Here is a 72,089-nt window from a genome sequence, read left to right as displayed (position 1 = left end):
TATTTCCCCTTCTCTGTAAAGGGAGAACCGTACCTCTGCATTTGAAATAAAAACGTTATATTTTGTGAATATAGGGTTTACAGGCCTCCTGCCACGCTTCATTCCCGGAATCTATTTGTGTTTCCTATCATTTCTGTCTCACGGAGCGACTACTTTGTTGTTAAAGAGAACACCTGAACTGATGAAGCTGCAATAATATGACATCACAGATAGGTTCATACCTAATTGCAGAATTTTCAGTAAAGGTCCCTTTAATACAATTGTGAAATCTTCAGTAGAGTTTGGTTGGATCGAAAGTTGAGCGAAAGAAAGTAATATTCCGCAGATAAAGTTACTATAATAGTACAACTAAAGTTTACGAACTTATTTTTCAATAATATCAGGGATTTTATAAGTTTAGCTACAGTTACCGCGCGTTTTAGAGCATTCACCTCAATATAGAAAAATCAGTGTCCCGACTGACTGACTCAATGACTCATCATAGCCCAGCCCAAACCACTGTGGATAGAAACTTGAAATTTACGCAGGATGTTGATCTCATACTGTAGGCTCCGTTTAAGAACGGATTTTTCGATATTCCTTCCCTAAGGGTGTGAAATATGGAATGAAAAGATTTTTGAAAAATATCGTATTAAGGCAATTTTCGAGCTACACTTACGGAAATTGGTATTTGGTTTCTCGGTCAGAAATAAAGAATCAGGTGTTTCACCATTTCTGTAAATATAGCTCCCATGGGGGTCTAATAGTGGGTGAAAATAATTTTGAAAATAAATATTTATTAAAGAACTACTATAGTATTTTTAAAACTACTTCTATGAAAATTTATACTTAGCTTCACAGATATTAAAAAAAATCGTGTTTCACTGTTTTTGGAATTCAACCCCTATGGGGTGAATAGGGCCAGACTAATTCACTGACTCATGAATGCCCAGCCCAAACTGCTAAGGACAGAAACTCGCAATTTGGACAGGGTATCGACCTTGTACTGTAGCAATCGTTTAAGAGGGGTTTGTTCGAAATTCCACTCTAACGGCGTGAAATAGGGGATGAAAAGCTTTTTGAAAATATGCTGCTATCAAGGAAATTTTGAAGCACCATCTACCAAAACTGCTATTTGGTTTCTCAGTCAAAAATTAAAAGAAAAAACAAGTGTTTCAGCATTTTTAGAATTTCAGCTATCACGGAATAAAGTAGCGGGTGGAAATGTTTATTAAAGAACTACTATAAAATTTTGGAAAGTACGTCTATCAAATGTGGTATTTGACTTCCTGGTTAGAAACTAAAAATGTAAGTTTCACTGTCCGTGGAAATCCAATCCCTGAAGGGAAAGAATAGGGAATGAAAAGTTTCATGACATTATTTCATTATGATAGCATTTTCAGGGCTAGCTCTATGAAAATCTGTATATGGCTTCTATGTTAGATATAAAAAAATATGTGTTCCACTGTTTTTAGGAATTCAGCCCCTAAGAGGGTAAAACAGGGGATGAAAACATTCAAGAAAATTTTTCGTTACATGAAAAAAAATTTTAAACCTAAATCTGTGAAAAATGATATATCATTTCTCAGTTAGATACAAAGAAGTTTGTGTTAGGGGGCAAAAGTTTCAATGGAAATATAAGGACAAGAAACAAAAGATATGATTAATAAAAACCTTGTATTCTAGCTATCAGAATCGCTTTTCGTTCAAAAGTACATGTCTCTATGGTCTTAATTAACGTGAAATGTTTAGAAGGTGTTGCAGTTTCTTGGAAATATAAAAATTCGATTAAAAATAAATCTGTGCTTGCGCTAAGCTAGTTTGTGTATAAAGTACGAGTTGTGGTAAGGGTCCTTACGTACCTACCTCGAAAAAAACTGCTGCAATTTATCAAATATTAAGCATGGGCTCTCCTTTTTTTTCTTTTAAAATTCAAAATTTGTTTTACTTAATCTTAAAACCGGTTGTCGCCTTCCCACTGATGGAGTAGGAAGAGCTGTTTGCACAATCAGAATCCAGAGAAATAACAGAGGAAAACAAAAATCTTAAAGCTCCCTATGAAAATAATATTTAGTCATTTAGTCCTGTAATAGCGATGAACTAAATGAATATAGTGAGACGAAACAGATGTTTCTCACTGAAAGACTGTAATTCTGTCACTTGTAACTGGAAGAAACTGACAATATAGTGTTTCAAATTGTTTCTCACCGTTTCAAATTAGCTATATTAGGAATTTGGAAGAAATTAAGTTATATGTACTACAAAGAGAGTAATTTTAATACTAAAGATTGTTCAATTTTTAAGATCAGTGCATAACTTCAGCTGTAAATGTGAGAAAATTTAACTGTTGGCTTCACTCTGCGTAGTACTTAATAGCAGGAACTTTCCTTTTTCCCTCCATTGCGTGACTAAGTTGCTAATTTCAATCCCTAACAGAGCAGAGATGGACGTGTACACGGTTTTTGTGTATCTATTGTTTAAGGCAGCTACAAAAGCATACGTATGAGTCACAAGGTGGGACGAGACAACTACGACAAATGTTGGTACCTTAATAGGGCGTTTGTAAGAATCTGCGCCGGCAGAAACTGCTTTCACTCCAATCGGCTGCTGCAGTGAAACCTCGATAGGATATTGCTCCTGTCTACGCGGCAAACCTCTTATTCTCATTTGTTAGTCATAACTACTGTGCAGACGTAGTCCAAAACGGCGTGGCAATCTCTGTCAGCAACGCACTACATTATCATAATTAGAACATCATTTTAAAGTTTATTTTAATTTAACAGTTGACATACTAAGGATACACGAGTCAGTTGGTGCGACGTTGGTGATGTAACGAATGACTGCCGAATGAAGTGGTTTCCGCTCGTTTCACGTTGCAACGTTGAAGAAGTGTGCGGTTAAGCTTGGCCATCTGTGAGCAAAGCAGATTTTATTAAGAGGTCAGCAATGTTTAATTTACACTACTGTTGCATATTAGTAATTACATCTACGTCATCACAAAAGGAAAGTCGTATATCCATACAGAAACTACACAGAAGAACACAGTCTTCTGATTTGTATTCCCTGTGAGGGTACGACGATATTTTCACACAACTGCATGGATGTGAAAATGTTCATATTTGATCGACTCAAATCACACCATAAACTAAACGTGCAACTAGGAGGGAAAATAAACTATAAACATGTTTAATTTGTCTTACTATACGTTAACACTTCGCGTTTTACAGTTAGAAATTGGTAAAGCATTGAATTATGACTTATGAGAATGTTCGATGATTTTCAAGTAGGCTTGAAAGGTATCCATATGACTACACAACACTATTAAAAGCAGTTTGCTATTTCCTCTGACGAAACATTTTTGTAACAATCTGTCATTCCTATAAATTACCGACATCTAACAAAATATCATCGAAATTCTAGTTGACATTTATTTTTCCGGCATAACTATACACACTGTTCCTCCTTCAGATTATAACACTTCCTACGAGAGAACCATCATACATCGTGAAAGCCTAGACGTTTATTTTCAAGGGAAGAATGTGAGATACTTGTATCAGTTGCAGAAAGCAACACCGTGTTAGGATGGAAGAAGATAATACATCAGTTTTTACACTAAAAACATATAGTTTATGTTATTGACTGGTTAACATTGCTTTTTTAAAGCTTTTGATTTAGGACCTTCCTGTGGTTCTGTTCCATTCATGAAGAAAAACGAACTTTCGAGGAAGGCTGCGATATAAACTGATTAGAACTTTGGTGCCAAGGCTGCCAAAATGTTTACAGAATCTGTGTCTATACTCAGTAAGTAGTGCCAGCATCTGTAGCACATTTATCCATCAAACGCACGTTTTCCGGCAATTGAACACAACAAATCATACTGAAAATGTTGGTTTTGGCGAGGTCTTTAACGCATGGTATCTCTTAAACAACTTGTACAGGTAATGTACCAGTATAACTACGAACTGTATGAAATACAGTTAGCTTCATAATGCCTGCTTGGTTTGTTTACGCCAAAGACAATGGTGGAGAAGGTTCAACACAGATCTCTGGTCACTAAAGAAAATTTGCAATGCCTCCTTATCAAGTTATTTTAGCCGTAACTAGCATTTTCGTACATAATTTGAGGTCCACAGCTTTGTTTTGGACGCCAAATATAACTTAAACAGTAAGTTAGACGAGAGGTCCACTCATATGAAACTTACATATTTTCATTGAATAATACAGATTTTTAGACATGGATAAAACATTATGACACTTAAATATTGTGTGAATGTTTCTTATGATGTTTACGTATTTTTTTTATAAATACTACACGTATTTTAGATGTGGTAATGTTCAGCCATTGTTGTCAATATTTTAATGTATTTTTGATGAGTAATACGGCCATTTCAGACATTGAAAGAGTAGTGTGACATTTAATGTAAACATTATGTGTGTGTGTGTGTGTGTGTGTGTGTGTGTGTGTGTGTGTACGGTACTGAAGCTTATATGTTATTGGTAAACAATACACACTTTAGGTGTGGAAATAACATTGTGACACTACTTGTCATAAAACTTGTGTGTGTTTCTGATGAATTTTACATATTTTAAACAAATAATACAGACTTTTATGTGTGTAAATACTATAAGTTACACTAGCACTGTCAATATCTTTAAGTATTTTTGATGCCATGTACACACTAATGTATGTGCGTGTGTTGTGTGTGTGTATGTGTGTGTGTGTGTGTGCGCGGGAGAGAGAGAGAGAGAGAGAGAGAGAGAGAGAGAGAGAGAGAGAGAGAGGGTGTTATGTATTGTATGGCACCTAAATATACGTCAAAAAATGTGCCGTAATCACTACAAATACACTGCTTACAAGCTTGGTGCCTAAATTATCCGAAGCGTTCGCTCGTAAATGTACTTTCAAACAGTACACATCATGGTCGCAGAGGCTCATGAGAAAGTGACTGTTACTGGCTCACGCTCTGGTAAGTTTTCAAGTAGCCGAAAACAACCATTTCAAGCCTATGATCGGTTCAGTTGGACCAGAGAACCCGATCCATTCCATGTAAACACAGCTCAAACCATTATAGAGCCACTACCAGGTGGCACAGTGTATTGTTGACAACTTTGGTTCATGGCTGTGTGGGGCGTGCACCACACTGGAACCCTATCATCAGCTCTTACCAACTGAAATAGGGACCCATCTGACGAGGCCACAGTTTTCCAACGGATATGGCCACGACCCCAGGATACGCTGTTAGGAAAGGCACTCGCATCGTTTGTCTGTTACCATAACCCATTATCGCCAAATCCCGTCGCACTGTCGTCCTTCGTACCGTACATCCCACGTTGACACATGTGGTTGTTTTGACACAATTTTACTTGTCTTTTGTCAGTGACTACTCTACGCAAATGCCACTGCTCCCTGTCTTTAAGTTAAGGCCGTATGCCTGAAATCTGGTATTCTCGACACACTCTTGCCTCTGTGGATCTCGGAATATTGAATTCGTTAACTATATCCAAAATGGAATATCCCTTGCGTCTAGTTCCAACTACCATTCGCCGTTAAAGATTTGTTAATTTCCCTCATGCGCCCATAATCAGGTCTGAAACTATTTCAAGTGTATAACTAAACTAAACTCCACCCGAACAGACCTTGAAGGCTCAATGGCACCGACTGACCGACATGTCATCCTCAGTCCACAGGCGTCACCGTGTACGAGTATGGATGGGCATGTGGTCAGCACACAGCTCTCCTGGCCGTCTGTCAGCTTTCGAGACCAGAGCCGCTACTTCTCCGTCAAGTAGCTCCTCGATTGGCCTCACAAGGGCTGAGTGCACCCCGCTTGCCAACAGCGCTCGGCAGACTGGATGCTCACCCATCCAATTTTCACCTGAGTACAAATGACAGCTCCGCCAATGCACTTCACTTTTATACCTTGAATAGGCGGTACTACAGCCATCTGTACGTGTGCATATCACTATCCCACGACTTTGATCACCTAAGTATATTATACACAACTGATATTAAAATTGCTACACCCAGAAGAAATGCAAATGATAAACGGGTATTCATTGGACAAATGTATTACACTAAAACTGACATATGATTATATTTTCATGCAATTAGGGTGCATAGATCCTGAGAAATCAGTAACCAGAACAACCACTTCTGGCCGTAATAACGGCCTTGATACGCTTAGGCATTGAGTCAAACAGAGCTTGGATGGCGTGTACAGGTACAACTGCCCATGCAGCCTCAACACGATACCACGGTTCATCAAGAGTAGTGACTGCCGTATTGTGACGACCCAGTTGCTCGGCCATCATTGACCAGACGTTTTCAATTGGTGACAGATCTGGAGAATGTGCTGGCCAGGGCAGCAGACGAACATTTTCTGTATCCCGAAACACCCGTACAGGACCTGCAACATGCGGTCGTGCATTATCCTGCTGAAATATAGGGTTTCGCAGGGATCGAATCATGGGTAGAGCCACGGGTCGTAACACATCTGAAATGTAACGTCCACTGTTCAAAGTGCCGTCAATGCGAACAAGAGGTGACCGAGACGTGTAACCAATGGCACCCCATACCATCACGCCGGGTGATATGCCAGTATGGCGATGACGAATACACGCTTCCAATGTGCGTTCACCGCGATGTCACCAAACACGAATGCGACCATCATGATGCTGTAAACAGAACCTGGATTCATCCGAAAAAATGACTTTTTGCCATTCACGCACCCAGGATCGTCGTTGAGTACACCATTGCAGGCGCTCCTGTCTGCGATGCAGCGTCAAGGGTAACCGCAGCCATGGTCTCCGAGCTGATACTCAGTGCTGCTGCAAACGTCGTCGAACTGTTCGTGCAGATGGTTGTTGTCTTGCAAACGTCCTCATCTGTTGTCTCGGGGATCGAGATGTGGCTGCACGATCCGTTACAGCCATGCGGATAAGATGCCTGTCATCTCGACTGCTAGTGATACGAGGCCGTTGGGATCCAGCACGGCGTTCCGTATTACCCTCCTGAACCCACCGATTCCATATTCTGCTAACAGTCGTTGGATCTCGACCAACGCGAGCAGCAATGTCGCGATACGATAAACCGCAATCGCGATAGGCTACAATCCGAGCTTTATCAAAGTCGGAAACGTGATGGTACGCATTTCTCCTCCTTACACGAGGCATCACAACAACGTTTCACCAGGCAAAGCCGGTCACCTGCTGTTTGTGTATGAGATATCGGTTGGAAACTTTACTCATGTCAGCACATTGTAGGTGTCGCTACCGGCGCCAACCTTGTGTGAATGCTCTGAAAAGCTAATCATTTGCATATCACAGCATCTTCTTCCTGTCGGCTAAATTTCGCATCTGTAGCACGTCATCTTCGTGGTGTAGCAGTTTTAATGGCCAGTAGTTTATAACGCCGCTCCGGTTTGTGTGTTGTTCTATGTACTTAATTGTAGCATTCAGAAGAGTGTTACTGAAATGTCTACCTTCTACTTCATTGTGAACTCGTGATTATATCAATAAACGAAAAAAAAGCGAAGGTGAAATGACGATTAAAAGATTAACATGGTTCATAGTCGGGGGTAAAAAGATATGATGAATGGCGGAAGTTACTCTAGCTTTTCTAACTCCAATAGCCTAGTGAGCTACATGTATCGCATGATATCACGTTTTGCTGGATTAAAATACACGTAAATATACCAGGCAATTAAATAGTTGATGCTCCTGGGCAGAAAACCATTTACGATGAAAAAGAAGGCCAGAAAGCAGCACGGTCAGGAGACTTAAAACACGAGATAAAGCACTCGTTCGAAAAGACTGCACCAATCACTGAACCTCGCTGTCGGCAAAGGAAGACACTACGGCATGATAACACCATCGATACTAATATAGCCTTGGTAGCATGGGGGCAGTTCCGGACGCGAATTCATGTGGCCCACCTGATCATTAAGCACGGTTGATTCGTATCTCCATCGCATCAATTTAATGTTATTTCCTCTTTGTGAATGTTGGAAAGGTAAATATCTAAATCGTATTTTCTCTTCTTCATTTTTTCCCTGGCCTTTTCCTGTACATCTACTGAGCCAGTGTGTGAATCTAGATTTGGCAGTGTGAGCGATGGGCGGGTAGCCTGATGCCCTTCCTTTAGCCAACCCCTTCGCCTCTGGGTATGGATTTGTGCAACCTACGTGTCTGTGTCTGGTGTTATCCATGTGAAAGTATTTGTGAATCGTGTTAACTGAGGTGGAACATGATGCCACCACGTTATTCACAAAGTCGGACTGGGAATACGGCCTAAAAGAAACACATCCAGGATGGTCGTCATACCAGCCCTCATCGTTAATCCATTGTGCTGGATCGAGCCGGAGGCGACGCGACTCCCCAGATCACGCGAGCGGCAAGCTAACGCGCTTGGCTACATCGGCTACTCTGTATACCCCTCTACCGTTAGCATCGTAAGATACTTTAAAATATAAAATATTACGTATGTTGTCAGTTGAAACAAAAGTAAATATGAAATAGACTTTCGTGAAACATTACTCAATGATTTTAATATTGCTATGTTAGTGTAATCCAGTCTTCTGTATGTTCTGCTGTCGATTATACATTATGTTAATACATTTCCTTCAAATGTGTTTTGTACGTAGTTGTAGTATAGGCGTTCCAACGTACATAGATGCACGAGTATACCACACACACCAAAACACTAGTCCTTGAGATGTTCGAGAGCCTGCAGTCAGTAAGATCACTGAAAAGTAATAATAACAAATGTTAAATACCTGGTCAATCACTAACTGCCCGAAGAAGCAGTATAAGGCCGTCTGACCCAGGAAGGATGGGAAAGAGATCATTTCCTTAATTACAGTCGACCGTGTTGCTCCCTCCTGAAACAACTACAATACCACCATTTTAAAATAGTGTGCAAAATTTAGGAACGTACCTTCTACAAATACAAAGTTTTATTTAAATACTTTTATACAAGAGTTGTGAAAAAGTACGTTATAAACCCTATAGAAGCGGCAATATTCTTTTCAGGGTAAACTGTACTTAACTTTAATCACGACATGATTCATGCAACCTTTCCTCACACAGTAGACTCTAAATTAATTATGTTGTGTGTCAATATAGTCTTTATTTTGGACATACCAGGAAAAAAATATTTGTAAATATTCCGACGGACTATATGACTTTTGATTTGGATTCATTTCTGAGTAGCTACTCAAAAATAATAAAGAGCTTTTTAAATTTTTTCCGTTTCTTGTCGTTTGTTAGCTGCTTCTAAGTTCAAAGAGCTACGGTCCGTCTGTGCATCTAAATGAAAGGCAGTTTTCTTTCTTTTTTTCCATACGCGTTCCTCTTCATTTCTTTAAGCAGGGTCTTCAGTGGCATGGAATACAGGTTTTCTACCACACACACACACACACACACACACACACACACACACACACACACATATATATATATATATATATATATATATATAGTGGTTACAAGTATGACAATATGTTGTGTTTTCTCATGTAAGACACTTGTTTGTCGGATTAGAAACAACTTTTGCAGCATAGGTTTCGTGACGGTAAATTGTTTGGTGTTTCGATTTCCATTGTCGTTAGTTCATATGTGTCATCCTGGAGGTGTGTTTAATCAGTATCTATACTCCAGACGGCCGGGTTTTGGCGTTTTCTCGCCCACATTTATTACGACACTTTACTTGGACTTTTCACTGCGTGAGTGTTTACAGTGTTTAGTGTTGCCAGCTGTCGCACTGTGTTCATATTTCATCTTTTGTTTGTGTTGGGTATGTTATTTACTTGTTCAGTATTCCATGGCGAATTATATATAGATTTTGATGAAATTTACTCATGCGGCTAGTGAGGCAGTCCATAAAAGGTTATTTGTAGTCGGAGATGAAAACAGTTGACAACACTGCGTCATTTTATGTAATTCAGATACTTTTTTAAATTTAGGAAGAATTTTTTTCAAAATAATTCACGTCCTGCAGTTGCTTTTCAGCATAGGCGGGATGTGTCTCCACGCCAATTTGTTGTTTCATTATAATGACTGCTGAAATACTAGGCTCTGATCAGTGGAGAGTGTGGAAGATGGTACATTACTCAATTTGTCTTTACGCAATTTTATATAAACATCACGGAAATACCGCGATTTGGTGTTATTTTTACGCATAATTTCAATACTACCCTCTGACTGGTTGGGTGGAGGATGCGATGGAGGAGGAGGAGTATGATGGGTGTGCTGCATGACAGTAAAGTCGAGCTTGTCCCTCAATCATGAATTTTTTGGTTGAGTGGTGGTAGGAGAAAGAGAGATGAGTCGCGTTTCAATTTCTCGCGAACATAATTGTTCAGTTGAATCATACTGAATTTCTTAAATCTTTTCTGTCACATTAATACTGCATTATAATCTGACTGCACATAGAACAGAAGAAAACGGTCGAGACACAGGGAGAACGAATATGACGTCACTAGCAACATAAAACAGAAATTTCTAAAGCTAACAACACAGAAATAAATTGTAGCAGAGTAAATACCTAAACTTGCCTACCTTTCATGCAGTAATAACAACGTATGTTGGGTATTTTGATAATGTAGACAAATGTTTCGTGTACAAATACGGTACAGTTTGTAATCAATTCGATGTTTGATGGTCACTCACAAACGTACGTAAGTTTAAGTGTGAAAATATAATAATTTACATTCTCATCTTATGATAGCGGTGTAAGTGCCATCTAGTGGCTGTATCTCACTATACAAGCGTTGTCTTTGGAACACTGCCTTCAAGTTTTGCCATATACGCCGACTATGGTGGATCAGCAAACAATGGAATATATCAGGGTAACGTAAATAGATGTGCTAAAATCTATTTTATGGTATCTTGTGGTTTTATGACGTAAAAATCATCTGTGAGCGACTACGTACTCTGATGAGCCAAACCATTATGACCACCGACCACCCCGACGGTGGGTGCCGCATGTTGGCGTTGCGGCCACGTAACGCGGTAACACAAGTGTGTAAGCGGAGCAGACACGGACGGGGGCTTACCCTAGCGAAGATATAGGCTGTAAATGGGGTAATCCATTAAGATAAGCGGCTTTGAAAAATGGCAGGTCATTATTACGCAGAGCCTGAGAACGAGTATCTCGAAAACGGCGAAACTGGTCGAATTTCCGCGAGCTACTGTCGTGAGCATCTACGGAAAGGGGTAGAAGGACAGTGAAACTATCACTAGGACGTCCACTGCTCTTCGCACAACGTGGAGTTCAGACGCTTGTCTGCTAGGTAAAGTAGCACAGATGGTGATCTGTGGCATCTCTGCCAAAAGAGCACGTTGCTGGCGCACCCACAACAGTTAAGTTTCGGACCACACCGTTCATTGTACACTGTTGAATGTGGAGTTCCGTAGCAGACGACTCTTACGTATTCACATGTTGACGCAACGACATTGTCAGCTACGATTGCAGCAGGCATGGAACCATCGGCATTCGACCGTTCATGAACGGAAACGTGTCAGGTCTTGGGTGAATCGCGTTTTTGCCGCAATAGCTCGATGTTCGTCTCCACAAAAGCCGTCATCGAGCTAAACGGCGACTCGAAAAGTGCAGCGCGCCACGGACGCAGGCTGTATTATGATATGGAAGATATTCTTCAACTCTTGCATGGGACCTGTGACAGTATTCGAACACACCTTGGCAGCTGCGAACTACCTACAACCCCTTCAAGCCTGATGTCTTCCCCGCGGCGGTGTCATTTCTCAGCAGTGTCTCGGAGACAGAACCTTGCAACAGTGGTTTGAGGAGCATTATAGTGAACTCAGGTCGATGTCTAGGCTTCCAACATTGCCTGATGCAAATCCTGTGAGACTCATCTTGCTCTCTATCGGAAGGCATCACCGCGTACGCAAATCAGCGGCCTGTTTCTTACGCGAATCACATGATCTGTGCGTATAAGTCTAATGCCACACACTACAAAAAAACCCACTAACAAACTGCCGGATCCCTGTTACGCAAAATAATTGATGTATTTCGTTCCAAAGGAGTACAAACAAGCTATTAGGTAGGTGGCCATAATGTTTTTGCACGACAGTGCATATACACACCACCATGAACACAAGGTGCCTTTTGATTGTAAATTTTGTATTACTGACAACCTTTGTATAAGTTGCTTCGTTTTATTCACTATCATGACAGCTTGGCAAGAAATTACAGCTCACAACGAAAACGTTTTTATCAAAATATTGAAGGTATAGTAATGTACAGTTTCCTTTTCTGTTTCTTGTAAAGTCAAAGAAAAATATTTCTGAAATATTACGTCATAACCCGCAAGTGAAATATATTCCGTCAATAACTATTATGTTACCCTATATCGAAACAAATCGTTCAAAATAAAGAAATATACTATGTGATCAAAAGTATCCGGGCACCTGGCTGAAAATGACTTACAAGTTCGTGACGCACTCCATCGGAAATGCTGGAATTCAGTATGGTGTTGCCACACCCTTAACCTTGATGACAGCTTCCACTCTCGCAGATAATCAGGGGCTGGAAGGATTCTTGGGGAATAGCAGTCCATTCTTCACGGAGTGCTGCACTGAGGACAGGTATCGATGTCAGTCGGTGAGGCCCGGCACGAAGTCGGCGTTCCAAAAGTGTTCTGTAGGATACAGGTTAGGGCTTTGTGCAGACCAGTCCATTACAGGGATGTTGTTATCGTGTAACCATTCCGTCACAGGCTGTGCATTATGAACAGGTGCTCGGTCGTGTTGAAAGATGCAATCGCCATCCCCGAATTACTCTTCAACAGTTGGAAGCAAGGAGGTGCTTCAAACATCAATGTAGGCCTGTGCTGTGATAGTGCCACGCAAAACAACTAGGGGTACAAGCCCCCTCCATGAAAAACACGACAATACCATAACACCACCGCCTACAAATTGTACTGTTGGCGCTACACACACTGGCAGATGACGTTCACCAGGTATTCACCATACCCACACCCTGTCATCGGTTCACCACACTGTGTACCATCATTCGTCACTCCATACAACGTTTTTGCGCTGTTCAATCGTCCAATGGTTACGCTCCTTACACTAAGCGAGGCGTCGTTTTGCATTTAACAGTGTGATGTGTGGCTCATGAGCAGCCACTCCACCATGACATCCAAGTTTTCTCACCTCCTGCCAAACTGTCATAGTACTTGCAGTGGATCCTGATGCAGTCTGGAATTCCACTTGCAGTGGATCCTGTCTGATCTGGTTAGATGTCTTCCTATTACACATACAACGCTCTTCAACTGTCGGCTGTCTCAGTCCATCAACAGATGAGGTCGGCCTGTATATTTTTGTATTGGGGCTAGGGGGTATGGCCCCAAAGTACTGCTATCCAAGATGGTGACAATGACGTCAGTTGATGACGTCATCCAAGATGGCGTCTATGACATTAGTTTATGTCATAATCCAGATGGCGTCCGTGATGTCAGCTGATGATGCAAGTATTATTATTCAAGATGGTGAGAAAGTGCCTCAATAGACATACACTATAATGCTATCTCGACAGAGAAAAAAATGACTGCTTCACTGATTCCCTTCACTTCCATGTCGACTTTTTCTGAGATACCTCCTGCTGCCACATACTTGTCCCCATATACAATCTGTTCTGTGCGAACCAGAAGATACGCAAGTACTTCCCAAATTTCACCTCATTTTGGTGTATATTCGGTCAATTTATACCTATTTCCCGTCATTTTTCTCAATTCTATGGATTTTTAATGTCGGTTCTCTCCATGCGATCATGACATCTCATTCTGTGTTCTAAAACTGCTTGTAAATGTAGCACAGCTGCCAACACCTAGCCCAAATGATCGGGAGGATTAGTATAGAACTATACTCGATTGTATCCGGTCACTCCCACATTTGTAGAGCGTTTGCTCTGTTTATATCTGTGTATATGCACGTGTTTTGGACGGCTCCGAGGACCTGCAATAGGCCAGAGTTAGCATTCGAGTGTGGCTCTGCCACACATATAGATTCAGCACATTGATAACTGCAAGGGTATGTGACAGATTTTTTTACATGGAAAATTGTGTGCGCTATAGATACTGAGATTCGTTACAGAAGAGGCATTACCTGTGCATCGATTGGTGTCAGAGTGTAGCAGCAATCATAGTATTTAATTGTAGTTACACTGTAAATACGTTCCTGGCTTCCAATATTCTTGTGAGTCTCGTATGTATTTGATGATCTATAGACAACTTTTGTGGGATTAACTGTCAGTGCAATTTAGCAATCTGTGTAAAATAATTTTACCGCTGGAAGTGTCGTCCTCAGAAAACAATGGCGAATGGTGCTCCCACTGGACCCACACCACAGCTATGCATCATTGTGCCATCAATGGCAAACACGTGCGCGCATGCTCCAGAGGATGACTTGGTGGAAATGTGATAGACATGTGATGTCAGTATAACATTCGAAGAATTTTCACATGCCATTGGCAGCAGAGTGAGACCAATGGGTCAATTTGGCTTGTGTCCAGCGTCGACACACTCTGCAAATAGGTCTTCACTCTCGTCTGGTTGCGTCAGCAACGGTACCTATGTAACCACGTATTTCGAGAGGAATTTCTCAGATACCAAATATGAAAGAGACATCGCCGCCTCATGCTTGCAGAACCCAAACAGGCACCTGTGCTTCACTTTGGGGGGGGGGGGGGGGGGGGGAAGGGTGTGCTGGTACATCCCGACTTCTGGGAGCATGTGCGATAGCATCTTGCGTGGTCCAGTGGACAGGGGAGTGGCAGGTGGTGTCTGTGTACTTTGTGTGTGTGTCTGTTGCATTATTTTGCGAGCAGGTCTGTAGGCTGTGCTATGAGTTATTTGGACAGTTTATGAGTTGATTTCATGTCAGCACATCTGTGTACTTCATTACTTAGTAGGAGTTTGTGTGCCTGTGCTGAAATTATTTCGTTAATATAGGAGTTGTTTGCTTGTCAGCAGAGCATTATTTAGAAGAAGTTGACAGGTCTGTGGGCTGTTTGGCGTGACCCCAAGTATGCAAGAGCATGTGTGACAAATGTACTCTATCCCTAAATAAATTGTTCATAAATAACTCAAGATTACACCTTCCTTACTCTCTCCAGCAGTCCAGGGCAGACTGAGACACTTTCGCGCCATTTTCCCCCTCCAGACCACCACCTTGGATTATGTCACAGGGGGATGACAGCACCCTCTGGTGGCAGTACAGTGTACTAGATCAGTTGGATTCTAGACCTCGTGGTGGAGACACTTCCTGCAAAATAAAGACTTATGTCCAGCACAGGCAGAGTCCTTTTCCCGCCATTTCCCCCACCATCTTAGATTACATCATGGAACGGACGACAGCATTCTTTGGTGGCAGTACTGTGTACAAGGTTCAGACCTCGTGGTGAACACACTGTTTCGCGCCATCTTCGATAACGATACTTGCGTTATCAGTTGACGTCATGGCAGCCACCTTGGATTACGTTACAGATGAGAGCGTCCTCTAATGCTGGTTCTGTGTACTAGGTCAGTTGTACTCAGGACCACACTGGATGGTTTAGTGCCTCAGTTGTTTAAATAAAGACTGGTGCATGATTTCGAGAGTTGACGATTATCAGGCATGTTTTAGATGGATTATTATTTCGACGATTTACGAGTTGTTTGGGTCTCTGGACATAAATGTATTTAATTATTTTACTAGTGGTTTGCATGTGTGTAAGCTGTGCAGTGTATTATTTTGGGTCTTTACATAGCCAGTGTGTATGCAGACCATTATACATAGGTTACTTAGGAGTAGTTTGCATGTCTGTATGCCGTGTGTCTTGACTACAAGCATGTCAGAGCATGTGTTCTGTATCATCGTGATAAAAATACTCGATCCCTCAATAAATTGTTCTGAAATAAATGGAGTACACTCCTTCCTCTCTCTAGCAGCCCAGCACAGGCTGAGTCCCCTCCCAGCCATTTCTTAGGTAGAGGTGGCGGCCGGCTGACTTAGGTTAGTGGAGGTAGCCCAAGTTTCCTTTCTTCCAGCCATTTTCTTAGGTTAGTAGAGATAGCCCAAGTGACCTTTCTTTACTGCCAAAATTCAAATGTGGCGCCAGTTCATATTAGGAGGTGGCGGTCGGGTGATTTCGGTTAGTGGAGGTAGTCCAAATGCCCTCCTTTCGCGCCATTCTCCTACGTTAGAAAAGGTTGAATTGTCACGATGGAATTTGAGCTTCCCGCCAGGGGGTGCGTGGCAGAGGGGCATGGCACTTTCCCGCCATCTTGGACAACAGTAGTTGCGTCATCAGCTGATATCACAGACGCCATCTTGGATGACGTCATCAACTGACGTCACGGACGCCATATTGGATGACGTCATCAACTGATGTCAGTTGATGGCGTCATCGCCGCCATCTTGTATAATGGTACTTTTTGGGCCATACCCCCCTTGCCCCAATAGTTATGTGTCCATTCACGTTTCCACTTCACTATCACATAGGAAACAGTGACCTAGGGATGTTTAGGAGTGTGGAAATCTCACGTACAGATGTGGGACACAAGTGATGCCCAATCACCTGACCACGTGCGAAGTCCTTGAGCTATGCGGAGTGCCCCGTTCTTCTCCCACGTGATGTCTAATGACTACTGAGTACGCTGATATGTAGTACCTGGCAGTAGGTGGCAGCACATTGCATCTAATATGAGAAACGTATATTTTTGGCGATGTGCGGATACTTTTGATCACACAGCGTACGTATGCGATCTTGGCTTTAAAATTTTTTTTTTTTTTTTTTTTTTTTTTTTTTTTTTTTTGCTTATTGGAACAGATATCTGCTTCTCATTTCTCAACATGGGAAAATTGAGTCACTGATAAGACTGATGATGTCACTAGTAATAGTGGTGACGTCATTCATAAGCTTGGACCCTCGTGATGCAGAAGTGTATGACGTGAAAATGATGCAGAATGCCCACTGTATTTATGCCAGAATCTTCTGCAAACGATTTAATAGTGCTGCTAAGACGTTCATATAGATTAGGAGCAGCAGAGGGAATGTTACATTTCTTTTGGGGAACCCCAGATATAACTTCTGTTTCACCCGATGACTTCCTGGTAGTTATTACGGGCTGTGGCCTTTCTGAAATGAAATCACGAGTACCGTTGCACGGCCGAAACGATACTCCATAGGAACTCAGACTCCATCAGATGGGCACTCAGACAATGTGAAAATAGCTTCTGTTGTTCACGGTCGCCAAAGTTTGGTTGTTGTCGAGGTGACAACTGCCCTGTTTTGTAAAATCAACTTGATATCATGACGTATGGTGACTTATTATTATACGTCGTTCATCATAAGAGTAAACCTGATGTGAAAAGACACAAGCGCGATGATTGATCAGCAGCCATAACTCTCGTACGTTGGTGTCACTGGAAGTAGGCCCAACTTATGTATTCGATACCTTATTACTGTGCCATTGTAAATGAAACTTTAAGACATTCTGATGTATTAACTGCCATCAATGTTTGTCTTAATCATACTGTAGATACGTAATTTTTATTTAAAAAATATCGTACAGTCACAGTCTCCATAAACGCTACTTGTACTCTGTCTGTGATATTGGATTACACCGCTTCCTGTTTCTTAGTGAAACATGCGCGCGGAACGCCGTTAATGGTGAAAAACAAGATGTTCTTAATGTTTTTCACAAGCTTACGGGGAAAAATAAACTGTGACGTGATAGTCAGTCACAATCAATTTAAGTGTGTGGCGTAATGGGTAGTGCAGTAGAACGATATTCATGCGTTCCTTTGAAGCAGCAGTTTGAGTCTCGTTGTGGGCCTCAATTTTTTTTTTCGTATTGAATAACTAAATCATTTAAATATGAAATTAATCAAATATAAGTTAATTAACTCGTATTTAACCAGAATTTATCAACAAAAATACACATCTTCGAGTTTCTAATTACATTTTGCACACAGAATTCTGGTTCTCATTGCAAACATAAATTTTTAAGTATAGGTATTTTATAATTGATTGTGGAAGATTGCTGAGGTTAAGAAAACATTACACAATTATTTTTTTTTGAGAAAAATGAAAATTCAAATACTCTTAATTTGAATATTCCTATTGGTTTGTGGGACAGCTGCGATCTCACACGAAACATAGTGATAAGCATCACAGAAACATGGAAAACAATAAATTTCACAGCGTCGAGCGCGCTGTACAAATGCTGCATTTTTACAGTTGCACCGTCCCACTGCTATCAGAACCCAATAGAGCTGATCTACGGCCAAGTTAAGGGATCTGTCACGAAAAATAACTAAATATTATGCTGCCAAGCGTACTGGAACTAATGCGCGAAATTGTGCGACACATCACTGCCGAACGATAGCGAAATGCAGAACAACATGTCATGAAAGAGGATGTGAATTTCTGGGTGGTTTGCGATTCTGCTACCGATCGCCTCGTTATCAATGGAGCAGTACTGAATTGTGTTCCTCACACTACGATATGGAAGGAGTTCCGAGAATACCAGACGACTGACTGTAATACTTCAGTGGCTTCAACACTTAGCTACACGTGAAATCAGCCGTGTGCTTTTACGCGATGCACAGCTCATGCAGGAAAAATTACCCTCGTAAAAGTCAGAAATTTTTATCATTCTTGTTTTTAATTACAATGCTGTGTTACCTTAGATCGAGGGCAACTCATGTTTTCTGTCAATTCACCTAAGAAGGGTGTTACCTGAGTTTTGCCGTATATAATTTTCTTCTGTTTGAAAATTAAGTGACATGCAAAGCTGTATTGTTTTCTGCTCATCCCTTTTTCGTCTTTGCTGCCATGTCCACATCGCTGCAGGTTAGTTGCATCGCTTGCCTGGCCAGTGCTGTCCAAGTTAAATGCGTCGGTAAAGCTGTTGCTCCATATCACCACTGAGTTGATGTACGTGTAACGCACAGCATAAAATGTACCCTTATTGTCGCACTTGACTGTACTCAAGACTGCTTGGTTTCTGCTCCAGTGAGGTTCTAGCAAACGCGGAAGAATACGTAGTGTAATGTTTACATGGGGTTTATTCTTATGATGAACAGAGTATACATTCCTTCAAAGAGTTGCGTCTGTAAACACATCTACCAGCTGCGCTATTCCTAACGATGGTCAAATTCTAACAATTATTGTCTGTAATATAGATTGATAGGTAGCTCAAACGATGTCTCTTCCATCAACAGATTCCATATTACGACAGTTTCAGTGGTTAATTTACCACAATTATAATTGCATATCACTGTTTTTCTAAGAGTGACTGCAGGGGTACGATCGACAGTGTGGTCGAAAGTTAGTACACACTGATGGCACAGAAAAAAGACTATACAGAATGCAAACTCAGTTGCAATCCACGCGCCAAAGTTTATTCCGCATGCACGAACTCGGCCATGTTGAAACCGAGTAAAAAATAGCTGTGTTTGAAGTAAATGGCTAACGGATACGCCTTGTTTATTTTATTAATTGTGCATTTTAGCTGCTGGGTTTATCTACAGTTAAACAGTTGTTTGTTGTAGTGTAAAATTTGGAAATACGTACCGAGCAGCCGTTAAGATAAAAGCCCACAGAGAAAAGAAACTAGCGGTTCCCACAAAGCCACAAAGCGATCCTGATAGGAGGACATGAGAAAAATGAGGAGCCCTATTTTCTTTTTGTAAACAATAGAAGCTCATTAAACTGTAAAAAATACTGTATGTAATTGGTTCAAATGGCTCTGAGCACTATGGGACTTAACATCTTAGGTCATCAGTCCCCTAGAACATAGAGCTACTTAAACCTATCTAACCTAAGGACATCACACACATCCACGCCCGAGGCAGGATTCGAACCTGCGACCGTAGCAGTCCCGCGGTTCCGGACAGCAGCGCCTAGAACCGCACGGCCACCGCGGCCGGCTATGTGTAATTGATACAAAGCTAAATAGAGGTTATCTGTTTTTCTTTAATGCTTTACGTACCATCGGGGCTCAGAGGCCCGTCCGTGTTGTTTAATGTCTTCTCTCTTAGTAGCTATGCATCTTACATTAGTGAAATTTTATGACCTTTCCTAATCTGTCAAGTTATTCATAATTTTGGAAAAGAGTTATGCAAATTTACCATTGGCTTTGTATTAATTTTCTGGTGCACGTTTCCTCCCGTCCGGGCCTCGCAGGCCAGTGCAGTTAGAAGCAATTTTTCAACAACCGCATGTCTGTGTGCGTAGCTTGTGTGACATCGTTTACCATTACTGACTCGCGCTGTTATTCTTTCAGTGTTCAACAGCCCTCCTTCTGGTAAGCACATTGAAAGGTGGCTACACTGAGCCACAGCGCCAGAGATTGCGCCAAAGAGTATTATTCAGCCGCCTCCACTGGCAGTGCTTGGGGAGAACTCGTAGAAGTCAGTGCTTGTTGAGATGTGCTAGTGAAAAGTGCTTGTTGAGAACTCGTAGTAGTCAGTGCTTGCTGAGATGTGGTAGTAGCGAGTCGGTCTGGAGATATATTGTAATGATTAGAGTGCTTTTCGTCAATATATGAAGGTAAAAGAGAAAAAACTTTTTCCTTTCCTTTTTATTATCTCAATGTCTTAAATAATGCAGCAATACTGGTTCAGTCAACAAAGCATCTGGCTTGTGTTCTTGTATTAGAATGTAATTCTGCTTTCCTTACGCAATTACAGTATTTCTGTTTTTTTTAATTACTTCAGTATAAATGGTATTTAACATTTCTTGTCTTATTGAAGAAGAACCGTGCCAGATGTGTACGTTGAGTCACACTCCCACACACAGAACAGCTACACTTGTGCTTTGTTGGCTTCGTAGGTTTTATAGTTGCTGGGGACTTAATTAATTGTGTTAACGGAAGTTTTCATTTTAATTCTTTGTTGTTCTATGCAGTCAGATTGCGTACAAGAACTAGTCAGGGCCAACCGTTTAGGAGACACAGCGTAATCGGACATACAGCTACGAACGAAAAATAAAAATTATTTTCAAAAAATTTTAATTAAGCCCCCATGCAACATCTTTATTTTGGTGCATTATTTCGTAACTGTTTTCTGTTCTACAAACTAAAAATATCACGGAGAAGAGGACTATCATATGAGCAGATAAGGGAATTGATGAAGCCGTCTTCTGATTCAGAAAACCCACGTAGTGAATGTCAGTTCTCCAGTGATGGTGACAATGAGGTAGATGTCGCTGAAAACTCAGAGCTACACGAAGATGATGATCATGAAGAATCTCTGTAAGAAGATCCAGAAGAACAATTTAGAGCAAATTTTAATGAGTGTGACTTATTATTTTCTCGTAATGGGAATGAAACGTTAGTTACAGCTCCTCAAACTGGAATTTCTGGTAGGCGGATCAAAAAGGATGTATTGAAAGATGATCAGGGACCAACAAGTTATTCGATTAGGAACTGTGATATTGAAGAATTGTTTTATAATCTTATTTTGTGTACGTCCCCCCCCTCCCCCCATTGACAAAGTATGTATGTAGACGAACAAGAACGATCGAATTGTTTACGAGGACTGGGTGAAGAGTTTGTTTACAAGTCAAAAAATGAAGTTATCACTCAGGTCTGGAGTGCTGAGAATGGCCCACGACTGTTCAATGAAATTACGTTACGCGTCCGCTTCCATGCTGTTCTGCGGGTGTTGCGCCATGACAATGTAGCAACCCGCCTTGAACATTAGTCAAATGGCAAACTGGAACCAAACAGAAAGGTTTTTGAGATGCGGGAATTACCCTTATGGATGCCTACATTTCAGGATGGTGCATGATCATGGATGAACAGTTGGTCACGTTTCGAGGTCGCTGTCCATTTCGACAAAACATCCCATCAAAACCTGGTAGAAACGGAAAAAAGCTCTGCGCAATTTGTGACAGTGCAACAAGCTACTGCTGGAAGATGAAAGTGTATTTGGGGAAGGAGGAAGCAACCAGAGACGTGCGACTTGGAAAGAATGTTGTGAAGACCCTGGTGACTGAACCTGAAAAGTCTGGACGTAATATCACTTGTTATAATATTTTTTTACGTCTGTCGATTTAGCTCGTTATTAGCTTTCGGAAGGTGTGACACTAGTCGGTAGTATCCGAAAAACAAAGTTGAATTGCCTATTGATTTGATTACACCTAAAGGATGCGTTTATAGCCTCTTATGTTCCGTTGTTGCCGTCCTTAGCTTCCTTCATGACCAATCGGTGTCATCATCACAGGTAAATAAACCTGAAGTTATAATGGCATAGATTGCTACAGAGGGCGGCGTTGACACCACGGAGCAGAAGACGCGATGCTACAGCGTGAAGAGGAACACAAGGGGTTGGGCAATGGTTTTCGTCAGCATGATCGACGTATGTGTAATGAATGCATACATAATCTAGATGCTGCTGGCTACCAATAAAAATATGAGACTTCGGACTTTCATCACCAATTTGGGAAAACAAGTAGCAGGCATAAAGAAGTCGACGAGCTCATTAGCAGCACCCATTCTGGAAGGGCAGTGAAACCTACAGCCAAGAAAAGAAGATGTGCATACTGTGTAGAGAAGAAAGTTGAAAAGTCAAAGTACATGTTATAGTTACACCAAATCTATATGCTCGGAAAGTCTGCCATTTTCTGTAGACCCTGCGCATATTTTCAATAAGAATGAAAGGCACCAGTAAAAGTATAAAAACTGTGTTTTTAACATGTAAACTTCAAATAAACGAAATTATTTTAAAAGTATTTATTCCTCAAAAGTCGTTCACATCATAATATTTTCAATATATGTGAATTTAACCAACACGGGCCTGAGTGGCCCGTCTGATAGGCGACGCTACACAGATATTCGGGTAAACAGAGGCTTACAGAATTAAAAAGTCTTATTTCGCATTTACGCCTCTTCTCCTCTACTGTGTGTAATACCTCGTATTCGAACCTGAGGGAACTAACAGACACATAAAATAAAGTTCTTTTGTGACTTATAGTTTTATCTAAAATGGTTCAAATGGCTCTGAGCACTATGCGACTTAACATCTATGGTCATCAGTCCCCTAAAACTTAGAACTACTTAAACCTAACTAACCTAAGGACATCACACAACACCCAGTCATCACGAAGCCGAGAAAATCCCTGACTCCGCCGGGAATCGAACCTGGGAACCCGGGCGCGGGAAGCGAGAACGCTACCGCACGACCACGAGCTGCGGAATTATAGTTTTACCTCATAGCTTGAAGATGAACTTTCTATATTTTCGATATTGGTCATAGTTACTGTGATACTTAATTTCCAAATACTCTGTAGTAAAAAATGTGAAGGGGTCGCAGTGATAAATACTGTCGCTAGATACTTTACGTTCGGGTCGTTTTAGGTGATATGCTGCAGTGTGTGAGATGTAGCAAATTTATCGAAATTATTTTTAAAGCTGGAAAGAGAGCCGCACCTCTCTACAGTATGGAGCGCGCCACGCACAAATAGCCTGCAGCTCACTAGTGCATCGCGCCTACTCGTTACTGATTTCATCCAAATTTATGGTATTGGTGGCTTCGTCAGAAATGCAAGTGACAGAAGTGAGAGCTCCAGGTGGCCAATCGCTTAAAAAATAACGTTTTTGGTGCGACTCAGACGAGATACGAACTGTTGTTGGTAGCACTTTAAATATGCAGAGCTTGGCATAGTGGAAAGAGTGGAGAACGGCAAAGTGAAAGTTGCTCGTTCGAGTCCATAAGTTTTTAGTTTCAGTTTTAAAGTTACTTACTCTATATAATAAACAGAGAAATTTGTATATAAAATTAGTTGCTTAATTTATTTTATAGTTGATTTAGAGGTGGTGGAATGATATCCATCGTAAAAGAACAGGAGAAGCATTAATTTTCTCGGTGTGTTTGCACTTTTCATGTTTTTCCGATTACAGGGTTGTTTTAAAGTTTCTATGGAAGAACAAACTTGGCTGACATTCACAAAAGGTTCTCTTTCATCACACAGTTTGACAGCAAACCACGTTAACTCATCATGTCGCCAAACATAGACGAAGATAGAGTGTGACCTACAGTCGAATATATTTTGATGCAGTCTTCTCGATAAGTGATTTCTTTTCTTCTTTCGGTGAGATAAGATCAGTTTGCATGTTTCTGGTAAAATTCTTTACCTGAAGATAAAAACAGACAGCATAGTTCTGCACTAACTTAGTTAGTGCATATGGGTGAATCACTTTGGCGCTGCACGATGGCGGTAATCTTCATCTCGAAATATCTCGTCGTAAAACTGCGGATTCATTCGTCTTCTGCAAGAATATATTAATAAAATGAATTTGTTATCCTGAACGTAGGGCTTCGGCCCATAAGTCATCATTTTTCGTAGGAGACTGTTCCAGGTTTCACAGATTTTGAGGAAGTAACGCCACCATTCCCGCATTTTGCCTTTGCCTTCCTTTTCATGCCTTTCATGAAAATATTGATAAATACAATATATCGAGTTATAGTTCGGCTTATTTTCAATTTAAGTAACGTTAAAGTTGAAAATATAAGAAAGAGATAAAATAGGTTTAGGACTATTACAAAATATTTGTGTAAATTAAATTTTAATGCAGCCTATTGTCTTGACATAAAGTACAGTACAGTCCCGCTAATCCGAACCCCGGTAATCCGAACGTTCGGTTAATCTGAACATGAAAAATGTTAGCCTAATTATGGGAAACTATGAGGTAATCTGCTATACATACACATTACTTTAATTTACACAGTAAAGTAAACACGTTTTACAAAAATTGGCAAGAAAACATTAGGTTTAAACAGTGCACAACAATAAAAGAAAAGCTGTCAAACTTACTAAAATACAGCGAACGTTTTATCCCCACTTTTTAGATGACAAGGACTCAGTCACTGTTTTTAGGCGTAATGAAGACAGTGTTTTATAGGACGCATAGTCACGCCATCGTCTCATAAACATCAAATCAGCAGGTGTAGCAGTGGTTTATTGCTCTAAATAATGTAGCGCGAGATCAAGGGCCTCTGCAGCGTCACTGTGTGAAACCATCTCTCCTGTGTCGCTTTCAGGCTCATTGTCTCTTCCGTCACAGCAGTCCACTTCTTCCTGGTCTTGAGTCACAGCAGCAACTAAATCAGCGTTAATAAGGTTCTCCACACATGCCCTATCCGCTGCCACCCACTCATCTACGTCTCCTTCACTAGCTTCTTCACATCCAGGGATTGTCTGTAAAATTTCTAGTAGATTTTCCTATTCATTTTCAACTAGGTTGTCCTGAAATTCAAGAGATGTCCACAGTTTTCTCCACGATTTTCTTAGAGTATTTTCTGAAATATTCTGGCATGCCTCAGCAGCCCAATAAACAACATCCTTCACAGTGGTGTTTTTTATTTTGTCCACTAAAGAAATGCTATCATCTAGGATCACCATTCTTAAAAATTGTTTTCCAAAAATCATTTTTAATGTTTGCAATAACCCCTGGTCCATCGGCTGTAGAAGTGGTGCAACATTGGCGGCAAAAACTTCGCCTCAATTTCTCAGTGCTGGGGTGACATGGCGTGTTATCAATCAAAAGGATGGCTCGGGGAAACAAACGATATTCCTCAGAAAACCGTCGAACAGATGGAGAAACTGGCCGTGAAACCATTCTTTGAACAGCTTACCATCCATCCATGCTTTTTTTTGGTAGCGATAATATACAGGCAAGGACTTCATGTTCCAGATTTAAAAGCTCTGGGCCTAGCAGATTTGCCAGTCAGCATTAAAGGCAGCTTGTGATTACCAGCAGCGTTTCTGCACGCTAATAAAGTCACACTATCTCTACACATTTCAAAGCCAGGAGCTTGGTCTTCTGATTTTGATGCCAGGTTTTCTGTTGGCAATGCCCTAAAATTAAGGCCAGTCTCGTCAGCGTTATAAATTTGTTGGGGAGAGTCTTATCATTTTTTCAAATTCACCGAAGTATTCCTTCACTGCATCACGGTCAGAAGAAAGCTTCTCTCCAGTAATTGTTAGCTGATGGATTCCATGACGTTATTTGAATCTGTCCAGCCAACCCGTATTCGCACTAAAAGACTCATCACTATTCATTAACTCGTTCAGGTAAACAGCCTTCTCCTGAACGAGTGCTCCACTCAGAGGAGTTCCCCTTTCGCTTTCCTGCGTAAACCAAAGGAAAAAGAGCTTCATCCAATTTATCTTACTTGGAATGTTTCAAAGTGCGCCGAATTTCCAGTGTTTTTCCCGAAGACGTTGCACAGGACTGTTCAAGATTCATTCGATTCTTCTTCCAATCACAAATGATTGCTTCACCAACACCCAGTCCCGTTACCAGTTCAGATACATTCTCACCATTGTCTCTCCACTTCAAAGCATTCAGTTTTTCTTTGAGATTTACCGTTGTATGTTTCCGTTTATTCATGACGGAAACTACGTACACATCTACTCCTGAACGAATACCAGCGATCGATAACTAACATAACCAAGCGCTTTGCGCGTCAACTGGCAGTGCACTGACCTCAGACACTACAAAGGTCTTAACAATGTACAACAACAAGGGCAGGGAATGAGAGTGACCCATTGTTATCACACTTGTTCCCATTTGTTACCATGGTGTTTCTACTTATCTGCACGGTATACTTCATTCTAGAAACTCATCACCGTAATCCCAGCTAATCCGAACAAACCGGTGATCCGAGCAGTGACGCTATCACAGAAAATTCTGCTGTTGGAAGTGAACTTTAATTATTAACTCACTGTCAGTGAAACGAAAAAAAAGCTGTAAAAGAAAATTGCTTCCAGGGAAAAAGGAATATTTGCAAGACAAAGTAGCTTCATTGTCATCTGAAGCTAAAACCAGTGGCAGTTCGCAGCTTACACATGTGAACAGAAATGAATTTAAAAGCTTATTGTGATGTGTTTTTAACTAAAGATTAATCACACGGCGTTTTATTACCGTTTCTTTCGTAAAAGTTTTCGTTTAATCCGCCAGATTAGCTCCGTTTTGTAACGATGTTCATTTCGAGCCGTAGTAGTAAGCAGCTATCGTTTCGCATCTACTCGCTTTCAGTAGGGCGTCGAGAATTCTTAATTTCTCACAAATCAGAGGAACCGCTCTCTGATTCCCTTTCTCTATACTGACTAATCTGTGGAGACATTGCCTTCGTAGATATTGACAGACACAATCGTAAAATGTGAATAATAACACAGTTCAACATACAAACTTTATGGAAATAAGATGAACTAAATCTTGTTATTTTGCGGCTACTGAATTTTACACGGATCTTTAAATTAGTGTTAGCTCTAGTTTACGAATCTGAGTTGTTTCTTTTAATTGTGAATCATGAAAAGAAGACACGTACATATTCCAGTAAATTTTTGTTTTCCCATGACATAAGTTCTAAAAAAAGAAATATGTGTTTTCACACGGAAATCTGTTTGCAAATATATAAACAATACTGTTTAACTTCCTTAAGAATGGTACATCATTCCAAAGGGTACATACACAAACTATGAACCAGCCATGCATACCCATAAATGGTGAAATACACACTTACCGCTACGAAACCGAATGAATGCAAACAAACATTCAGTGCATTCGCAAGTAGCAGGAGGTAAACAGATGTGCTGGTCACCACTTCCAAATCCTTGATATACCTGAAAATGAAAATAAAATGCTACATTTCTTTGTTTCGTTTGATCAATATGATAGACAATATGCAATTATGTGAGAGCTTTGTATTATTGTCATGTAGTATAAATAGTTTTCAGCGTGACTCCGTACCGTACGGTAAGTTGTACGAAAAACGGAAAAAATCTTTCATGCAATATAATTTGTAATTGGGTGATGATAAGTCCTTGACTTTATAACGAAAAAATGCAGCTACAGATTTCAAAATGTATTCACTCAACATATTCCCCTCTGAACTCTACACATTTGTGGCATTCTTGTTCCAGTTTCTTTAACTCACCAAAATTTCTTTTATTTATTGCAAGCCAGACAGCTGCAGTTTTTCTGGCTTCCACAACGTTCAGAAATTATCTTGCCTTGATGTTTCAAGTTTTGGGAGAAGATAGTAGTCTGAAGGGACCAAATAGGGTAAACAGGAGGATTTTAAAGTGAAAATCTGTGAATTTTTGTTGCCTGATGGCACCCGTGTGAGGAGAGCGTTGTCTTGTACAAATAAAATTCCTTTTCTCAGCTTTCCTCGTTGATTGGAAATGAGTTATTTCTTCAGTTAGTCAAGAACTTCAACATAGTACTTTTTAGTGATGATTTTACCTGTTGTAAGTAGTCAATAGAGAGAATTCCATCAATTGCATCTTTATCCCAAAAGACGTATGAGAGAAACTTGTTTACTGATCTTTCTGTTTTTAACTTCTTTGTATGTGAAGAACCACTGTGTCTTCATTCTTTGGACTGATATTTTGTCTCTAGATCATAGGTGTATATACATGTTTCATCCATGTTGGCGAGAGGTTTCCGAAAATCCCACAGCATCCCAGAAAAATTGGACCAAAGTTTACTGTGAAGCAACTACCCGTCCATACTTTTGATTTGCATTGATACAGTTGCGAACGCATTTGACTGTGAGCTTTCTCATGGCGAAAATGTCTTGGAGTAATATGAACCCTTATTATCTGGATATTCCCGGTATTAGTGCCGTGTTTTTAGCAGCTATCCAAACATGGTCCAAATGGCTCTGAGCACTATGCGACTTGACTTCTGACGTCATCAGTCGCCTAGAACTTAGAACTAATTAAACCAAACTAACCTAAGGACATCACACACATCCATGCCCGAGGCATGATTCGAACCTGCGACCGTAACGGTCGCTAGGCTCCAGACTGTAGCGCCTAAAACCGCACGGCCATTCCGGCCGGCAGCAGCTATCCTCCGATCATCCAGGATCATGGGATGAACAGCATCCACGGTTTCCGGGATTATGATTTGAGTTAAGCTTCCGTGAGGCTGTTTACCTTCAGTTCTGTAATTTCCTGTTCTAAATGCAGCAACCACATTCTTGATAGTGGAATAGGAAGAGCAGTTACTATCCAATGTGCCACACATATCATCATAAATTTGTTTGGCCGTGTTCCCACCTCCTTAAGAAAAAAGACTTAGTTACAGCACGACGCTCTTTCAATGTGAATTCTCTATTGCCATGAAACATATTGACTTCAAACTGCACATAAAAATGAAAACTTGTGTTACTGCAATGCAATTACTCTCGCTTGTAAGGTAAGGAATAAACATCAGCATTAATTTACATCAATTTTGACTACGAAATGCCAAGCACATATCCGTACCCCTTCGTATAGGATCCGTTGGGCACCAGTTGTAGAAGGCACTCATTTATAATCTGTCAACGATCAATCTTGTAAAAGGAAACGACACTCTAACGCTTTTGTTTCTTTGTACCTACAGTCAAACAAAAATAAGTAAATAAGTTAAGAAAATACGCATTAAAAGAGCTGACCATCCGGGTGACTAATATAGCTCTCTATGATATAACGCTAGCGGAGGATAGAATTACTGCTAAAATAACTAATAAAAAGCAATAAATAAATGAAATCACAGCTTTCCCCCAGTTAGCTGCTGCAGCAATGATTTCAAATTTTTTTCTCATCTTTGGTGAAACAAGTTTTACCAAAGCAGCGAAAAGTAATTCATTGTGTAGAACGTAGCTTCATTTTGTCTGTTATATCACTGCATTGAAGAACGTACTAGAAGAATAGTCATTTTTTTTCTTCTTAGCTAATGGTCACAAATAAGTATCAGTGTACAACCGAGTTGAGTCGTCAGTAACCATAATCTAATTCGAATACAAGGATACAGAAATGTGATATTTGTCAATAACGCGACATCGAAATCTACGTATGCAGAACGCATCCAACACCTCATTTAGTTACATGGCACGATGCATACTGTAGGGCCGCTAGCATTTCATTCCTGAGCCGTTAGGGTGTCACAAACGCTAGTGGAAAGCACAGGCGTTTGTCAAGACAGAGACGTGATTTTACGTAAACTTTCTGGCATATCTGTGTTGCATTCCTTGGCTTTATTCTTGTATTCTCTTACGCAGTTTGTTATTGCTGAGCGGAACAGACAGTTTACGGATATTTATTTATTATTCTACGGGTATTATCACTTCATCGCTTCCTGAAAATTTATCCCTAATAATCTGAAGTCATGCAGTAGAAATAAACTATTCGTGGATAGATCAGGGAACAGGGAAGATGTAGTACCACACAGAACCCCAACAACTGATGATATCTTGCCTGAAGCATTATCGCTATGAATTTTCCGTTTTGTGATTTGCAATTTCACTGTTTGTTTTAAGATAACTGTTGTTTAAACCTCACCAACAGTGATCCACAATAACACAGGTTATACTTCTGCCTTAGTGGGAGTAATTTATTTTTATCACGCCTTTGGATCTCAGATATGAGGACATGCCCTTTTCACTCGACGAATTAGCCTTTATTTCTTTTTATGAACCCACCGACTATGGTTATACTTTCGTTGTTGCGTACACTAAAGGAGTTGATAGTCGAACCTGCAAGAGGACTTCGGTAATGTATCTAAACATCATCTGCATTTTGTCGAAAACAGTTAATAGTAGCATGAAACATACACTGATATCTTTCACTTTTGCTGGAAAAAGTGGAGTATTCGTTGCGTTAATATAGGGACAGTAAATTTATCTTCTAATTCCATATAATGAAAATTTTAGTAGTTTAATGTGTGATTCAACTTCGTGGCTGGTTCTGCTACTACGTTCTAACTCGTTAATTGAGAACTAAATATACACTACTGGCCATTAAAATTGCTACACCACGAATATGACGTGAGCAGATGCGAAATTTAACCGTCAGGAAGAAGGTGCTGTGACACGCAAATGATTAGCTTTTCAGAGCATTCACACAAGGTTGGCGCCGGTGGCGACAGCTACAACGTGCTGACACCAGGAAAGTTTCCAACCGATTTCTCACACACAAATAACCGTTGACCAGCGATGCCTGGTGAAACGTTGTTATGATGCCTCGTGTAAGGAGGAGAAATTCGTACCATCACGTTTCCGTCTTTGATAAAGGTCGGATTGTAGCCTATCAAGATTGCGGTTTATCGTATCGCGACGTTGCTGCTCGCGTTGGTCGAGATCCAACGACTGTTATCAGAATATGGAATCGGTGGGCTCAGGAGGGTAATACGGAACGCCGTGCTGGAACCCAACGGCCTTGCATCACTAGCAGTCGAGACGACAGGCATCTTATCCGCATGACTGTAACGGATCGTGCAGCCACGTCTCGATCCCCGAGTCAACAGATTGGGACGTATGCAAGACAACAACCATCTGCACAAACAGTTCAACGACGTTTGCAGCAGCATGGACTATCAGTTCGGAGACCATGGATGCGGTTACCCTTGACGCTGCATCACAGACAGGAGCGCCAGCGATGGTGTACTCAACAACGAACGTGGGTGCACGAATGGCAAAACGTCATTGTTTCGGATGAATCCAGGTTCCCTTTACAGCATCATGATGATCGGATCCGTGTTTGGCGACATCGCAGTGAACGCACATTGGAAGCGCGTTTTCGTCATAGCCATACTGGCGTATCACCCGACGTGGTGGTATGGGGTGCCATTGGTTACACGTCTCGGTCACCTCTTGTTCGCTCTGATGACGCTTTGAACAGTGGACGTTACATTTCAGATGAGTTACGACCCGTGGCTCTACCCTTCATTCGATCCCTGCGAAACACTACATTTCAGCAGGATAAAGCACGACCGCATGTTGCAGGTCCTGTACGGGCCTTTCTGGATACAGAAAATGTTCGACTGCTGCCGTGGCCAGCACATTCTCCAGATCTCTCACCAATTGAAAACGTCTGGTCAATGGTGGCCGAACAACTGGCTCGTCACAATACGCCAGTCACTACTCTTGTTGAACTGTGGCATCGTGTTGAAGCTGCATGGGCAGCTGTACCTGTACACGCCATCCAAGCTCTGTTTGACCCACTGCACAGTCGTATCAAGGCTGTTATTACGGCCAGAAGTGGTTGTTTTGGGTACTGATTTCTCAGGATCTGTGCACCCAAATTGCGGGAAAATGGAATCAAATGTCAGTTCTAGTACAATATATATTTGTCCAATGAATATCCGTTTATCATCTGCTTTTTTTTTTTTTTTTGGTGTAGCAATTTTAATGGCCAGTAGTGTACGTAGATCCTCAAGCAGAATTTGGTTAAATGCAATGAAGTTCGATTATCTTCCGCATACCTCATGTACACGTCTAATGAAAATGAAAATAACAGAGTAAAGCTCAATTTTCTCAATCTTCTACGCTATACATCAAAGGACCAATCCATACAACTGGCAAAAAGGAGTTACGAGGCACATACACGTGAAACGTTCAACAAAAGTGTTTCAAAACGCACGTTTACCAGTACTAGAGCAGTATTATACGATTTCCCCCACTTTCATGGAATTACCCCTATCAGTTTACTCTCGCAGAAAATGGTCAAACATTACCGGCGAGAAGCCTAATCGTCCTTCTTCCTAATCCCTTATATCTACGACCTCTCGATTACATTGTCTAACACCATAAGAACCATCACGATTCACAGGAACATGTAAACACGGAGACAAATCTGAAACCCTCTGCAGACGATGCTTTGTGCAGGAGGGAACATCTTATCGTGTGAATCACTGGGCTACATCGACAGGAATGTATAAGTTAACACTGAGTAACTCTGTAGCCACCACATTATCAGATGTGATAATGAAACTGGCGTCTTGCAATTTATGTTTTCTAGTCAAAGGAATCTTCCAGTATTTTCATACTGTACTTCATATTGCATATATACCGACAGATGTGAGGAAACAGATTAGGTAACGGATCAGTTGCGTTTGATGAATCAGAATCAGACCGACCAGGAGCGTTCTACAAAGAGATGTTTGTTAAGATTTGCGACTCAATGTTGAGCATCACAGACAGAAATAAAAGAATGAACTTTAGCTCCAGCAAGTAAAATGTGGTAAATTAAATGGATTGTTTAAATTTTACGGAAATGTCTTTAACAGTCGATTGTGCTCGACGTAAAGGGCCGCCCGGCGTGGCCTAGCGGTTCTATGCGCTTCAGTCTGGAGCCGCACGAACGCTACGGTCGCAGATTCGAATCCTGCCCCCGGCGTGGACGTGTGTGATGTCCTAAGGTTAGTTAGGTTTAAGTAGTTCTAAGTTATAGGGGACTGATGACCTCAGATGTTAAGTCCCATAGTACTCAGAGCCATTTGAACCATTTTTCGACGTAAAGACGTTTTGTAACAAAAGTTTTGATTTTTTTATATAAAATTGTTTTGGATAATGGGCGTCGTCGTTATTAACTGCTGCAACAGATAAGTTTCCGATGTTTCGATCGACTTTCTACGGTTCTCTTCAGGACGGTTTACTGATTGTTTGGTTGACGTAACATGTTGCCCAATCAGAATTGCTTAAACCACAGGAAGAGATCTTTTGGACACTGGTATAAACCAGAAAGCACTCCTAGGAGAGAATTCAACACTTTTATCGTTGAAAGATCTGTTGGAGGTGCCCTGTTTGAGATATCATTAGAGGGCTTCAGATATTTGACGCAATAACATTGTCACCATCCACCATTCGAGGAAGCCATTACTTATAGAAATGACGTGATTAAGTACAAATACCATAGTCTATGACAGTCTAGAAGAGTGTCTCAGCGGCATATAGAGTGGTTGTACTTAAGCAAAACATCTCTCAGTTTAATCAAACATTAATTCGTTTTAAATGAAACATAATTTTCCCGTGATTGCTCTTAAATGTTTTGTGTAAGAGAAAAAACATCCATTTCTTTTTCCACATTATTTGCCGTGCTTTACATCTTCTGCTATCACATGCGTAAATTTGTGATGCCTGAGGATGGGCGACATTAATCTGTTGCTTCTTTCTGTAAAAGCTTACTCTGAGACCTAATAGAACACACGTTCCAAGACACATATTACTTCCCACAATATTCGTCTCCCGTTGTGATAACCACATCAAAATTTTGGAAATTTGGGCTTCCAGTGGTGGTAGTCACTATTCACGAGTTAATTTAATATATTAAGGACGACTAATTACTCTGCTCTATCATTTGTGAATCATGTCACAGTCGCTGAGTGCACCCACGTTCCTAATGTAACGCGTCCTGGTGATAATATTTTCCACCCCAAACAAAGTCTAATGCACATCTTAAGGTCAGAACGTATAACCATGTAATTTTTTCTCATAGACTCAATTTACCAGTCATTAATTAATCTTTTTCCATTCTATATAACAATTTAGTAAAGTGAATATGGTAATACTATCATTCGTGCTGCTTCCTTTTTAATGCGAATGCTGACTTGGATTCGACTGGAGAAAGGTAGAGGGGAAAGGGGGAGGGATGGAATCAAAGGAAGAGGTACTGATGTATGATCAAGTAATACGACACAGACTGAGCAAGTTCTGATTGCTGTATGAGATACTCAGTTTATAAATCGTATTGAAACTGTAATTGTCAAGAGAAAGCACAAGAGATGATTTCTTTGCTGCCATGCACAATTTCTGTACGATGATTGGTACGTAAGTAAACATCAGTCTTAGACTCTCGAATATTTATCTTGGATTAATATAATAGGTCGTTTCTTCCTTTTAGCAGTATAAATGAATACCCTTCTAATAAAACAGTGCATAATGCATTATGCTATTTAAAACATATTAACAGGAGGAAAAACGTGTTTTATGTCGTGTTAAAGGAGGTATCACCATAAAAGATAGTGTGTGGGTGGGCAATGCGCAAATTTACTTTTCTTCAGTTGATGATATGTTATTAAAATAGATCAACATATATGACTAACACCTGTGACTCTGTTATTAACATAAGAAAGACCCTACTGAAAGTTAACGTGAATGTCAAATAGCACTTTGTATCAACTTTGGCCCCACCTTTCTGTGACCAGGAAGTGTAGTGTTACGTCAGACTCACCCAGTAAAACAGACGTCACGGAACTGTAAACGTGGAAGCAAATGTTATTCACTGACGTCCGGGTGCTCAATATCAACACGTGAGTTCGTTCGCTGGGGCACAATGTTCCGGTCGCTGGGAAGTAGATACGTCTGATCATAATATATCCCGTCATATAGTCACTCTAGTCATTACTTTCCCTGTGTTAATATTTCTGAATTAATTAATTAAATCATTCATTTAAGGATCATGAATGAAAATAAAATAAATTTCAGTATGGGTTTCCGAAAATGTTATACTGCAGTTTGTCACCTCTGTGAACCACATTGGGTACCTATAACGAAAGAAGTTATCCACTACACCTGTGTACAGAAAATGTTCCCGCACTCTAGCGTGTAGATAGCAAAACACGCAGAACCTGTGAATTCTTAATGTAGCCATCTAAATAAGAACTCCACTCCGGTTTTCTTACTGAGATCTCTAACATTTCGTCGACATCCTCTGTCCTTTTTGCACTGAATACAAACTTGTCTGCTCTGAAAGCAATTCGCTAAAATCATCAGAAAAGTGTTAGGGAAACATTCAGCAGGACTTCTTCATCAGCAGTAATTTCTCAACCACTAATGGTAGCATTAAGACATGTTGACGACATTTTTCAATTTTTTTCATTTGATCCTTAATTATCTTTGGCAAAATCTCTCTTCCACGTTCTATAACCTTGGTATGAAAGTGTGACGTCACAGGTTTTCTCTTTTGCTCTTCCAGTTCCGCGTATGTTATATTGCCAGTATCACACTGCCCTGTGCCGCTGGTCCCGGCGGAGGTTCGAGTCCTCCCTCGGGCATGGGTGTGTGTGTGTGCGTCCTTAGGATAATTTAGGTTAAGTAGTGTGTAACCTTAGGGACTGATGACCCTAGCAGTTAAGTCCCATAGGATTTCACACACATTAGAACATCACACTGCAGGTCAGTAGCTGAAAATGTTTATAGTTCACAGAGTGTCTTCGCCATGTGAGCGCCCACAATACTTGAGCTCCAGTAGAAATAGATTCTTTTGAAAAGCATTCGTCTTACTCAGTTCTGAGAAATATAACAATAATTTTACTGAACTAACGTAATTAATGGGTTAAATTAATGAAAGATCAGTAATAAGTGAATTTCATAGCCTAATCTTAATCCAACTTCCCTTCTGTCGGGTGCGGTGTTCTTCGCAACGACTTCGAGCTCAGAGCATCAGATTGTTCACATACCTTATTCACTTCCTCTGTTGTTCAATTTTGCCAATAAATGACAAATATCTTGGCAGAAAGGCGAAGATGACAAAAGAGTCAAGCAATAAAATTATGAATCCGTCAGGTGTGTCATCAATACTGTTGGGCTGTGGTAGAAAATGATGAATTTTACAGCCGTTTGAGCAAAAGGTTTCAAAGAGCATCAAGCAAAATGATTTTCGGCGCATTTTGCAACAATATGTTGTTAGTTTTCTCTTTACTGTGAAGGTATTACCCCATTTCCCTTTGCCGCAAGACAATTTTATTCGTGTCTGATTTTGTCTTGTTCTCCTTCTTTGTAGGTTGGCCTATAACGTTTTAGCCCCTGTTAAAGAGCCATACGAATTCCTGAGGTGACCACACTTCTTCAAGCCATATGAGGGAAATGTTCATTCGTGCCGAAATAAATTACTTGTACAGTAATTTCACTCGTATTGTTCATTGCAAAAAATGCATGCATGGGGCACCGGTAACATTTTTGCATCATTCTGCGCACCTGTGGCAGCATGTATTGAATTATACTGATGCAAGCTTGATACCACAATCACACATTTGCCTTTTTTAAGAACATAGGAAACTAGGTACAGCTTTTACTGAAGCCAATGCATTAACTGTGAACAGCGATTTCTCCGGAGGAGTCTTATCGTTGTTTTCCTTCAAAGCTCTTGCTAAACATGCCGTGCTAGATCTTAAAAACTGGTCCATAACTCATTTCCAAATTTTCAGCTTATGCCTCCGTCGTGATGTGCCAGTCTTCAAGCACCAGGGGTTTGACTGCTTTTCTCTACCTCGGTTCTTCACAGAGAGAGTCGTTCAGACTTGGTCTGGCCATACTGGAAGCGCTTTGTGCCACCTAACTACTGTGTCATATGATGGTGACTTGTTGCCTTACACTTCCAGAAACTGATCTCGGACATGATGCAGCGTTGATATAGGCCTACCTGAAATTCTGAAATAAAATTACCCCTCGATGCACCAATCTATCAGTAGACTGTGCCATCTTGTTTCAACTCCTGTAGTAGCAGACTTTGGTTCTATGGCACAGGGATTTAAAGGTGTACCAGGACAGCAGCTAAATACCTACAAGCCGGCCAGAGTGACCGTGCGGTTCTAGGAGCTACAGTCTGGAGCCGAGCGACCGCTACGGTCGCAGGTTCGAATCCTGCCTCGGGCATGGATGTGTGTGATGTCCTTAGGTTAGTTATGTTTAATTAGTTCTGAGTTCTAGGCGACTGATGACCTCAGAAGTTAAGTCGCATAGTGCTCAGAGCCATTTGAACCAAATACCTACAAACAAACAAAGAACAAATTACGTAACTTTTTCCTACTGATATTTAATGTGAAAACTTCATCACCAATAGGGCAAATCATAATTTCATTTTTGATGACGAGTTTCAGGGAATCTAAGTTGCCATCATCAGACCGTATGCTGATACATCTCAGTTTGCAGATCCGATAATGGCAACTTAGAATTCCTGAAAGAAGTCATCGAAAGTAAAATTACAATTAGCGACATCGACTCTTGAAGATCTTACTTCTGTATTTCACATTACCCTAAATCGTTCCCACACTTGAATGATGTCAAGCATACGTTATGTGATCAAAAGTACTCGGACACCTGGCTGAAAATGACTTACATGTTCGTGGCGCCCTCCATCGGTAATGCTGGGATTCAACATGGTGTTGGCCCACCTTTAGTCTTGATGACAGCTTCCACTCCCACAGGCATACGTTCAGTCAGGAGCTGGCAGGTTTCTTGTGGAATGGCAGCCTATTCTTCATGGAGTGCTGCACTGAGGAGAGGTATCGATGTCGCTCGGTGAGGCCTGGCACGAAGGCGATGCAAAACATCCCATGGATGTTCTCTAGGATTCAGGTCAGGACTCTGTGCAGGGCAGTCCATTACGGGGATGTTATTGTCGTTTAACCACTCCACCACAGGCCGTGCATTATGAAAAGGTGCTCGATCGTGTTGAAAGATGCAATCGCTATCCCCGAATTGCCCTTCAACAGTGGGGAGTACAAAGGTGCTTCAAACATCAATGTAGACCTGTGCTGTGATAGTGCCACGAAAAACAAGGAGGAGTGCTAGCCCCCTCCATGAAAAACACAACCACATCTTAACACCACCGCCTCCGAATTTTACTGTTCGTGCTACACACGCTGGCAGATGACGTTCACTGGGCATTCGCCATACCCACACCCTGCCGTCGGATCGCCACATTGTGTACCTTGACTCGTCACTCCAGACAACGTTTTTCCACTGTTCAATCGTCCATTGTTTACACTCCGTACACCAAGCGAGGCGTCGTTTGGCATTTACCGGCGTGATATGTGACTTATGAGCAGCCGCTCCAGCATGAAATCCAAGTTTTCTCACCTCCCGTCTAACTGTTGTAGCACTTGCAGTGAATCCTGATGCGGTTTGGAATTCCTGTGTTATGGTCTGGATAGATGTCTTCCTATTACACATTACGACCCTCTTCAAATGTCGGCGGTCTCTGTCAGTCAACAGACGAGGTCAGCCTGTACGCTCTTGTGCTGTACGTGTCCCTTCACGTTTCCACTTTACTATCACGTAGGAAACAGTGGACCTAGAGATGTTTAGCAGTGTGGAAATCTGGCGTACGGACGTATGACAGACGTGACACCCAATCACCTGACCACGTTCGACGTCCGTGAGTTCCGCGGAGCGCCCCATTCTGCTCTCTCACGATGTCTAATGACCACTGAGGTCTCTGATATGGGGTACATCTACATATATAGTCCACTAGCCACCAAGCAGTATGTAGCGGAGGGCACAATTCGCGCCAAAGTCATAATTGACCCCCTCCCCCCCCCCCCCCCCCCCCTGTTCAACTCGCGCATCGCTCGAGGGAAAAACGACTGTCTGAGCGCTTCAGTATGAGCTCTAATTTCCCTTATCTTTGAATGGTGATCATTACGCGATTTGAAAGTTCTTGGTAACAATATACGCTCTACATCCTCGGCGAAGATCGGATTTTGGAACTTAGTGAGCAGCCCCTTTCGTTTGGTGCGTCGTCTATCTACAAGTATGTCCCACTTCAAACTTTCTATGAGATCTGTAACGCTCTCGTGATGGCTAAATGTACCAGTCACTAATCTTGCGGCTCTTCTTTGGACCTTCTCAGTCACTTGAATCAGACCCAACTGGTAAGGGTCACACACGGACGAAGAATACTCTAAGACTGGACGAACTAAAGTACTGTAAGCAATTTCCTTTGTTGAAGGACTGCATCGCTGGCAGTAGGTGGCAGCATAATGCAACTAAAACGAAAAGCGTATGATTTTGAGGGTGTCCTAATGCATTTGATCACATAGTTTGTATGATATTTAATACTTCATGATAACCCCTCACAGTTAACATTTTTTATCGTGCTGCATCTTTTTCCCTATTCTTTGGACCACGGTAAATCATTTCATTTGTGAAATAGAATGTCCAGCCTCATGGCAGATTAGTAGAGTTCACTTTGTACTATTGTTAAATGCATAACATGGATTACGTACACTGCTGACTGTGTAAAAACCCTAAATGAGTCATGTCAAGCTTAGGACATGCACTCATTGTTACTTTGCTGTTATGTACCAAGCTAGACGTATAGAACAAGAACTGCGAGAGGCCACCACACAGACACAATCTTTCACCTGCCACCACTCAGCTCTCTGCAGCAGCCTACAGAAGGCCCGCATGAACCCAGACTTCTCTCTGCTCCTGCCCAGTAGGGAAAGCATTCAGTCGCACATTTCTTCGCTTCCGCCTTGTACTGGCATCATAGCAATTCTCCCACTAACAGGCACTAGAATCGTTGTGTCACTGACGCTCAGTTATGAACCAGCAGTCAGACATTTGTTTTCGGTGCCTGCAAATATCTAAGCACAGTACTCTAAAGACTACCTTCCAACTTAGCAGTCGCTATTTTTCGAGAAGTATGCCCAGTGACAGAGTGTCTGCAAATACTATCATCAATGATACCTATATCACAGATCGCTAAGAGGCTTTGTATTAGGTATACAGCATCAAATGCCGTAAGTCAAAGAGTACCAACTTTAAATACTGTTTGTAACATACTGTTCAAAATATTATTTGTTATTGTATTGCGACATTTAGATTACAGTGCCCTATCAAACAAGTTTTTATTTGCAAACATGCAAATCAGCCAACTTTAAGGAATCATTGCAGGGAAACAGTTTTGTGCCACATAGGTGTTTGGGATGAATTAAGAGTAGCATTCAGTTACTAATTCACAACATTTACGATAAGAAGTTTTGTCAGCACAGTAAAGTGGCTGCCATTCTGGCAAACATTCACAACAGCGTCAAGTGAGCACTGTGCTGCTATAATGAGATGTGCTATTGTGAGACACTAAGCTTTAGATACCTGTCTTGCAGTTATTGCCCACGTCAACAGTACCAGCAGTTCACCACTATCTACAAATCATGGCTTACCGGTACCACAAAGCGAGCGTAGTACAGCTAAACGCTTCCTGAAATCATCTGAGAGCGCTGTGATCATTGCGCAGCTCGCACTACACGTTAAGTTATCTTCTAGGTATTCTTATGAACAGCACTATAACACCGCCTCCTCTCCCTGGAACTGTGGTGTGCTAAGAAGCTAAGAAGGTCTGCTCGAGAGCACCTGGAATGCAAGCTGGATTAATGGTGTTGTGTTCCTATTACTGGTGAGTGTAAGATTTATCTGACATTGGACGATAGTCATAGGATATGGAGGCACCTCAGTTTTGGGGTGCATCTGTTTCAGCAAGGAACTGGATCAGTCATGTTTTGTATATGTATTGTATTGAAGGGGCGGTGCAGTATTGGAAGGACATGCAATTATCCAGGACTTCAGTTAACATACTAGCGATGGGTACGTATTTCCAGAAGATAAAACGCATCATGCACACCTCATACCTCATGAACACCTTGTTTCAGGAGCCAGTAATTAACCAAATGGAGTGGTATGGGATACCCACTGACATCAGCCAGATTTATCAAGCTTGTGAACAATTAACACTAGATGTGTGGTGTTGCAGAAACTCTCCTCACACACTGGATGAACAGAAAAGCAACACCACCAGAGAGTGGACTAGGCTTCAGCAACAAAGACTCGGCTGTGTGACAGAGATCATCCAAGCACGGAAGCATGTTATATGTTTAATAAGGCTCATTCCTTCATTCCCCTTGCACATCCTAAGACTTCAGTTACACCGCAACAAGGCCAAGGCTGACAGTTTGCTGCACCAGCAGGCGCTAACCAGCGGTTCATTAACACTCCAACCAATGCCCACCACCAATAAACAACAACATGTTTACCAGCCACCCTGTGGATGGCTTAGCGCAAACTCATGTCTCCGAATCGACACGTGTGGCACCTGCATCACCACCAGCGGTGCTGTAGTCACTGGACCATTCCTGTACACTCTACATGTTTCCATCTAGGTACACAACAAGTAACCTTCCACACAATGGGTATTTCAGTGACTGTACTGCACCTAGCTTACCGGTAATAGCTGGAAAGTCATTCCAGGGGACATGCTTTTCCAGAAAGTCAGCGAGCAGCCAAGCTGTCACCAGCATGAAACCGTCGCACTCACCATTGATCACTGCCTCGCTGTTCTTAACCGCCATAGACACAGCTAGTGTGCAACCAGTCTGCTGCCTGGGTGAAACTATCGTTCTCCATGTCGACCACTACCTTATTGGAGTTACCCACCATAAACACAGTCAGCAAGCGCCCAAACTGTTGGGCAGGTGAAACTGTCGCTCCCACTGTCAAGCACGGCCTCGTTGGACTTAGCAACGATAAACACAGTTAGCTAGCAGCCCGACTGTCACCTTGGTGGAACCATCACTTTCACTATCGACCACTGCCTCGTTGGACTTAAGGCACCATAGACAATACGAGCTGACAGACTGTTACCCAGTGCAGCCATCACTCTCATCATTGACGATAGCCTTATAGGAATTAGTCAACGAAAGAACAGTAATCTTCTACTTGTACCTAGTCTCCAAGTGACATTCATCTTGCTTTTTAAGAGGCTTAGTTTGTAAAATGACTGTCTTCATGTGATAATTTATGTTGCATAATTTGGACTGCACCTCCAAGTGAACAGTTTATTCTCAGAGTGACTAAACCTCCAAATGATTAAATTACTCTCGTTAATTGAACTAAGCAGACGTCTACATTCAGACGTCTACGTTTGGACGTAGAGTCAGAACGATTATAAATTCTCATTTAAAGTGATAAATTTGTTATGGTTTTGGGGATTGTTTGGCACATTGATCATACATGCAGAATTACCTTTAGATTCTGTTATTTAGACTTAACGTCCAACTTTGAACTTTGATCTTGTTTATAACTGTAGGCACAGTTACTTCAACAAATGTGTTTCTTTGTTTATTGCCATTTGATAATAACTGTCATTTAAGCATGCTATATCACATTAGTTGACTACAATCATAACAACCTGCTCCTCCCCCCCCCCCCCTTCCCGATTCTATCCCAACACAGGTTCGCAGCTACGCATGGCATGGACAGAAAACTTTTTTCAGCAGTTTATACATTACATTTCAGAAACTATTACTTTCACGGTTCTACTGTTGTCAAAAAAGTCACAGTACACGGCAGTCTATAAATAAAACAGGTACTTACGATATTATAAGTTGATGATGTCGAATGTTCTTCACTAAAGTGCTGTACAGAGTCCAGCGCTTGTCATCTCTATTCAGGAAGAAGAGGTTCCCGCTACTGTCTACACTGATCACGGGCGCAGGTAAACACCCATTGAACGTGTAGCTTGGTTGTGATCTACTCATTTCATCAGTGCGACTTTCTTGAAGTTGTGCACTCATGTCCCTCTCTCCTTCATTTACTCCGTCGCGAAGCTTCGAATGTCCGATTCCTTCGATATTCTTGTTCAGGACTGCTAGTTCAGATGCTGCATGGGTTAAGAGAACGACGAAGAAAACGTCCAGTAGGATGCTCGTCTCCCCAGCTGCCCCTGCGCCAACAGCCTGGATGGCGTACGTGATTTCATAGGCGGGCGAGTGTTGCACGTCGACGGGAAGCCAGAAGATGAGCGGCCTGGTGCTGTTGTCCGCTTGTGACGACGTTAGGGTCCGAATGAGTGGGTCTCCCATCCACAGCATCACCGTCACCGCTGGTAGCGTCTGGAACACAGCAGTTCAGATCACACCTTCAAATCCACCATGGCATCTCTGATGTAATGCTACCAAACCCTTTACTGGTTTTGCAAACCAAAGATCAATGGGAAGCACTCGAACTACAACCAATCGATATCTTTAGAAGGAACATTTTCTTCACCATAACTTAGATGATCTTCGAATAAAAGTAGGTTCTGACGTATCATAGCAGACTCTTTCGGTTACTACATAATCTCGGTTGAAATTATCAGTCTCATTCCATTTTTATCATTTTACTTATGTTGGTTTATCAGAGTCGTTCGTATGACTAAAATTTTCTCATTTTATGCCCATGTTCGTATGATTAAAATTTTCTCATTTTATTCCCATTTAAAAATTATCTCTAACATACTAACATTTATTGGAAGTTTGAGCGATCTCTTTCTCGCAGTGACATAATATGTTTTAGAGGGGTAGTTTCGATGTACTAATTCTGCTAAGCTTGACGTGAAAGCACTGTTTAACATTTTTTTATATTTACTTTGAAAGATATTCTGAAACAATTGAAGTATCGCACTCGATAAACAACGACGAAATACCTCGATACAGGAAATATTTTTCATCCAAAGGACAATGGTTTGCTTAATATTATTTCATGAAAAAGAAAGTATTGGTAACTTACGAAATACTTTGTCCTAGAAGAATTAAAGTTAAGATTAGTAATCTAAAATTAAAACGTAGTCTGCTATACACAACGTGTTTGACTTTATAGGTACAAAAGAAAAGGCGAGTACACTTAATGAAACAAGGAAATAAACTTAATAAACGTAGGTCCAGAAATCAATGGTTTTTCCCATTACGACGTTTTAAGACCAAGTGCATGGATAGCTTATAACAGAGCCTTCGGGAATCCGGGCCGTGGATGTGCATTCAAGGAGAAACACATAACCACAAGTGATCCACACTGGCAACATTAATGTAAAGTTAGGCTTCATCAAATCTCTTCCTCGATACCTATACATGTTAAAAAAATCCCAGGTATATTCTGAATGCATTGACAGCCGTCCGAAATGCGTTCCTGGCCCCGTTTGGTGCGATCAGCAAAGCTATATTACCGAAAAACTTTAAACACCGCCACACAAAGAAATATTCGGAGGACCTGGGAGGCCACAGTATTGGTGAAGCATGGCTTGTACAGTTGTTGAAACGCTGTTTACCAGGACTTAGGTATATGGCACAGCAATAAAAACTAACGATGGGAGTTTATCACTTCGTAATTTAGCCTCACGTCTGGTATTTCGACACAAACTTAGCCAATGCTGTAACAGTGGCATGACTGCACTTGTGCATCGATATCATGGTCGATCAGGGAAACCATAGTTTCCAGTCGTATATTTGTTAGAATTATATGCTTCTTTCATTGTGCTCTACTGGCACATTTTGTTCGTAACTACGGTATCCTACACGTGAAACTCACTGAGTTTAAGCTCTTTTTTAATTTTTCTAGTATTATCTTTTTTCGTCCCTTCTATTCCCAAGTCAACCTTGTTCAAACAATATATTGAAAGGTATGTGCTAAAGTCTGATCAGTGCAGATCCAGAAAATAAAGTCGGTAGTTGTCAACTGCAAGGTGGAATGAGTATAATATCTTTGAGTAGGAGGATCTTTGATGGTTAAAAAAAACTTGGGAGTCGCAGCTAGGTACCGAGAGGAAGCAGACGTGCGTGGTGACAGCTTTAAGGTAGGAGTCGCGCTGCACTGAGCAAACTTTAGCACGTTAATGGGAGTAGCTATGTAATGATTTCAAAAAATGGTTTTTGTTAGATAATGTTCACAGTTAGGATTTGTATGTCCAAGGTTTGACGCAGTAAGCGTTTTGTAAAATTTTTTGTAAGAGTGATTCATGCTACAAAAATGTTGGAAATGGTAGGGTTTGTGTGTATGACTTAAAATTTTTACAATATATATATGGAGATCAACACTGTGTTTAAATCAGACATCCTGAATCATAATCCACATCCTTTGTTTGTATTGAATATGAAAATGAGCAGTAAAGTAAAGTTACCCACCAATGAAAGAACAAAAAGGAAATGAGGACTCTATGCAATATATATGTGCAGTTCATGGTTTGAAATCGATTTTGTATAACTAAAGTTATCAGAGCAAAGTTAATTCAAATAACTAATTTTATGTCATTGCACAACTGGCATTATTCAAGGCAAGAGATAATTTCTTTAAGTGAACATCAGGGCAAAAAGTTAATTCTCGGTACCATTTTAATGCCATTGCACAAACGGCATTATTCTCTTAAACTTGATGGCTGAGTCAAATACATGTTTCATTACTGGCAAAACGGAGGAGTGCAAGAAATAAATTTGCAGTCGCAGTCAGATGCAGGTCTGTTGAATAATTAATTTGAATCAATGTTACCGTTTGATACTTTCACCAAATAAAAAGGAAACAATTTTGGTTCGATACTTTCACTTTTAAAAATAAATTTTATCTAAATTCTATTTTGATCAACCTTATCTTATTGAACATTTGCCAAGTAACTGAGATGGTGGCAACACTGATGACAAGTAGAAGTATAGTGGTATTGTTTTGTTTCGTGCTGAGTGTCAATGAGCAAAATTGCACAAAGTTTTGGTTTTGCTTTTAACCCATTTGAAATCATCCAAAATGTGAAGGGGTATACTTGCAATCCTGTACGAAACAAATAGAGATACAGTATGTACAAATATAACTGTAGAAATTACGAATTTGAGAATCTATTGAAGAGGGCTCCCCTTCTATGCAAAAACAGGGGAACACACGTAGAGCATGCAAGCTTTACTAAAAGATGCTTCGAGATGTTCAAGTACTCTCTCTGCTTACGTCAAAACCGGCCATCACATGATGAAACTGGAACTTCATGTAGTGAATACTTGGAAACTAACGAGGAGAGAGGACTCACCTTCGTGAAACCACTTTGAAATATATTGCAGTTAACTTAGCTGAAAAGAGTGTAATTTGCCTCCCGAAAGAAACTTCGCTTGCCACTATCTACTTATTTCGTACATGAGCAGTGCTTGAGAGTTTGCTAAAATAGGTACTTCTACTTCAGACATGAGAGGAAACATTTCATTGGCGGACGCAGATAAATACTGTAAATTTTTGTAATCACATAATTCTCTGGTATAAGGTTGTCACAAGACGTAGGGTCAGCAGCAATCTGAATGCAGTCAGCATGGTTCCATGACTTTTCTTTCCCCTTGCTTCATCAACTCTCAGTTTGTCTTCCATGAATAATGATGTCGTTAGCTGGGCATTACAACAAAGGCATCTCCAAGTTATGGAGATTATCCTTCCAAACTAGCAGATTTAAATCACCTACAGCTCAGCTGTTCCCACTATACCAATCAGCAGGCCAAACTCTGCAAGGCAATCCTCAAACCGGAAATTCCGTACCCTGATTTGTGGCCCTGATGAAAGCAACGATCGCCCATATTTGTGACCTCTGAACCGACCTTGTCTTTTGTCATTTAGATGTTGTGACTAAATCACATTTAGGTGTTATGACCATTTCTGTCATATGTTATCACATAATTTATTCTTACATTATTTAACCATCAAAACTACCACATTATTTCTCTTTCATTTTCAATGGACTCCAATGTATAGTTCCATCCTCTCGGATGAAAGTGGTGTTTTGACCTTTGTTATATCCTGCATTTTCTGAAATTTAATGACGGCCTACACAAAGGATATAGAACTTTCTAGGCATTCAGTCAAAGCTTGCACTTGGACACTTCCAGGTATTGCTTCCACATCACGTCTGTTCCCACGCCAAAGTAATGCCTTGTACACCATCCCCCAATAGGAACTTGAATGGTGTTCCCTGCTATGGCTAAAAACTAAGATATTTGCTGTGTATATTCCTCTGATATACTCTATAGATTAAAGTAAACTTTTCAAAGACTGACTTACGCTGTCACTTTTTGGAAACTACATGACACTTTGATGAAATATCATATTGAACAATGGTAATACACTTTGGTACAGGTAAGAAATGAGTATTGCTATGGTGGCTCACATCAACTTGCAGAGTTACAGCAACATTATAGCGACTACATGCAGAGGTAAAAAACTTCATATTGCAGTAAAAACATTTGTTGTCTTCTGCTCATAATGCTAATTTACACTATCGCAGAGTGAAGACTACATCACACTTTGCCCCATACATCAACTTTTTACATCAAAACTGTAACAAACTGCGCTGTGCATAGTCATATCACTGGGAAATTGTAACAAATTGCTTCATGTTACTTCAAAATTGTAACAAATAGCTATTTGCTGTAGCAAAACTGAAACAAACTGCTCCATAGATCGTTTGTGGCCGGCCGTTGTGGCCGAGCAGTTGTAGGCGCTTTAGTCTGGAACCGCTCTACCGCTACGATTGCAGGTTCGAATCCTGCCACGGGCATGGTTGGTGTGATGTCCTTAGGTTAGTTACGTTTAAGTAGTTCTAAGTTCTACGGTACTGATGACCTTAGAAGTTAAATCCCATAGTGCTCAGAGCCATTTGAACTTCATAGTTTCTGTCTTCCAGTTACTGGACCTCAAATAGAGTAATAATGCCAAAAGTTGACTCTGGATGTTCTTTAACTTGGCAGCTGGTGCCAAGTACTGGATCTCTAAACTGCTTTGCAACATCTTAAGCTGACAGTGTGTGTCCCAAAACCTGCCAGTGGATCCAGCTACTGGGTCTAAATAAGTATCCCAGACATCGAACAAAACTACAATAAATTGTCCCACAAACTATCACTGTTACAGAAAATTGTAAGGGGTAGCCCTAGATTTAGAAGGTGAGACTTGTTCCAGCAAGCTGAAACATACTCTAACACGTAAAAGCAATTATTCAGCAAGTGGAGACTTATCCATGCCAGAAAGTCAAGACTTGTCCCAAAAAGCAAAATAATTAGAGTCATGACACTACATGTGCATGTCAGTACCATATCCATGACATCACAACCCTTGCCTCCAATAACCATGACGCCATCAGGATGATGATTTCTTCTCGGGTTTTCAGCCGAGTGATGGCATCGTCTTGTCGCAACGTTTCGATGAGTTTCGTACCCATCATCTTCTGGAAGAATTCATCAGTGGAATACGACGAGAAAGACTGCAATCGCATATGCCATCAGGATGCTTGCTGGTGACTGAACTTGACTGCGTATCATCAGTAACCAAGATGGGACAATCATGGGAATCATGATAGCATTCATTTTAATGGCCAGTAAAACAACGCACAGTAAATACCTGTTTAGTTTTATGACTGATACCTGGCGGTTGCTTTTTTTTTTTTTTTTTTTTTTTTTTTTTGGTCATCAGTCTATTGACTGGTTTGATGCGGCCCGCCACGAATTCCTTTCCTGTGCTAACCTCTTCATCTCAGAGTAGCACTTGCAACTTACGTCCTCAATTATTTGCTTGACGTATTCCAATCTCTGTCTTCCTCTACAGTTTTTGCCCTCTACAGCTCCCTCTAGTACCACGGAAGTCATTCCCTCATGTCTTAGCAGATGTCCTATCATCCTGTCCCTTCTCCTTATCAATGTTTTCCACATATTCCTTTCCTCTCCGATTCTGCGTAGAACCTCCTCATTCCTTACCTTATCAGTCAACCTAATTTTCAACATTCGTCTATAGCACCACATCTCAAATGCTTCGATTCTCTTCTGTTCCGGTTTTCCCACAGTCAATGTTTCACTACCATACAATGCTGTACTCCAGACGTACTTCCTCAGAAATTTCTTCCTCAAATTAAGGCCGGTATTTGATATTAGTAGACTTCTCTTGGCCAGAAATGCCTTTTTTGCCATAGTGAGTCTGCTTTTGATGTCCTCCTTGCTCCGTCCGTTATTGGTTATTTTACTGCCTAGGTAGCAGAATTCCTTAACTTCATTGACTTCGTGACCATCAATCATGATGTTAAGTTTCTCGCTGTTCTCATTTCTACTACTTCTCATTACCTTCGTCTTTCTCCGATTTACTCTCAAACCATACTGTGTACTCATTAGACTGTTCATTCCGTTCAGCAGATCATTTAATTCTTCTTCATTTTCACTCAGGATAGCAATGTCATCAGCGAATCGTATCATTGATATCGTTTCACCTTGTATTTTAATTCCACTCCTGAACCTTTCTTTTATTTTCATCATTGCTTCCTCGATGTACAGATTGAAGAGTAGGGGCGAAAGGCTACAGCCTTGTCTTACACCCATCTTAATACGAGCACTTCGTTCTTGATCGTCCACTCTTATTATTCCCTCTTGGTTGTTGTTCATATTGTATATGACCCGTCTCTCCCTGTAGCTTAACCCTACTTTTTTCAGAATTTCGAACAACTTGCACCATTTTATATTGTCGAACGCTTTTTCCAGGTCGACAAATCCTAAGAAAATGTCTTGATTTTTCTTTAGCCTTGCTTCCATTATTAGCCGTAACGTCAGAATTGCCTCTCTCGTCCCTTTAGTTTCCCTAAAGCCAAACTGATCGTCACCTAGCGCATTCTCAATTTTCTTTTCCATCCTTCTGTATATTATTCTTGTAAGCAGCTTCGATGCATGAGCTGTTAAGCTGATTGTGCGATAATTCTCGCACTTGTCAGCTTATGCCGTCTTCGAAATTGTGTGGATGATGCTTTTCCGAAAGTCAGATGGTATGTCGCCAGACTCATATATTCTACACACCAACGTGAATAGTCGTTTTGTTGCCACTTCCCCCAATGATTTTAGAAATTATGATGGAATGTTATCTATCCCTTCTGCCTTATTTGACCGTAAGTCCTCCAAAGCTCTTTTAAATTCCGATTATAATACTGGATCCCCTATCTCTTCTAAATCGACTCCTGTTTCTTCTTCTATCACATCAGACAAATCTTCATCCTCATAGAGGCTTTCAATGTATTCTTTCCACCTATCTGCTCTCTCCTCTGCATTTAACAGTGGAATTCCCGTTGCACTCTTAATGTTACCACCGTTGCTTTTAATATCACCAAAGGTTGTTATGACTTTCCTGTATGCCGAGTCTGTCCTTCCGACAATCATATCTTTTTCGATGTCTTCACATTTTTCCTGCAGCCATTTCGTCTTAGCTTCCCTGCACTTCCCATTTATTTCATTCCTCAGCGACTTGTATTACTGTATTCCTGTTTGTACTTCCTCCTTTCATCAGTCAACTGAAGTATTTCTTCTGTTACCCATGGTCTCTTCGCAGCTACCTTCTTTGTACCTATGTTTTCCTTCCCAACTTCTGTGATGGCCCATTTTAGAGATGTCCATTCCTCTTCAACTGTACTGCCTACTGCGCTATTCCTTATTGCTGTATCTATAGCGTTAGAGAACTTCAAACGTATCTCGTCATTCCTTGGTACTTCCGTATCCCATTTCTTTGCGTATTGATTCTTCCTGACTAATGTCTTGAACTTCAGCCTACTCTTCATCACTACTATATTCTGATTTGAGTCTATATCTGCTCCTGGGTACGCCTTACAATCCATTATCTGATTTCGGAATCTCTGTCTGACCATGATGTAATCTAATTGAAATCTTCCCGTATCTCCCGGCCTTTTCCAAGTATACCTGCTCCTCTTGTCATTCTTGAACAGGGTGTTCGCTATTACTAGCTGAAACTTGTTACAGAACTCAATTAGTCTTTCTCCTCTTTCATTCCTTGTCCCAAGCCCATATTCTCCTGTAACCTTTCCTCTGCTCCTTCCCCTACAACTGCATTCCAGTCGCCCACGACTATTAGATTTTCGTCCCACTTTACATACTGCATTAGCCTTTCAATATCCTCATACACTTTCTCTATCTGTTCATCTTCAGCTTGCGACGTCGGCATGTATACCTGAACTATCATTGTCGGTGTTGGTCTGCTGTCGATTCTGATTAGAACAACCCGGTCACTGAACTGTTCACAGTAACACACCCTCTGCCCTACCTTCCTATTCATAACGAATCCTACACCTGTTATACCATTTTCTGCTGCTGTTGATATTACCCGATACTCATATGACCAGAAATCCTTGTTTTCCTGCCACTTCACTTCACTGACCCCTTTTCAGATTTTCTAGTTTCCCTACCACGTTGAAGCTTCTGACATTCCACGCCCCGACTCGTAGAACGTTATCCTTTCGTTGATTATTCAATCTCTTTCTCATGGTAACCTCCCCCTTGGCAGTCCCCTCCCGGAGATCCGAATGGGAGACTATTCCGGAATCTTTTGCCAATGGAGAGATCATCATGACACTTCTTCCATTACAGGCCACATGTCCTGTGGATACACGTTACGTATCTTTAATGCAGTGGTTTCCATTGCCTGCTGCATCCTCATGTCGTTGATCATTGCTGATTCTTCCGCCTTTAGGGGCAATTTCCCACCCCTAGGACAAGAGAGTGCCCTGAACCTCTATCCGCTCCTCCGCCCACTTTGACAAGGCCGTTGGCAGAATGAGGGTGAATTCTTATGCCGGAAGTCTTCGGCCGCCAATGCTGATTATTTATCAAAATTTATGCAGCGGCGGGGATCAAACCCGGGACCGAAGACGTTTTGATTATGAATCAAAGACGCTACCCCTATACCACGGTTGCTACACACACTGTTAAGCCTGCCACACCTCTGTAGGAAGACTGACTGGTACTCTATGACTGAGAGGACTCACCTGCCACAGCTTCCACACAGTGCCGGCAGTCCTGCTGTACTTCTCCCGGACACCTGCACCATTGTCTGGGTATAACCTCCTCGCATCCAGTAGACTCAGCACCATATGCTGAAGTCGCTTGCGGTACAGCATGAACGTCACCAACTGCCAACGTAATACTCTACAGCATACTAAATAATGCATAAATACGAGAAATTACAAGTAATCAACAGGTAACTAGAGGGATGAATGCAAGCAATTTTTCAATTTGATGAATTAGTCACAAATAACAAAACTGTGAACAGTGTCGTTTTGCAGCAGGAGAGCTTGGCTTATCTGAACGAGAGCACTTGAGAGAGGAATTGTGATCCAAAAACTAACTGGAAACAAAGAAAAATAACAATGAAAACGTATTTATAGGAAAAAAATAATGACTGAACGTGTGTGTATTGCTATAAACAGTTTCCATGCCCTATTCTTGGGTCGGGGTACTTAACTTGGCCAATAACGGAAAATTGTGTGCATTCAAAACTTGAATATAACGCACATTTTCATTTCATGAATAGGGTAGTTTCGAAACGCGTACAGTAGGAAGGGAAGGACATAAGCGATTAGAAGCATCTGAAACGTGGTATTACAAGAGGGTATTGCAGACCTTACGGATTCACTGTGTAATAATTGAAGACATCCAGCATCAAGTCAATAAGAAAACCCGATCTATGAAGAACATAATCAAACGAAGGTAGAGAATGATTCGACACATATTCCGAAACGAATCATTGCAGAAAAGGCTAGTTGTATCGATAACAGGTGTAAACGATCTCAGAGGCAGATCTTCATAGATAGCGGATCACTGATGTTGCAAAACGCTACGAATCTGTCATAGAGTTAACAGATAAAATTTACATGACAGTTGAGATATGTCCACCTGCGCTCTCATTAGATGAATTTCCTTACAAAAGCCTTTTTCGACCTGTTGTGTCACTCTCAAGTGAAAACGTACTTTGAAATGCATCAATGCATAACAATTTTAAGATTACTTTGTCCTTGGTTCAAACATAACAATGTTCTCTAAAAGGAACAATTACGTACTTATGTCGCTTGAAAGTGACATAGAAGGCTGAAACAGGAGATATTTGGAAAGTGTCATAGAAGGCTGAAACAGGTGATATTTTTGAATAAATTTAACAACGGTCCAGGAAAAAGGGACTGTAGGACTGTCGGCTAAAGAAAAGACGGATTTTGAAAATTTAGCAAGTGGCTGCACTTTACTAATAAAATAGATACAGAAGACATTTGGTGTATTTGGTGCATGGTAAATGAAAAATCAAATGAGTAGTTCTTCTGATGAACTGAGGTCACGAGCATCGATATTTTGGACCTACACCAGAGAGTCAGTTGCAGTTATTTAATCTCACATGTTGTACCAAAATGTCGTTTGTGATAGTATATCGAGCGATTAAAAACTTTTACTTAGCTTAACGTATGTACATATGGGCTCTACTGGCGGCCCCCCCCCCCCTCCCACTCCCACCAAAGCGCCCAGGGTATGAAAACACTTATAGTAACATAATATATAGAATTTATTTACTGACAATATAATATAAATAACAATAGAATGTAGTATCTATGTTAAAATACTGGTAATATGTTATAAATATTCACTTCTTAACTACGGTTCTATAAAACGCTATACTGTTTCTCGGCACAAATACGGACTCAGACACAGGTTAGACTTTAATTTGAGCCAAAAATCTTGTCTGTCTTTGAGATCATTTGGCGCCTCTCCGAGAGCAGCATCCGATCCGTGATAAACCCCCTGGTGCTCCCCCCCCCCCTTTCCCGCGGTCCCCCCCCCCTCACACAGCCCCTCCCTGCTACACCACAGGACACGTCTCATTTGCTGTACATGATTTCGAGAATCATTCAAAGGTAAGTCAAAGTATGTCTAACCTTTATTATTTTTTACTTTTAGAGAAATCGTACCACGAAAAATTTGACTATTTTTTTATTTTCAAGTTATCGTTGCGTGAGCATAACTTAGTGACACTTCGATTCCGTTTCTAGCGATTACTGTTCTCCAAATAACCTGAGTTTAGTACTTTAATATAACGAAATCTCTTTGACGGTTAAATATCACAGTAATATAAGTTTTTATCTGCATAATTGCTAAGCTTTGAGAAAATAAACTTTTTGACACCTCATTTGTGTTCCTAGTGTGTCTGATGTTCTCGACATGCACAAATTTAGTACGTTATTCGAAGGCAATGACGAAATGAAATTTTGACACCTCATCGCCTTCCTGGCATCTTCTGTTCTCCAAATAGCCTAAATTTGATACTTGATTTGAAGGAAGCTTTTTTTCGTAGCTAAAATCACAATAGTATAACTTGTTATGCGAAAAATAGCTAGACCTAGAACAGATGATCCTTACGACACTTTATTTACACATCTAGCTGTAGTTGTTTGCAAAACATTTCAGTTTTCCCTCCAGTCACTTTTTCTTTTTTGGCCTTGTAAGTAGGCTGTTTGGGTTTTTATGTTCGTAGCGCCACGTAGCGCTCTGTATGAAAATCACTGACTGTGCTGTGTGCAGTCTGTGGCTGGTTTGCATTGTTGGAATTTTTGCTATTGTAGTGCTGGGCAGTTGGATGTGAACAGCGCGTAGCGTTGCGAAGTTGGAGGTGAGCCGCCACCAGAGGTGAATGTTGGGAGAGAGATGGCAGAATTTTGAGAGCGGACGATCTGGACGTGTGTCCATCAGAAAGAGTAAATTTGTAATACTGTATATCATGAACTGATATATATATATATGACTTTTGGATATTATTAAGGTAAATACATTAGAATGAAATTTTCACTCTACAACGGAGTGTGCGCTGATATGAAACTTCCTGGCAGATTAAAACTGTGTGCCGGACGGAGACTCGAACTCGGGACCTTCGCGGGCGAAAGTCAAAGGTCCCGAGTTCGAGTCTCGGTCCGGCACACAGTTTTAATCTGCCAGGAAGTTTCAAGGTAAGTACATTGTTTGTTCTCTATCAAAATCTTTCATTTGCTAAGTATGCCTATCAGTAGTTAGTGCCTTCAGTAGTTAGAATCTTTTATTTAGGTGGCAGGACTGGCGCTCGCTGTATTGCAGTAGTTCGAGTAACAAAGATTTTTTTTAGGTAAGTGATTCATGAAAGGTATAGGTTATTGTTAGTCAGGGCAATTCTTTTGTAGGGATTATTGAAAGTGAGATTGCATTGCACTAAAAAATAGATTGTGTGTCAATTTAGTGTTAATCAGAACAAGTAAAGAGAGAAATGTCTGAGTACATTCAGTTTTGCTCAGATGTTTGAGAATCAAATAACGTAAGGTGTTTACCAGCACAGTAATTCATAAATTTTTCGAAGGGGAGGTTTCAGCCTGACTACTTTCAACCAATTATATATATTTTTGCAATTCTACACCTAACAATGGTCAACGTAATACCCAAATTACCCATGTCCCAACCTTTATTTGGCTATGAAAATTCTGAAAAGAACTTCATTACGTAAATTTACCGCAAGCCACTAACTAACTTTTTCTTAATTATCCTGATTACTTTCAGGTAAATAAATCTGTTTTTGCGAAACTAGGCCTAACGCTGAACACTTTGTTATACCATTTGTCCGTTTACGGCTGTTTACTTGGTTATGAAAATTCAGATAAAACTCCACTGTATAATTCGTAGGCAGTCTTGTTTTTGCTCCGCTAAAACATCTGACCAATAAACATATCGTCCAATATAGAAGACTAGGTATTATTTACTTGAAATTTCGGACGTAAATCGGCAAAGTCAATCCATTATTGCTGTCCCGTATAGCTTCCTTAATATTTAATTCAATTAGCCGACTGAACTGACATGTACGAGGCCAGACATGCTGTATGCATGATCACGCCTCAGCCAATTACGGTCGGCCGACGCTTTCTATTCTGCTACAGGTTTTACTGTCGGCATAGTTTTGTATCTTCATACACATACATGTATATGACAGCATTTTTGTGACAAATCGTTACTGCGATCGGTGGACTGAAAAATCGTTGACGGCGCCATAGACTTGGGTTGCCTCACCCTGCCGGCCGCGGTGGTCTAGCGGTTCTAGGCGCTCAGTCCGGAACCGCGCGACTGCTACGGTCGCAGGTTCGAATCCTGCCTCGGGCATGGATGTGTGTGATGTCCTTAGGTTAGTTAGGTTTAAGTAGTTCTAAGTTCTAGGGGACTGATGACCACAGATGTTAAGTCCCATAGTGCTCAGAGCCATTTGAACCATTTGCCTCACCCTGATGGTCCAAGAGAAAGTCCAGGTACACAGGTAGAAGACCTCGCGGAAAACATTTTGACACTTCATTTACATACCTAGCTGTAATTGTTCGCAAAGCATTTCAGTTTTCCCTCCTATCACTTTTTCTTTATTAGCCTGACTTCTTTCAGCCAATTAAACATTTTTTTGTAATTCTACACCTAACAATGGTCAACTTGATACCTAATTTACCCATTTCCCAACTTTTATTTGGCTATGAAAATTCTGAAAAAAAGTTCGTCGAATAAATTTACCTCAAGCCACTAACTGCCTTTATCTTAATTATCCTGATTACTTTCAATAAAGTAAATCTGTTTTTGCGAAACTGGAAATAACGCTGAGCACTTTGTTATACTATATCCGTTTACTGCTGTTCGCTTGGCTATGAAAATTCAGATAAAACTCCATTGTATAATTTGTAGGGAGTCTTGTTTCTGCTCCGCTAAGACATCTGACCAATAAACATATTGTCCACTATAGAAGACTGGGAATTATTTACTTGGAATTTCGAACGCAAATCAGCAAAGTCAATCCATTATTGCTGTCCTGTATAGCTTCCTTAATATTTAATTCAATTAGCCGACTGAACTGACATGTGCACGGCCAGACGTGCCGTATGCTTATTACGCCTCAGCCAATTACGGTCAGCCTACGCTTTCTGTTCTGCTACAGATTTTACTGTCTGCCCAGTTTTGCATCTTCGTACACATACATGTATATGACAGCATTTTCGTGATAAATCGTTACTGCAATCGGCGGACTGAAAAATTGTTGGCGGCGCCACAGACTTGGGTTGCCTCACCCTGATGGTCCAAGAGAAAGTACAGGTGCACAGGAAGAAGACCTCGCGGAAAACTGCGGGATCGGTCGGTGTGTCGACGAGCATCTGCGTGCCCGAGTTGAGGCACGCTGAGACGTTGACGGCGGTTACGAAGGCGGCCCCCAGCAGCCGGAAGCCCGGCCTGCGGCCACCGGGAGGCCTCCAGAGGCCCAGCCATGACAGCGCCACCGCACTGGGGCCCAGCAGCTCGAAGCTCTGGAGAGCCGTGTCCGACATCTCTCAAAGCAGCAGGATTGCCAGCGGACCTGCAACGGAACAGGGGCGTAGTAAAGCGGCCGATGAAGCGCCGTATTCAGTGCAGTTTTGGTTTTCAGTCAGAGAACTAGTTTGATACAGCTCTATCTGAGCAAGATTTTCATCTCTGCATTTCTACTCCAAAACTACATCCACTTGACCCTTCGTGCTTTAGTCAAGTTTCGGTCTACCTTTATAACTTTTACACCCCACTCTTTCTTCAAATGCCAAATTGAAACTCCTTGACTCAGCATGTGTGAAAATTGGCCCTTTTGGTCATGTTATGTCACAAAGTCTTTTTCGTATCAGTTCTATTCAGTATCCCTCTGTTTGACACACCGGATGCTTATTAGTGAACATTAATATGGTGCATGTCCACACTTCACCTTTATCATAGCTTGAACTCTGCTCGGGACTGGACCAATGAGGTGTGTGAACATCTACGGAGGAGTGGCAGCTCATAATTCCTCAAGAGCAGAAACCAAAGAAGGCAGTGATGTTGGTCTCTGGTGTCTGCAGCGTAATCGACGTTCTAACACATCTCTGAAGTACTTCATTAAGTTCATGTTGGGGCTCTGGGTAGGTTACACCAATTCAAGAATGTTATTGGCCATCAGTAATTGCCTCAGTCATGTTGCTTTATGACAAGTTGCTTTTTCAGATTGATACAAACTATCACTGTCTCCGAAATTTTCCTGTGTTGGGCGCAGTACACATTGCTGTAAAATATGTTAATACACTTCCTCAGCATTTTCTTAAGTGCAATAACACATTCTAACAAGATAAACAACCACTCTCTCCGTCCATCTACTCCTCTTCTTTTTCTCTGTCCATTTTCTACTCCTCCTCTTCCTATCCATCTCTTCCTCCCCTTTATTTGCGTCCATCTAATCTCTGCCCATCACAGACTGTCCATCTCCTCCTCCCGCTTCTCTCACCGTATTACTCTCATCCGAACAGGACGCTGGTGATTCTTACCCCCGCTGTATTTCTTTCTAACCCGTAACTAATATGTGCACCAAATTTTGTTAAAATCTTTCCTGAGGTTTACGAAGAGCTTTGTGCCCGTAGATTTCCCCACGTACACACTTGTCAAACATATTTTCACAAACATTTACCATATTTCACACGTATTTGTACACATATTTCCCCCGTATCTCTACCGAATTTCGCTCGGCAGTTTCAGTTTCACGCAGGACAATGTTTATGAGGTAGTATCCCTTGAACTATGTATGATACAGTGATATACTTTTGCACGTACGTCCAGTGCTGTGTTGCATATGGAACTAGTACAACATAAGTAACAAATCAAAACGTCAAGCACAGTTTTTCACGCACCTCAGTATTTTAAGTCATATTTACTGAATTATGTACTGCATAATCATATACACACATGAAAAATGTTTTGCATCACCTCGGTTCCGAGAGTTCCTGGACCTCTACAGAAAATCTGAATAGAGATCAACATAAACATCATTTCCACCCTTTTCATTGCTCATGAAAACCACACATAGCATGTTCTACATGTTATACCACCACACAGCGAGACATCCAGTGGTGGTGGTCCACACTGCTGTACACACTGGTACCTCTAATACCCAGTAGCGCTTCCTGTTGCATTGATGCATGCCTGTAGTAATCGTGGCATACTATCCACAAGTTCACCAAGGCACAGTTGGTCTAGACTGTCCCACTCCTCAACTGCGATTCGGCGTAGATCCCTTAGAGTGGTTGGTGGGTCATGTCATCCTTAAACAGCCCTTTTGAATCCATCCCAGGCATGTTTGATAGGGTTCGTGTCTGAAGAACACGCTGGCCACTCTAGTTGAGGGATCCCATTATCCTGAAGGAAGTCATTCACAGGATGTGCACGATGGGGGCGCGATATGGTTGCACTATAGTGCCGCGGAATAGTAAAGAGTTGGAAACGTCGAATATTGTCAAAGTTTCGTTGCCTATATCGAGAGAGGCAGTTAGTTAGCCAAGAGCTTAGAGGATTGCACATATATCGGAATGTGTAGTCACGCAGGGCCAATGGCCTGGTTACGCACAACAGGCGAGAGAGAATTGCTTAGCATGTGGGTTTGTGTTAGTCGGAGACTTTCGTAGAGTGCAAGACAGAGGTATAGGGTCAGCGGTACTGCATTTCACAACTTCGCTTAAGTCTGCCGTAACAACATGTAACTCTGTCGCAAGAACACCTAAGGGGCGAGTACGACAGATGAATCAGCAGCATAAGTGGAACGAAAGCGGTAACTACAAACGAGCATGACGTCAGGACGTAGCTCGTGCTTCCTTTAAATATGCCAGCTTTGATAGCAACAAGGCACTCACACTCGCAGTTAGACTTGCAGTTAGATGTGTACTGGGTCGCTGCGTAGCGCTCAGCTCGGTGATCGACATGTTAATCCTTATTAAGGGATGTTGCAGTAAGGGCGGCCCATCCAGCAGCAGACGTGAGGGGACAGTACCAGCTATGGACCTCTCTGCTGCCACTGTCAATCATCAACCCAGGATTAGCAGACATCGCGGCAGACTCGCTCGCCGCCAATGCTGACCACCTCAGTGAGCCGTCGTCGAGATCGTGCGGGGCCTAGGCCCTGTGCATCCGCCGTCACAACCAGGTGAGCCGATGACGCTGGGAGACTGCAGCTCGTTCCGCCCGTCCACCGCGGACGATCCACCAGGAGGAGCAGGAAAGAAGACGGGGTGGGATAGAGTACACTCCAAACTACGCCTCTCGCCTCGCGTCGGGACTCCAACCCAGAGCCACCCACTCGCAGCAGCTTGCTGTCCGCAGCCGAGCAGACCGCCTAGCCGGGCGCCGCCAGCCACGCGCGGCCAAAGTAAGGACATTCCTCCGCTACGTCACAGCACGCGGTGCTGCGCTAGCAAGACTGTGCGGCCTGGATCTGGTGTCATCGCTACGAGTCAGCGACGACTCGGGGAAGGTCATTGATATCACCAGGCTACATTGTACTCGGCAGGAATAAAGTTGTTATGAACTAATAATGTTTCTTTGACGTTTCTGACGCTTCTACAGCCATTCCCTAGCATCCTGACAACTGGAGAGGTCACCGCTCGGCCATCCAGTCCACCGTAGGCGACTGAGACCACCGGGGCGCCTACAGATTTGGTGTCAGAAGTGGTCGCGCCCACTACCTACAGATTTGGTGTCAGAAGTGGTCACGCCCACCGCCAACAGATTTGGTGTCAGAAGTGGTCACGCCCACTGCCTACAGATTTGGTGTCAGAAGTGGTCGCGCCCACTGCCTACAGATTTGGCGTCAGAAGTGGTCGCGCCCACTGCCTACAGATTTGGCGTCAGAAGTGGTCACGCCCACTGCCTACAGATTTGGTGTCAGAAGTGGTCGCGCCCACTGCCTACAGATTTGGTGTCAGAAGTGGTCGCGCCCACTGCCTACAGATTTGGTGTCAGAAGTGGTCGCGCCCACCGCCAACAGATTTGGTGTCAGAAGCGGTCATGCTCACTGCCTACAGATTTGGTGTCAGAAGTGGTCGCGCCAACCGCCAACAGATTTGGTGTCAGAAGTGGTTACGCCCACTGCCTACAGATTTGGTGTCAGAAGTGGTCGCGCCCACTGCCTACAGATTTGGTGTCAGAAGTGGTCACGCCCACTGCCTACAGATTTGGTGTCAGAAGTGGTCACGCGCACTGCCTACAGATTTGGCGTCAGAAGTGGTCGCGCCCACTGCCTACAGATTTGGTGTCAGAAGTGGTCGCGCCCACTGCCTACAGATTTGGTGTCAGAAGTGGTCACGCCCATCGCCAACAGATTTGGTGTCAGAAGTGGTCACGCCCACTGCCTACAGATTTGGTGTCAGAAGTGGTCGCGCCCACCGCCAACAGATTTGGTGTCAAGAGTGGTCGCGCCCACAGCTTACAGATTTGGTGTCAGAAGTCCTCGCGCCCACCGCCTACAGATTTGTTTTAGTGGTAAGTGCTCGAGGCTATTTTTGTTAATAACTATTGATTCATGTTCTTTGTTGGGAGTGCACTTTGTGAGAGCTGCGGAAACAGCAGGTTTATCTGAGATTAGGGGAAAAAGTTGGGAAACGTACTTTGTACCATTCAGATCTACTGTGTGTAATGTAATGGGGCATGGGGAGCCATGCACGAAGTTTGTACCAGTAGAATGTTCAATTTGTAAACGGTTTGGTCACGCAGCGCACAATTGTTGAGAGTGTCGCTGGGCAATAACAAGGCGGAAGGATTAATTTTGTTTGCTTGTGAATTGTGAGTCTTGTTTGTCTTCTTGTGTGTAGTGCTCAACTGTGACAAAGGAGTTGAGTAGCTACTGTAGTTATTGTTCTGAGGAGTAAATACAGTATAGAGTAAGTTGTTGTTAATTTGCACAAATCATGCCGGAAACAAGATCCGTTTGTACTGAAGCGAGTATAGCTGCTCTGACGGAGCAAGTCTCAAAATTGTTAGAAGAGAATGCGCAGCATAAGTTACATTATGTAGAATTAATGACGCAAATGGAGACCTTGCTTTTGGCGCAAGAGTCACAAACTGGTTCAAGTGAGTGCAAGTCAGTAGCAATGTCCAACCTTGCAATGTATCCTTCAGTAGCTAACCTGATCACGCCTTTCTCAGCTAAAACATCAGAGGATGTCACAGCGTTCATTAAAGATGTTTTGGCAACAGCTGCAATGAGCAATTGGTCGGACGTAACTACGTTACGTATGGCAAATTTGCGACTTGCAGGGGAAGCCAAGACGTTCGTGATGTACCATGAGACGCTTAGTAAGGCGAGCACGTTTGAAGAATTGGCAGATGGGTTACGACAAAGATATCGTAAGCAGAATAGTGGAAGATTTTTTAGGGAGAAGTTAGCTAATTTGATGCAGAAGGTCAATGAGACGGTGGAGTCTTTTTCAGATACGGAAAATTAATTCGCAGACCTATGAATTAACGGGTAATCCTGGTGTGGGTCGTGTATTACTACGAGAGGCAGAAAACAGAGTCCTCGATGTATTCCTCAGGGGAATTCCTGCAGAATTTTCTCGTAGGGGTAGGATGAAGAATCCTGGGGATTTCGCTGCAGCACTACGTATTGCAACGCATCTGTAGGAGATAGACATTGCAACAAGGGTTCGCAATGATAAACGCATCTTTGCATCGGAGAGGAATTATTACCGTTGTGGGAGGAAAGGTCACGTGAAGGCTCAATGCAGACAGCCGCAGTGCTGTGCTTGTAAACGCTACGGTCACAAGGCGAATGAGTGTCATAGTAAGCAGAATGGTAACGGGAAGAAACAGGAAAAAAACGTTAAACGGGAACGGGAGTGTTTCGTCCATCGGAAGACATTCCCGGTAAGCAGAAGTACGGTGAAAACTAGTACAGAGACGGATTGTTGCTTGATGGGTGTTCTAGGCAATAAAAGATGTAAGTTTTTGATTGATACAGGGGCACATGTATCTGTTGCTAGTCTAGACCCTGTGGGTAGGAGAAGACTAGGAACTCCTAGGTATAGATTACGTGGAGTAGGGAATAATAAGTTGCAATCATTGGGTACAACACAGATCGTTTTCAAGATTGGGACTGTAGAGTTCGGAGAGCAAATGGAAGTGTTGCCAACTGTACGACAAGGGTATTCTGTGATTCTCGGACTGGACTTCCTCGATAAACACCATGCTAAAATTAATCTTTCACAGCGTACTGTTGAACTTAGTGGAAACTTGTTTTCAATGAGTACAACAGCTGCAAATGTTCTACGTCGCGAGGTGCATCCGCTGCTAAGATGTCACCAATTGAACCGCGTACAAGGGCATTAAAGATGGTTACGCATGTCAAAGTGCCTTCGGGTACAGGGAAGTTAGTTTGGTTGTCAGTAGGTGCCGATGTACCACAGCAGAGACTATGTGTGGTGGAGCCACTGCAGAGCAATGAAGCATTGGATGAAATGCATTGTTTTATTAGGAGGAGCGTTGCGCGCGTAACGGATATAAATGGGGAACTGATGATTCCGGTCAGTGTAGATAATTTTGAGGCAGATGAAGTGGATCTCTCAAAGGGTTTAATGGTAGCAAGTTTGGAAATACTCGACGATGAGGATATAGGTGAATCCCAAGGTGATTATAATGTCAAGCAAACCGTCAAGGCATCTGTACTACGTGATAAGATTCGGCATTTGGAGAACGGTGATCGGAAAGCTATGGAAGCTTTGTTATTAGAGTATTTAGATTTGTTTAATTCAGACGGTCCATTACCAGCAACTCCTATTACACAGCACCGTATACCGACTGGCGATAGTCCGCCGGCCTATAGAATACCATACAGGATAGCGAAACACCTACAACCACTAGTGGAAGAATTTATTAATCAACAACTAAGAGACGGTATTATAGACGACAGTGAAAGCCCGTGGTCTGCCAACATAGTGGTAGTTCCTAAGAAGTCATTAGCCGGTAGTAAAAAGTATAGGTTTTGTTGTGACTATCGTTTTTTGAACGCACGAACTGTAACATTTGCGTATCCAATACCGAACATCACGGAAACATTGGATAACCTAGGTCGGTGTAAATATTTTTCGACACTAGATCTAAAGAGTGGGTACCATCAGATAGAAGTAAGTCCTGAGGATAGACTGAAGACGGCCTTTACAACAAGCCTTGGTTACTTTCAGTATCGCAGAATGCCATTTGGGTTGAAAAACGCTCCTTCTACTTTCCAGCGCCTGTTAGATGGTGTGCTTCGGGGACTGAAACCGAAGATTGCTATGGTATACCTCGATGATATTGTTACTTTTTCGCGTAATATAGAAGAGCATGTGGAACGACTGAACGAAGTATTTAGTACGCTAAGAGCGGCAAATCTGACGTTTAATGTCGAGAAATGTCAGTTTGCTCAGACGCAAGTGACTTATCTTGGGCATATTATCAGTCAGGATGGGTTAAGAACGGACCCTCTTCTAACGTCGGCTCTGCGTGATTTTCCAGTACCACAGACCACTAAACAAGTTCAGCAATATGTCGGTTTATGTAATTACTACAGACGATATGTAAAGAGATTCGCGGAAATTGCACATTCATTAACGAGATTGTTAAAGAAAGGTGTTAAGTTTGAATGGACAGTACAGTGTCAGGAGGCATTCGAGAAGCTCAAACAGATACTAACATCAGACCCAGTGTTGATACTTCCTTATTTCGAACAAGAGTTCATACTATCTTGTGATGCTAGTAACATTGCTGTCGGTTGTATTCTTTCTCAGAGGGTTAATGGACAGGAACATCCAGAGGCTTATGCTTCCAAGCAACTGAATAAGGCAGAGAAGAATTATTCAACTACAGAGAAAGAAATGTCAGCAGTTATTTACGGTATCTCGTATTTTCGCTGTTATTTATATGGGCGTAAGTTCAAGGTGATTACAGATCACGCAGCATTGAAGTGGTTGTTGGGGTTGAAAGATCCTTCGAGTCGTTTAACGAGATGGGCACTGAAACTGAGTGAATTTGACTACAAGGTATTCACAAACCAGGGGTAAAACATACGAATGCAGATGCACTTAGTAGAAAAATAGCAGCTGTACAAGTTGTGGGCATAAGTGAGAAGGAGTGGATAAAGGCGCAAGCCACTGACGGAGAGTGTCAATTGTTCCGAACGCAACCACAGTTTGAAATGCAGGATGGGTTGCTTTGCAGGAAGACGAAGTGCGGACTACGAGTCGTAGTACCGGAGTCGCTGAGGGAAGAAGTGTTGAAACAAGCACACGACCATGTATTGTCGGGTCATTGTGGCAAAAGAACGACTGATAGACGGGTAGCTGAAAGGTTTTGGTGGAAGACACTTCGCAGTGATGTAGAGCGGTATGTGCAAAATTGTATACCATGTGCGCAGAGAGCAGATTGAAGTCATCAGAAAATTCAGTTACAGAGACTACCTGAAGCGGATCGTCCGTTCGCATTCATAGGATTAGACGTAATAGGGGCATTTAAAAAGATCCATGCGGGTAATCGATACGTATTAACAATATTAGATAATTTTTCCCGATACCTGGTAATGGTAGCTATTCCAGATCAGAAGGCAAGCACTGCTGCGCAAGCCTTAGTAAATAACTGGTTGCTGAAGTATTGTGTGCCTGATACTATAATTACAGATCAGGGTAGTAACTTTATGTCGGAGCTGATGAAGCAGTTATCCCGTTTATTGAATGTTAAGAAATTGCGGACAAGCCCATTTCATCCTCAGCCGAATGGACGAACAGAACGGGTTCATAGGACGTTAGTTAAGATGATTAGTCATTACGTGAATTCAGAACACACGGATTGGGACGTGTATTTAAATCTGTTGACAAGCGCATATAACGCGAAAGTTCATACAGGAACGGGGCTCTCTCCGTATGTGGTAATTTATGGTCGGAAAATGCCATCACCATTTGATGTGCTCAAACCTAAGGTAGGTGCACAGGATGAGTCAGCGAAGAATTTCGCCAAGAAATTGAGAGAGATTTGGCAAAGGGTACGGCGTGCTAATACTAAAGCTTTGGAGGAACAGGAGAGTATTTGGCAAAGAACAGGTAAACTGCGGCAATACAGAATTGATCAGTGGGTATTGTTGGCTAATCCTTATGCTCCGAAGGGTAAAACGAAGAAGTTTTTGACGAAATATTCTGGACCGTATCAGGTAAATGAAACAGTGTCTCCAGCGAACGTAAAGTTGCAGTTACCAACCAAGTTGTCATTAGTTCATGTGAGTAGGATTAACCGTTTAAGGGCACAGTGGATGCGTTACCGCAGATTCCTCTGGCAGTAACAAAGGGTGTGAGTGTACCGAAGCTAAAAGAACAGCAGAGGAACGTTCCTTACGCACTTAAGTCTAGGGATAAGTAGATTAAGTGTCCTCGGGGAGGAACATGTATTTATTGTTATTAGGTAATAGGGTATGTGTAGTTTTTACTTGTCATTTGTGTGTTGTAGACGTGGTAAGGAATGGAGCGATTGACATGGCTTCCTTTTCCTTCAGGTGCCGTGCCAGGATGTGGCCCGGGAAACTTTTTGTCAGTCTGGTACTGCTACACTGTTGCAGAGGAGAGGTGGTGCAAGTGCAAACTCGTGAAGTGTTGTTAGTGTCAAGACGGAGGAGTGCTCATGTGGTAATGTCTAAAAAAGATTTGACAGACTGTTTCAGGGGAAGTGTTTTATTTGTCCAGCAAAGGAGTGGCAACCCACAATCATTCGTGTGAGATGCAGTTGTTCTTGGGAAATATGAGAACTTTAGAATGCGAAAAGAAGGTGTTACTTCCGAGACCGAAATTTCAGAAAGTTGAGGAGCATTGGATTTACTCTGTGTTCGAACTAGAGACCGTAGTTGCCACTTGTTACAGAAATGGTAGATTGACAGATATATAAAAGCTTGAATTGCAGGGCAGTGGATTATTGATTAATGGTACTAGATGTGAAATAGTGGGGAAGCATTTTCACCTACCAGCTACTTTCACGGGTACAACAATGATTAACGTGACACAGCCTATCTTGTATTATTCAGAGGAACCGCCACACATATTGCCTCGCCAGAACCTAACGTTTATTAACGAGTCCTTCGATCCCACATTGCTACAATGTTTAGATAGCCTGATTATCTCAGAAAAGAGCAGATCTTAGTTAATCAACTACTGCAGCACGTGCAGCAATATCGGGAGAAACGTAAGCAAAACACAATTATATTTGGTGTGTCAACGACTACCATAATCTTAGTTCTAGTGTTTGTTTGTGCAACTTACTTTTGAATACGGAAAAAGATGTCTCGTTCTGAAATAACAACCGTACATCAAATACCGATGGGATGGATCGGGAATAGTGGAACGTAATACAAATATATAACCAATGATAAGATTGGATCAGTATGAAGTGTAAATAGATTATTAGCAGCTAAGAAAAGCTTTACAGTGTTGAAGGAGTAGTAGTAAGATACCTGTAGAGTATAAGGAAGTATGGCGTGCACAACCAGTAAGTCAAGAATTGTAAAATTTGGGAAGAATTTTCTTAAAGGAGGGGGATGTGTAGTGTTGCGGAATAGTAAAGAGTTGGAAACGTGGAATATTGTCAAAGTTTCGTTGCCTGTGCCGAGAGCCAGAGGCAGTAAGTTAGCCATGAGCTTAGAGGATTGCACATATATCGGAATGTGTCGTCACGCAGGGGCAATGGCCTGGTTACGCACAACAGGCGAGAGAGAATTGCTTAGCATGTGGGTTTGTGTTAGACGGAGACTTTCGTAGAGTGCAAGACAGAGGTATAGCGTCAGCGGACTGCATTTCACTACTTCGCTTAAGTCTGCCGTAACAACACGCAACTCTGTCGCAAGAACACCTAAGGGGCGAGTACGACAGATGAATCAGCAGTATAAGTGGAACGGATGCGGTCACTACAAACGAGCATGACGTCAGGACGTTGCTCGTGCTTCCATTCAATACGCAAGCTTTGATAGCAACAGTAAGGGCGGCCCATCCAGCAGCAGACGTGAGGGGACAGTACCGGCTCTGCTCCTCTCTGCTGCCGCTCTCAATCATCAACCCAGGATTAGCAGACATCGCAGCAGACTCGCTCGCCGCCAATGCTGACCACATCAGTGAGCCGTCGTCGAGATCGTGCGGGGCCTAGGCCCTGTGCATCCGCCGACGACGCTGGGGGACTGCAGCCCGTTCCGCCCGTCCACCACGGGCGATCCACCAAGCCACATTGTACTCGGCAGGAATAAAGTTGTTATGAACTAATAATATTTCTGTGGCGTTTCTGACGCTTCTACAGCCATTTCCTAGCATCCTGACAACTGGAGAGGTCACCGCCCGGCCATCCAGTCCACCGTAGGCAACCGGGACCACCGGGCCGCCTACAGCACTATCTGTCAGAGGAAGGCATTCACAGCCTTTACGGCGTCTTCCACGACCACCAGCGGCGTACGTCGGCCCCACATAATTCCACCCAAAAGCAGGAGGGAACCTTCGCCTTGCTGTAGTCACTGGACGGTGTGTATAAGGCGTTCAGTCCGACCTGGTTGCCCCCAAACAACGATTGTCTGGTTGAATGAATATGCATTACTCAACGGTGAAGAGAACGTGATGCAGTCCTGAGTGGTCCTTTCGGCATGTTGATTGGCCCATCTGTACTGCACTGCATGGTGTCGTGGTTGCAAAGATGGACCACACTATGGACGTCGGGAGTGAAGTTGCGCATCATGCAGCCTATTGCGCGGCTGCACGAAGAGCATTATTCAACATGGTGGCGTTGCTGTCAGGGTTCCTCCGAGCTATAATATGTAGGTAATGGTCATCCACTGCAGTAGTAGCCCTTGGGCAGCCTGAGCGAAGCATGTCATCGACTGATCCTGTCTCTCTATACCTCCTCCATGACCGAGGAACATCGCTTAGGATCACTCCGAGACGCCTGGACATTTCCCTTGTTGAGAGTCCTTCCTTGCACAAGGTTACAATGCGGACGCCATCAAATTGCGGTATTGACATTCTAGGCATGGTTGAACAACAGACAACATCAGCCATGTACCTCCTTCCTGGTGGAATGACTAGAACTGATCGGCTGTCGGACCCCCTCCGCCTAATAGGCGCTGCTCATGCATGGTTGTTTACATCTTTGGGCGGGTTTAGTGACATCTCTGAACAGTCAGAGGGACTGTGTCTGTGATACAATATTCACAGTCAACGGGTATCTTCAGGAGTTCTGGGAACTGGGGTGATGCAAATCATTTCTTGATGTGTGTATTCTTGTAGGTCCATTCAGACACATATGTGGATACTTTTTACGAAATGGATGAGTTAGTAGTAAAGAAGTAATAAATTAAAATGTCATGCTTCATATGGCAGTATTACTGTATGAACAGTGAAAATGTAGTCTTTTCCTTTCATCATTTTGTGGGGACTGTTAACGAAGTAAAACTAAGTAAATGCTTGAAATTATTTGATAAGTTTGTTGCAAGTTACAACCTGTTCTCATTCTGAAATACTCAATGACTTAAACAAGAGTATTCGCACGTCGTTTCCTTTTTCACCGCCACCTCAACCTCTTTGACAGGCAGGTGGCTCTTACCCCCAGAGCGATTCCTTCCAGACAATAAGTGATATATGTAACAAGTTTGGATGAAATGGGCCCAGTGGTTTAGGAGGAGATGTGGAACATGCTTACATACAAATATAGAGTGAATAAAACATACTGCACTTGGTGGCCGACTTGCAGTACCTCCTCCAGTTCAACTGTAAAGCGTTTCTAGCAAAAATTAGTACGACCAATAGGTTTCATAGAAACGCGAGTCAGAAAACGAGGCTATGGCAACGCTAGCAACCTGGCCAAGAACACGTAGCATGAATTCTGCGCCGTGCCATAACTGTCCCATTAGCTCAGGCACATGAGGAAATGCTGTACGGAACGATATGCAGGCTCGCTGATGTTCGAGTTACGTCCGCGCAGAACTTTCCTTTTCAGTTAACGCATCACACTATCCAATTTACACCTCCATAGTGCAATATCTTGTGTACTTCTTTACGTAACCATTAAGAGGCCGGCCGGAGTGGCCGAGCGGTTGTAGGCGCTACAGCCTGAAACCACGCGACTGCTATGGTCACAGGTTCGAATCCTGCCTCGGGCATGGATGTGTGTGATGTCCTTAGGTTAGTTAGGTTTAAGTAGTTCTAAGTTCTAGGGGGCTGATAACCTCAGATGTTAGGTCCCATAGTAGTCAGAGCCATTTGAATCATTTATCAGGTCGTGTACATCCATGGGTGGAGTACTGTAAACGTATAGCCTTAAGTGTCCTCACGAGTAAAAATTTAATAGATTGAGGTCTAGAGAACGCCGAGGCTAGAACATTGGACGTCCACGGCTAGCCTGTATCCCAGGAAACGCTTTAAATAGTTACGCACATTCATGCCAGTGTGTGGCGTTGCACTGTATGGTTTCAGCTGTCACCGAACACCATGCGATCTTTTTCTAATGCTTCAGGCTAAGTTCGGCATAGAACAGTCCGTTACAGGGGCGCATTCAACTTATTCGACAATAGCTAAGTGCTCGGAAGACCTCCTCCCAGGTTCAAGTGCACAGGTTTTTGCCAAGGTACCTGAAAGCCGCGTTCACTGGTGACATGTGGGTTGTATTCCAACCAACAATATCTGCTGTGGATGTAGAAAATACCTTCACGAGTGAAGCTAGATTTGTCAGTAGATAACACGTCATTTGTCTTTCACGTGGTGCAAAATTGTAATCATCGAATCCAGTCTTCTTGCCGCTACCGTTGAATTAACGTGTGATGATATCAATGCAATTCTTCATCGTGCAACACTGCAACAACCAGTCTTTGAGAGATGTGGAACTGTCTTGCCGAGATGACTAGTCAACGGTTTCAAGAATCGCGTCCCCTGTTCGTGGAGTATGTGTAGTCCTGGAGAAACTCTGTCCATTACTTGCGGACGAAGGTAACCGGTTTCACGAAGGCGTTGCTCCAGCAGGTGAAAAGTAGTCTTACGGAGATGGCGCCTTTGAACTTACCGTGTAGCATATTCACGGGCATCAGCAGCAGCTGGGTTATCGGATGCAACCAGCATCGAGAGCACATCGACGTACTGAATCACGAATCCGCCCTATATGAACTTAACATGACCTGTTATAGATGCACACCGCGCGGTTAATAGATACATACTTGCAGCTTTTATGGATCCCACTGTCATGTGACAGGCTATTTTCATGTGACAAAATGATCTCCTGCTAATATACAGTGAGAACTAGCGAAAGAAAGTGTAAAAATTAAAAATAATGAAAATGTAACCTGACGATGATTCGACCATAGCTCCATGGTGGACTCTTTTTTATTTTTTTTTATTTTAAGGATCTAATCGAGGTTTGGTGGTGGCAGAAGGGGGGTGGGGGGGGGGGCGGGGTAGCAACCCGAGGTGTGGCCACACTACCACCTCCCTCCCTTTCCTGGGGATGTGGACCGAGGAATTTTTTTTTCCTCATTATTTATTTGTTTATTGCGGTCTATAGCTGCAAAACACAACATGACGAAACTAAAGGTGCCATTCAACACATCGAAAGTCTCCCTCCCCACGTCGTCTAGATATCTAGGTTTAAAAAGAAGTCAGTCTTCAGTATAAGTTCCTGGATCATGATCTATCTTCTTGCTTCACTTCTGGCACCCGGAACACCCCAGCTAGCCGGAGCGTCCGTGAATAACGACCCCAAACAAATGGCAAAACATTTTCTATCTCGTACGTGTCGCTACAAGATCATATGTTGCTTTTGCAGTATGACCCAGCAGTCTAAGACATCCTTGTCATCAACGCGATACAGGTAATACACCGCCATCCCCATTATCCAGTTGACGGCGTTTGTCCGTGAAGTGGAAATGTATATTTTGTCCGGGAAGAGTTCGTCGTCAGCCTTGATTGCCGTGTGCGCTGTAAGCAATAAGGAAACATTTTCTTTGTGGGAAGTCAACACTCGGGATAATTTCCGAGAACTCTTCTCAGTGAGTTACAACGGCTCTTACGGTTGTGTGGAGTGATACACGCACCCCTGTACATTCCGATGCGCTGCACGATGTGACGGTGATGACAGCTACTC

At 42.1% G+C, this 72,089-nt stretch overlaps 1 protein-coding gene across 1 annotated transcript; it reads right to left on the bottom strand.

The window, feature by feature from the left end:
- Positions 1–42,917: 42,917 nt before the first annotated feature.
- Positions 42,918–57,481, bottom strand: LOC124803402. The gene is made up of 3 exons (XM_047264585.1): positions 57,227–57,481; positions 52,118–52,261; positions 42,918–43,439 (listed from the first exon to the last, which is right to left on the bottom strand). Exons 1-3 carry the CDS (start codon positions 57,479–57,481, stop codon positions 42,918–42,920), a joined length of 921 nt encoding a protein of 306 aa, XP_047120541.1.
- Between the last annotated feature and the right edge of the window lie 14,608 nt (positions 57,482–72,089).

The sequence above is a fragment of the Schistocerca piceifrons genome, chromosome 6 (assembly GCF_021461385.2).
Source record: "Schistocerca piceifrons isolate TAMUIC-IGC-003096 chromosome 6, iqSchPice1.1, whole genome shotgun sequence".
NCBI lineage: Eukaryota > Metazoa > Arthropoda > Insecta > Orthoptera > Acrididae > Schistocerca > Schistocerca piceifrons.
Note: the sequence above shows the minus strand (reverse complement) of the source record. Positions and strands in the feature narration are given on the sequence as shown.

Bases quoted from the DNA above. Each gene is read 5' to 3' on its own strand.
- LOC124803402 (XM_047264585.1), bottom strand. From the start codon at position 57,481: ATGTCGGACACGGCTCTCCAGAGCTTCGAGCTGCTGGGCCCCAGTGCG. The intron at 52,262-57,226 runs GTGAGGCAACCC...TTACGTTGGCAG, and splicing joins CTTTCTCTTGGACCATCAGG to TTGGTGACGTTCATGCTGTA. The intron at 43,440-52,117 runs GTGAGTCCTCTC...GCTGTGTTCCAG, and splicing joins CTGTGTGGAAGCTGTGGCAG to ACGCTACCAGCGGTGACGGT.